This window comes from Streptopelia decaocto (genome assembly GCF_964273445.1).
Source record: "Streptopelia decaocto genome assembly, chromosome: 1".
Classification (NCBI taxonomy): domain Eukaryota; kingdom Metazoa; phylum Chordata; class Aves; order Columbiformes; family Columbidae; genus Streptopelia; species Streptopelia decaocto.
Window position 1 is genome coordinate 212116872 of NC_138663.1, and position 69664 is coordinate 212186535.

Below are 69664 nucleotides of genomic sequence, written 5' to 3' on the forward strand. Positions count from 1 at the left end.
AGCAGAACCTCCACAGTAGAACCTCACATAGGCCTGTGAGCAACTCTAGACAACTTATCACTGTGCCTGAGATTCCTGCGTTGTTGTGAGAAAGAGCGGGAGGCTGCGCCCGCCTGGAACCTTGAAATACAGGCGAGGTCGGCAGGCCCAGTGATGTTCTCCTAGGGCTGAACTGACCAGCGCCTGCGTCCCCGCTTGTGTTACCTCTGCGAGGGAGCTGAGGTGCTACTTCGGAGATCCCCCGGTCGAGAGGGAACTAAGAGAAAACTTGCTCTTTGCAAATGCATTCGTGGCCTCTGGCTCTTCCTGTGACGTGCCTGCACTTGTGCACACACCACACAGAGCATCAGTCGTTAGCCCCAGCAGCTGTTCCCAGGGTAATTTATGATTACTTGTGGACTTCTCCACCACATCAAGTATGTCCTTCCCTGTTGTCTTCCCCTGAATGGCAATGACATCCAAGAGCTCCCCGTGACAGACAAGTCTGCCTTGACACCTCTTATACAAACGGATAGATGCGCTGTGTCTGCGTTGTCTGTGCTTTCATCAACGGGTAATGAAAAAGCCACATCACTGCACGCTTCTTTGGCCACTGCTACGTCATTTTTGGCTACAGCTCTGGTCATCATATTCTGCTGGGATTGCAGTCTGCCTTGCAATTCTTGCACCAGTTGTTGTTGTTGTTGTTGTTGAAAGCTAAATTTAGTATATTTAGTTCCGTGTTAGGTCTCAAAATGCTGACGTGCATTGCACTCCTTTGTCACCAACACTGTCTCATAACACAAAAGACATGCTGTTTTTTCCCCTTAGAACACAAACACTACACCTCCCGTGCTGCACCGGCGGTGGGCGGCCCTCCCAGGCTGACGCTGCCGGCGGCTCCCGGCGCCGCCTTTGTCCGTGCGGGGCTGGCGGCGCGGCCCCGGCGCAGGTAGGGGCGGCGGGCGGCGGGCCTGCGGCACGGGGATGGGCGCTGCTGGCCCGCGGGGTCCTGGCGGAGGGGACCCCGGCCCCGACGGCCTCTCCCGTGCTCTCCCCTCTGCCAGCTGCCCCCCAGCCCTGCTGGACCCTGCCGGACTCCCCTTAGGTCTTGGCTCCCCCCGGCGCTCCGGCCTTTCCCTGGCTCGCCCCGTGGCCCCCGTGCAACGCGGACACGCTGCTCTGTGTCCCAGCCGCCCGGGCCCCCCTGGATCCGGCCCTGGCGGCCCCGGCGCTGGGAAGGGCTGGGCTGGGGCCGGGACGTGTGCTCAGACCCCCGGGACACCCCGCACATCTTCCTGCTGCCCTTGTGGGGCACCGGAGGAAGATTTGGGTGCTTGGGAGCTTTCAAAACACCTTTATTTTTGTGGGTCTTTCTTGCCTTTACTGCAAGATGGCCGGGTCGGTGATTGGCGGTCTTTGGTGGCTCCTTTTCCCAGTAGATGTGAAGGCTCGGGGTTCAGGGAAGGCAGCTGTGGGCAGGTGAGTGATCCTGTGCCCCTGATTTCTTCATGAAAATGTTGTGCTTGCAGGGACCATCTGTCCTGGCTGTGCTGGTGCGGCTGGTGACAGGACAGGCATCTCGTGTGGATTCCGGAGCATCCCGCCTCCCTCTTCCCGGATCAATACCTGCACGGGCCTCCATCTCCGCGCCGAGAGCAGCGACGTGCCGGGCTCCAGGCTGCTGCGGCAAGGTGGGGGTCAGGCACGGCCCCGGCTCTGTGGACACCACGGGCTGGGATTGCCATAGTTGTCTCCATGGTGTAGCCGTTGCAAAACACCCATGGGATCAGATGGGTTGGGAGTCCGGTTGGTACAGGAGGAGTGGGAGAGAAGTGTTTTGAGCCCCGGTGCGGTGCAGGGTGCTCCCGTTCCTGCCCGCTGAGCCGCACCACGGGCAGGGGCAGGCAGGAGCGTGCCTGCTGCCAGGCCTTGGGCCAGCCCATGTGTTACGGTGCTGTGCCCAGTCCTGGTGGGTGATCTGGTTTGTGGGACAGATGGGGTACAGGGCACAGTCTGAAGTGCTCTGGCGTGGTCCTTAATCTGGCACGAGCAGGGGAAACCTGCCTCTAAGCCTGCCAGCCCTGCCCCTCTCCTGGCACAGCTGGTGGGGTGTCCCCAACCCAGGGACCTGCTGAACAAATCCCCCGTGCTGTGGTGACCCTGCTGTGATCCTGACTGTGCCAACACTGCCCCTGTGCCCTCACCCTTCCCTTGCACAAAATGCTCTTGGTGTTCCCCGTGGGATGTTGGAGCCCCCAGTGTCAGTGGGGCCCTGCTTGACAGCAGTAGGCTTTTGGCAGAGGTGTTTAGCAACCATGCGGTGGGGTGTGCTGAGCCGGGTGTGGTTCTTGCTGCAGATGTCGGTGACATTTGAGGACGTGGCGCTCTACTTCTCCCCCGAGGAGTGGGCAAAGCTCTCGGGCTGTCAGCGGCAGCTCTACCGCAGCTCTCTCTCTGCACTGATTGTGGCAAGAGCTTCAGTCACAAGAGTCACCTTGTGAGCCATCGACGTGTGCCCACCGTGGAGAAGCCCTTCATATGCACCGACTGCGGCAAGAGCCTCAGCTGCAAGAAACGGCTGCTGAGCCACCAGCGTGTGCACAGCGGGGAGAAGCCTTTTGCCTGCACTGACTGCGGAAGACCTTCACGGAGAAGAAGACTCTTATTGGCCACCAACGCATTCACACCAGGGAGAAGCCCTTCACCTGCACTGTCTGTGGCAAGAGCTTCAGGGAGAAGACAAACCTCATCAGCCACCAGCGCATCCACACAGGGGAGAAGCCCTTCTCATGCACCGAGTGCAGCAAGAGCTTCAGTCACAATCATCACCTTGTGAGCCACCGATGTGTGCACGCCAGGGAGAAGCGCTTCACCTGCACTGACTGAAGCAAGACCTTCAGTGACAAGGAGACCTTCATCATCCATGAGTGCATCCACACTGGAGAGTCACCCTACTTATATGGCAAGTGTAGCAAGACCCACAGCTATGAGCAGCACCTGCAGAGCCAGCAGTAGTGGTGCAGGTGGGTGGATGGCAGGAGAGAGTGGGGTCCAACCCCATTGAGGGTGGGCAGGCAGAGGCCAAGCCCTTCCAGTGCGGTGTCTGCGAGAAGCGGTTTTGGAAGGAGAGGCTCATGCTGGCTCACCAGCGCACCCATGGCACCCCCAGCCTGCAGCCACCTCCGCAGCCCGGCACCCCCTGAATCTGCTGCTGAGGGGCCTGTGGGGTCTGGGGGCTGTGGGGGGATGTCCTGGTCTTGTTTGGGACAGAGCTAATTTTCTTCCTAGTAGCTGGTTTAGTGCTGTGATTTGGATTGAGGATGAGAATACTGTTTCTAATACATGGATGTTTTGGTTGCTGCTGAGCAGTCAGGGACTTTTCAGCTCTGGTGCCCTGCCAGCTGGGAGGGGGCACAGCCAGGACAGCTGAAACAAAGTGGCCAAAGGCCTATTCCATATGATGTCACACTCAGTATAGAAACTGAGGGGAGTTTGTTGGGGGCACCACAGTTTGGAAACAGTCTGGGCATTGGTCAGCGGGTGGTGAGCAATTGTGTTGTGCTTTGCTTGTTTTGTATATTCTTATATCATTGTCATTGTCATTATTCCTTTCCTCTTCTATCCTATTATCAGTCTTTATCTCAACTCAGGAGCCGTACACATATCACTGGAGGAACCCAATTTAAATTTTATGTTAATCATTTCACTTAAATAAGTACATTTTTAATAGCATCGACCACTTAGAATTATTTTCTATTTCTTGAAGTGATCTGAACACCAGTTTGCAACAAGCAGGACCCTAAATCACTGCTCTGTGACAAATTGGCGTAGTTGGCAGGATGGCGGGTGACATCGCTGATTGCGGAGGCATGGGGTGAATCCGAGACCCAGATTCTCAGTAAAATGGGCTTGTGATAATTGGCTTGATTGGAAAGCTTGGACCTCTCCAGCATATTTGTGGTGGGTCTGCCTAAGTCACAGTGACCAAATAATGATGAATGGAAATGAAACAATTGGCTTTTGAAGTCCAGGGGCTTGATTAAATTTAGCAGCTGACCCAGCCAATGAATACCGTTCTATCACCAGCTAAGTAGCTTCTTGGGTTGGCAGAGATGTTTTGGTATGAGGTGAACCCTCCACGATACCCATAAGATCTCTTGATGAGCTCCCTACAGCTGTGACAAAAGCTGCCTGCACACAAGCCATGCATCAAAGAGGAGCCACCAGTATCCTGATACCTATGGTAATTGATTGTGAAATGCAGAACCCCATCTAGTTGCAAAACAGGATGAAATGAGACAAGAACAGACCACAATGAGTGATGAGGCTGCAGTGGCCCTGCATCCCAGTCCCTGCCGGGGCCGACTCAGTGCACAACACTGTCGATCATGCCTGTGAAATGTGATGGGATGATTCAGTAGCCAGAAAATTGGACCCAAGACCCACTCATTGAGTAAGACAAACACCCCCAGGGGTGATGGGCATGTATGCACCTTGTGATATCTTAAACAGTTGTTTTTGCAGCTTCTGGCAGGGAGGAAGAGAGTAGTGCTCTGGAGGCAGGACGGTATCTCCCTCACTCTTTGCAAAACAAAGGCACCAGCCTTTGAGATAAAGGCATTACCTGTCCTTGCACAAAAGCAGGGTCATACAGTGGTCATGAGTCACCAGGGGGAATCACGAATCACCCCTAGAGGACCAATCAGCTCACTTTTGGGACCACTGCCTCGTTTCTGGAACAATGTCCTTAACCAGCATGAGGAGCCAGCAGAGGGAGGAGGTGAGCCACCTGCTCCTATCTTGCATGCAAATGAACTGAAGTATTTAGAGCTTCCCACTTGGGACACTTGTTGTGTTGCACCTCCACCCTGTGGAACTACAGAGAGCGGTGAGGGATTGACCTTTGGAGTGCTGAAATCTTACTCATCTTCTGATATCTATCTCTCTTTTTGTCTCTCTAACTTTATTCTGGGCACATAGGGGTAATATCATTGTGAATTTTGTTGCTGAAGTCTTGTTAAGTCTTGTAGTATAATTACAAGCTTTTGCCAAGCCACTATTTGCTGTAATTCCTCTGAGTTCTAAGTACATTAGTGATTTAATTGAACCTCTCGAGTAACTGTCCTTCGTCTCAATTACCGCACAGGGTATTTAAGAGTTAATCTTGCCCTCCCTGCACTGAGTGTGAGGGAACATTTAAGTTGGTGTCAGAAGTGGGATACTCTGTGAGAAACAGTAAAGCGGTTTCCTACAAGGGGATATTAGGAAGGAAAGAAGCCAGAGAGTCGTGGTCAATGGGGCAGAGTCCCGTTGGAGGCCTGTGTCTAGTGCAGTGCTTCAAGGGTTGGTGCTGGGGCCAGTACTGTTCAACATATTCATCAGTGATTTGGATGAGGGAATAGAGTGACTGTCAGCAAGTTTGCTGGTGACACCAAGCTGGGAGGAGTGGTGACACTGGAAGCTGTGCTGCCATCAGAGACCTGGACAGGCTGGAGAGTTGGGCGGGGAGAAACTTAATGAAATATAACAAGGGTGAATGTAGAGTCTTGAATCTGGGCAGGAACAGCCCCAGGTTCCTGTGTAAGTTGGGGAACGACCTGTTGGAGAGCAGGGTAGGGGAAAGGGACCTGGGGGTCCTGGGGACAGCAGGGTGACCATGAGCCAGCACTGGGCCCTTGTGGCCAGGAAGCCAATGGGACCTGGGGTGGGTTAGAAGGGGGTGGTCAGTAGGTCAGAGAGGTTCTCCTGCCCCTCTGCTCTGCCCTGGGGAGACCACACCTGGAATATTGTGTCCAGTTGTGGCCCCTCAGTTCCAGCAGGACAGGGAACTGCTGGAGAGAGTCCAGCACAGCCACCAAGATGCTGGAGGGAGTGGAGCATGTCCCGTGTGAGGAAAGGCTGAGGGAGCTGGGGCTCTTTAGTTTGGAGAAGAGGAGACTGAGGGGTGACCTTATTAATGTTTACAAATATACAAAGGGTGAGTATCAGAAGGATGGAGCCAAGCTCTTCTCAGTGAGAAACAATGGTGGGACAAGGGGTAATGGGTTTAAGCTGGAACATAGAAGGTTCCACTTAAACTTGAGAAGAAACTTCTTCTCAGTGAGGGTGGCAGAGCCTGGCCCAGGCTGCCCAGGGAGGTTGTGGAGTCTCCTTCTCTGCAGACATTCCAACCCGCCTGGACACCTTCCTGTGTAACCTCATCTGGGTGTTCCTGCTCCATGGGGGGATTGCACTGGATGAGCTTTCCAGGGCCCTTCCAATCCCTGACATCCTGTGATTCTATGATTCTATGATATTAGCCAGAGTGATGAAGAAAAGAGAACTGGTTTGCGGCCGAAACCATAATCTCCAGCAGGAGGTCAAGGCAACCTGGGATAAGCCAGACCTTGACTCCTCCCCGATGCTGAAGTTACTAAAGGATTGTAAAGCTTGCCCAAACCCAAAAGTATTCAGCTGGGCCTCAGGACGTTGGTTGTCCCCTGGTAGACACAGGAGCCCAGATATCTGCTTTAAATTTCAAAACAGCAGACCAGAGTGGGATTGTCCCCCACAAAAAACAGACGTGGGTTACTGATGTGTTTCAATGGTCCAAGCCCCAGCCCAGACCTCGAGTAAAGCGTTGGCTGCCTGGAGACATCACCCCCAGGGAGACCACTGTGATACGGGAACTCCTGCAAATATTCTGGGCTTGGATTTGTTGCCAGGGAAAGCCTGGATGGATTCTGCAGGCGGGGAATTGAAGTTCGGTCTCTGGCAGTCATGATAAGGCTTTTGCAAACTGCTCCTGCCCTTTCCCCATCCAAAACCGTGGATGTGAAACCCTGTCCCCTGGGGCTGCAGGTGAGAGAAGGGATTACTCCGGTTATAAGGGAACTGCAGGAACAGGGAGTAATAGTTCAAACTCACTCTACTTATAATTCCCCCATGTGGCCATTTCACAAGTCAAATGGAAAATGCAGTCGAGTATCGGCATTTAAATGCAGGCACTAGTCCCTTGTCAGCAGCCGTGCCTAACATAGCTGAACTGATCTCCACGACACGGGAACAGCCCCGTCAAATTTTAGCCACCATTGATGTAAAGGGTATGCTTTTTATGGCACCTATAGACGAAAGGGATCGAAAAATAATTGCATGCATGTGGCATAGTATTTAATACTCCTTCACGTGTCTTCCCCAAGGGTATAGGCGTACACCTCCCTTGGCACATCTCAGTCTGGCCCAGGCTTTAGGAGAAGTCACCTCCAAGCGGGGAGTTAAACTGCACCAATACACCAATGATACATTGGTGGGCGGATCTGATGCCAAAGCAGAACCCAAGCCCAAACGAAAATAATCACCCACCTGGAAGACATGGGATTTCAGATTCCTGCAGAAAAGGTACAACTCCTCTATCCTGAGGTAAAGTTTTTAGGTGTATGGTAGAGAGGAGAGGCAGTGTGCATTTCCCCCGAAGCCATGACCTCTTCAGAACAGATAAAGATACCAGACAACAAAAAGGAGCTGCAACGTGGAGAAGTCAATCAGTGCACATATGACAGGACCCCAAGAAGGCCCCCCCAAAAGAGACTGTGGTACCTGTAGAAGGAGACTAGATGGCAGCAAAGACCATGAAATAACTAACTTTATGCCAATGATTATGCAATGCAAGAGCATCCACTGGTTGGAACACTTACGGTGGATGATCCCCAGTGTTCCCCAGCGCTCTCAATTGAAGAGAAGCTGCCAAATTAATGTGGGTCATGTCAGATGGATTTTAGACTGCCCAGCTGTGACTTAGTACAGTAACTAAGCAGGTGGCTTTTGGATTACAGACCCTGTGTCCTACCTGGAAAAAGAGCCCAATCAAAGCTCCATATTGGGGGCAGGTTAAAAGAAGAGACCCGGATACGTGGTCGTGGCCATCAACCACAGTACAGCTGAGTTGGGAATGTCAAAGTTTGCTTTTACCGCAAATAATGGCTTTGGAAAATCCAATGTTAATAAAAAATCTAACTTGGCAAGCAGAGGCCTTGTCCAGAGCCACTCAAAAAGGATTTCAGATTATTAATAAAAAGGTCCAAGCTAATGCTAAATTGACTTTACAAAATAGGCTGGCATTAGACTTTCTATGAGTTAAGGAACAAGAGGCATGTGGGTATCTTAAATTAGAAGATCACTGCTGTATCCACATCCCAGACATCACTGCTGATCTCCAAGAACAATGAGACAAGATGAGAAACGTGCCAGAAGGTAGCAAAGGAATTAGAGATACAGCAGAAAGGAATTGGCTCAGGAAGATCCTTCAAGGTTTGGGTGGATGGTCTCTAAAAGAATTATTAGCCGCATCGCTAGAAGGAATTATCTGTTGGAGAATGGCCAAGAGAGAAAGGGCATGAGACCCTCTCTACGGAGAGGATCTCTTCTAGTCAGCATGAGTAGGCCTCAGTTAGCATGAGCTGAGCAAGGGTGGGTGAGAAGGTATTGCCTGGGAAAGGCCTGCATAAACAAGTCTCACAGTCTCAGGAGGCAGCTCCTGAGAAAGGCCTGGATAAACAAGTACCAGGAGGCAGCTCTGAGATAACGAGGGAACTCACATACCAGGGGGGGCCACAGAAGGGGATGGACTCAAGGGGATGGATTCATTATGTATGTTGGGATGGGCTCATTACGTATGCTATCAAATCGGTGTTTGACAAGTAGGCATAATTAATAGAACTGTTATAAAAGCTTGCGCTCTGTGTCAATAAAATGAAGCATGTTTATCATCCGCATCGGGTGGCCGCATTTCTTCCTCCGTCGCTGTAGGCCCGAACCCATGCCGGGGTCTTGACCCCCGACAATTATCCTTGTAGTCATGATGAGAATTATGATGGGACTCTACATAGGATGTGTAAAGAAAACTCTTCAGACAGATATACAGCAGCAGAAAGAAAAGATCTGAGTACTTCCAACGGGGGGAATTGATACCAAAGGCTTGAATAATGTTGTTAAAGCAGGCCTGTATTTCTTGGTACCAGCAGCATATATACATCCTGTGCACGACTATAATTTTGCAATAGCTTAGCATATGCGTTAGATTTTTTGGGGTCAGGCAGGTCTTCTCAGAAATAGTGTGAATATTCGCTGTTGTAATGTATAGAAAAGGTGTGTTTCTGATCCTTGGTGAGATGTTAAGGAGACAAATCCCCAATGCGCCCAGCGCTGTCGGCTTTCTGACCGGTCACTGCGTTTGGAGAGTTTTCTGGGTTCCTGGCTGGGTCCCAGCCTGTTCCTCACACAATGATCCAGTTCAATAACAATATTCCTCTCTAGGGTTTTCTTCACATTGGATCCTTTCCCTGTCTTCAGACAGGCCTTTAACTTGTTCTACTGCAGACGTTGTTGATAGTCCGTAGCCAGTTGGTACCGGCCTTGAAGCCGTTATTTGCCTCAACTGGATCCTGTTTCGTTCTGTAATGTGCAAAACAAGCCATATCATGCAGGTTGTGTTGATGGTTTGTAGCTGCTTCGTTTTGCTCAAGTACACACAAGTTTGGTTAATATGAGTGGAACTTCACAACACACAGTTTAAGATGTCAGCAAATTTAGCTACTAGGTAACGCGAAGTGGACACTACACTAAAAATCACACATTACACATCTAATTGCTTCATTCTACTTAAAATGTATTACTTGAAGCTAAATGACTGATACAAAATTTAAATTGGACTCATCCAGTGATCTGAGTAAAACTCGTGGGCTGAGATGAAGACAGTTTAATAGAAGAGGAAAGGAGTAATGACAAAGATGACGATGTAAGAATATACAAAACAAGTGATACACAACACAACTGCTCACCACACGTGGACTGATGCCCAGCCTGTCCCTGAGCTGTGGTGCCCCAGGCCCACTGCCCCCAGTTTCTGTACTGACCATGACATCAGATGGTAAGGAACAGCCCTTTGGCCACTTTGGGGCAGATGTCCTGGCTGTGCCCCCTCCCAGCTGGCAGGGCACCAGAACCTGAAAAATCCTTCACTGCTCAGCAACAACCTAAACATCCAGGTATTAGAAACATTATTCTCATCCTCAATCCAAATCACAGCACTAAAACAGCTACTAGGAAGAAAATTAACTCTGTCCCAAACAAAACCAGGACATTCCCGCCCCCAGCCACCCCCGCAGCAGCCCCCAGACCCCACAGGCCCCTCAGCAGCAGATTCAGGGGGTGCCGGGCTGCGGAGGCGGCTGCAGGCTGGGGGTGCCGTGGGTGCGCTGGTGAGCCAGCATGAGCCTCTCCTTCCAAAACCGCTTCTCACAGACACCGCACTGGAAGGGCTTGGCCTCTGCCGGCCCCCCAGCCAGGGACAGATCCGCTCTTTCCCACAGATCGCCCACCTGCACCTCCCATGGACCCCGGTGCACCCGCTGGTGGCTCTTCAGGTGATGCTTCTGCCTGCAGTTCTTGCCACACGTGCCGCACTTGTAGGGCTTCTCGCCAGTGTGGATGCGCTCATGGATGGTGAGGGTCCTCTTGTCCCTGAAGGCCTTGGGGCAGCGGGTGCAGGTGTATGGACGCTCCCCAGTGTGGAGGCGCTGGTGGGTTACCAGGTGGCTCTTCTCCCTGAAGCTCTTGCCGCAGTGGCTGCAGCCAAAGGGCTTCTCCCCGGTGTGCACACGCCGGTGGCACACCAGGTGGTGCTTACGGCTGAAGCTCTTGCCGCAGTTGGGGCAGGTGAAGGGCTTCTCCCCGGTGTGGACACGCTGGTGGCTCAGCAGGTTGGTTTTCTCCCTGAAGAACAGACCGCATTGCCTGCAGGCGTAGGGCTTCTCACCACTGTGTGCACGCCGGTGCTTCAGCAAGGCATTCCTGCGTTTGAAGCTCTTGCCGCAGTCGGTGCAGCTGAAGGGCTGCTTGCCCGTATGTCTCAACCCATGACCATCAACCACCTTCTGGCTCCTGAAGGTCTTGCCACACGTTGGGGGGCTCTTCTCCAGCAGCTGATGGTCTGGGAGGGAGTGGAGGCGGGAGTGTCCCAACCGGCCCCTCTGGCTCCTGCCCAACCAACCATGGACTGAGTCCCCCTGCCGCCTCCCACCCAGGTTGGGCACCGCTGAGAGAAGGGTGGTGGGTGCCACCGGCTCCTCATGGACCTCCTCGGCCTCCCTCTGTGTCCCGGCGCTGACAACTACCGGGGAGGAGAGACGGGGGTCATTGCCAGGGCAGGAAGGGTGTGTGTGACCCCTCCCATGGGGAGCAGCATGGGCACCCCACAAGCCCCCCACCCATCCTGGCACAGGGAGCACATGAGGCAAGGGACATTGCTTCTGGAACTGCCATCCGGTCCCCTGCAGACTCCCCAATACCCACCTGGCACAAGGGTCTGCTGCCTCTGCTGCTCCCGAGGGGGCTCTGGCACGCACGGTGTCTCTTCTTGCTCTATCTTGCAGATGATCTCTGGTTTGACGTTGGCCCAGCCTGTCTGGGGCACAGAGAGAAGCCCCCTCTCCCGCACTGCCGGGACAGCAGCACCGGCCCCCGCACCCACAGCCCCAGCATCCCCCCCACCCCGCTCCTCTCTCCTGTCCCTGCCAGGCTGCGGCTTCAGCCCCCACATCCCTGCACCTACAGCCTCCTCTCGCATCGCCCCCGTCACCTCGGCCACTCTCCTGCATACAGGAAACCTGGGAACAGCTCAAAGCTGCACCTGGGAGGCTTAGACTGGACACGAGGAAGCATTTCTGTACTGAGGGGGTGGTCAAACCCTGGAACAGGCTGCCTGGAGAGGCAGTCGATGCCCCAAGCCTCTCCCTGTTTGAGAGGCATTTGGACAATGCCCTTAATAACATGCTGCAGTTTGTGGTCAGCCCTGAAGTGGTCAAACAGTTGGACTAGATGAGCACTGTAAGACACTTCCATCTCAAATGCGCTATTCCATCCCATCCCATTTTCTCTCAGGAACACTCTCCACAGGAGGCTGCCTGGCAGGGTCAAACTTGCAACTGCAACCACCACGTCAACTCTTGGACAGCCCTTTCAATGGCTCCAGCTCACTTAAACAGATGAATTCTTACTTCACCCCAGCCCAACATCACCAGAGAGAGTCCTCACCCAGCGAGGCGACCATCTCGTAGTTCTCCAGCATCACCTCTCGGTAGAGCTGCCGCTGACAGCCCGACAGCTTTGCCCACTCCTCGGGGGAGAAGTAGAGCGCCACGTCCTCAAACGTCACCGACATCTGCAGCAAGAAGCACACCCGGCTCAGCACACCCCACCACATGGTTGCTAAACACCTCTGCCAAAATCTCACTACTGCCAGGCAGAGCCCCACTGGCACCAGGGTCTTGGGCATTCCAAGGGGAACACTGGGAGAGCTCAGAGAATCCTGTGCAAGGGAAGGCTGGGGGCAGAGGGGCAGTGTTGGCACAGCCAGGTGGCACAGTAGGGTCACTGGGGCATGGGGGGCTCTCTCAGCACGTTGCTGGGTTGGGGGACACTCCACCAGCGGTGCCAGGAGAGGGGCAGGGCTGGCAGGCTTACAGGCAGGTTTCCCCTGTTCATGCCAGATCGGGGATCCACACCAGAGCAGCAGGGACTGTGCCCTGTCCCACACCCACGCCACAAACGCGATCACCCACCAGGACCGGACACAGCACCGTGACACAAGGGCTGGCCCGAGGCCTGGCAGCAGGCACGCTCCTGCCTGCCCCTGCCCGTGGTGCGGCTCAGCGGGCAGGAACGGGAGCACCCTGCACCGCACCGGGGCTCAAAACACTTTGCACTCACACAGCCCCACAGCAGCAGGTCCCAGGGGCGTTTTGCCACTGCTGCACACAGCACCACCCATGGCAATCCCAGCCCGCGGTGTCCCCAGAGCCGGGGCCATGCCTGACCCCCACCTTGCCGCAGCAGCCTGGAGCCCGGCGCGTCGCTGCTCTCGGCGCGGAGATGGAGGCCCGTGCAGGTATTGATCCGGGAAGAGGGAGGCGGGATGCTCCGGATTCCACACGAGGAGCCTGTCCCGTCACCAGCCGCACCAGCACAGCCAGGACAGATGGTCCCTGCAAGCACAACAATTTCAGTAAGAAATCAGGGGCACAAGTTCACTCACCTGCTCACAGCTGCCTTCCCTGCACCCCGAGCCTTCACAGCTACTGGGAGAATGACCAACAGAAGGATTCAAACAGCTTCGCATAAAAATGAGAAAGAGCCACGAAAAGAAAGGTGTTTCATAAGCCTCCGAGTACCCAAATCTTCCTCCAGTGCCCCACAGGGGCAGCGGGAAGATGTGCGGGGGTGTCCCGAGGGTTTGAGCACCCGGCCCGGCCCCAGCCCAGCCCTTCCCAGCGCCGGGGCCGCCAGGGCCGGATCCAGGGGGACCCGGGCGGCTGGGACACGGAGCAGCGTGTCCGCGTTGCACGGGGGCCACGGGGCGAGCCGGGGAAAGGCCGGAGCGCCGGGGGGAGCCGGGCCCTAAGGGGAGTGCGGGGGGGTCCGGCAGGGCTGGGGGGCGGCCGGCGGAGGGGAGAGCACGGGAGAGGCCGTCGAGGCCGGGGTCCCCTCCCGGGGCCGCCCGGCGGGAGATGCCCGCGGCGGGGAGCGCCAGGACCCCGCGGGCCAGAAGCGCCGATCCCCGTGCCGCGGGCCCGCCGCCCGCCGCCCCTACCTGCGCCGGGGCCGCGCCGCCAGCCCCGCACGGACAAAGGCGGCGCCGGGAGCCGCCGGCAGCGTCCGCCCCGGAGGGCCGCCCGCCGCCGGGGCAGCACGGGAGGTGTAGTCCTGCCGCTCCGCCCCGCTCGGCTCGGGGGGGCGGGCACCGGGAGCACCGCTGTGTCCTTGCGGCCCCTGGCCCTGCCCGCCACCCCTGGCCACACGGGTCCCCTGCAAATGGAGTCCTGGGCTCGGGGGCACCGAGACACGGCGGGACACTCCGGCTGGTGGGGACAGGCCAGGTGGCTGTTGGCAAACATTCCTTTGCCTTGTCTACTCGGACGGGTCCCATCTCCCCCTTGCAGGTCAGAGTCATCACTGTGTGTCCCATCAGCGTGAAAGACACAACCCTGGTGGCTGCACCAGCCAAAAAGCCAAGTGTTGACTCACATAATGTGTCTGCTCCTGCCTGCACCCTTTCCTCTGACTGGGGAAAACAGAGATACAGATCATTTGAGCACCTATCCCTTGCAATTGCACCCCTAGAGTTTCACAGCCTTGCTTGATTCTGCCCAGGTTCCACCTTGCCCTGACATTTGTGCCCACGTGAAAGAGCAATAAGGAATAACGGGCCACATTTTTAAAAAGTTGTGGCATCTCCTCAATGACATCCCAGACCTCAGCACCTGAAAGGCAGCAAAGTCACACAATCCCCTGTTGGGCTGAATAAACAGGTGCCTCGGTGGCCCTCAGCAGAGAGTTCTCTATGACAAGCCATCATCATTCCCTTTGCTGATTTCTAGCGTCCATCCGTTATTTAATTTGTTCTAGAATCACTGTTGCTACCACTGCTGCCGTGGCAGCGCTCGGAGGGAAAGCTTCTCCCCACCCGGTAAGATGATCAAACGCTAGTTCTTCATGAACCAATTCCTCCCTGTGCTATTAATTAGACCCTGTCCTTCCCAGATTTTCCCAAAGGTGTGCACTACTTCAAATGCATATCTAGAATCATTACAGATGGTACTGTTATGGTTAGCTACATTTTGCTTTGTAAACTGTATCCAAGATTCTTACCTTATCTTAAAAACTATGCAGGTTGTATATGAGCTTCATATTTTAGAGAACTAAAAGTTAGTACTTATCTCGAGAGGATAGGATGTGCTGAGAAGGTACGTTTGCTATCATCCAAGAATTTATATAATTTTGTGAAGAGTGCGCATGTGCTGTGATGAAAGGTGAAAAGTACACCAGTGATGAAGACTCCTTACTTCATCCTGAAGACCCCCAAAACGACCACCAGAGGACACTGCGCATGCTTAAAGTAGTTCCAAGGTGTTGCAACTGATATTGTGAAATAATTGTGTAACCTAATGAATATGCAATATACACATTGTAATTCTAATGAATATGTATGTAACGAAACTGTATAAATGTAGTAGAGTTCAAATCAGTGGTCGAAGCCAGCTTTGGGTGCGAACCCCTGGTTTCCCAGCGCTGAAATAAAGCACCGCGTATAACTACGTCCGTGGTTATGTGTCCTTGAACGCTAACATTTTGGCGACCCAGATGGGACCTCGCGAGCACTGCTGAGGCGGATCGCGTCTGGATCCTGCTCCGGCTAGCACCGAGGTATTCTTGGGGAGCGCATCGGATGCGACCGACCCTCCGCTGCTCTCGACGGACCTCTGACTGGTAAGAAGGTGCTTTATCTGGATTATTGGGTACCCACCTGGTCTGGTTCTGGTCTGGTAGCCTGCTGGTCAGGCATTTGGTAGCCTGCCGGTCAGACGTGGCGAAAGCCACGCTCGGTTGGGCAGGGAGCTCCCGATTGGTAAAGCCTATAGGCGCCGTCCGTCAGACAGAGGGAAACCTCTGCAGGTTGGGCATTTGGTTAGGCGCCATTTGGTTTGTGTAGCTGAAAGGTTCGGCATTTGGTTAGGCGCCATTTGGTTTGGTTTCTGTATTTGCTGCAGGTTCGGCACCCTGAATCTTGGTTTCTGAACTTATTTTGGTCTGGTTTCTGTATTAGTTCTTGTATTCGACCTGGTTCTTGTATTTGTTTTTGTATTTGTGTTTATTTGGTTTGGTTTCTGTATTTGTGTTTGTGTGTTGATAATATGTCTAAGGTATCGCCACTGAATTGTTTATTGAAACATTGGAAGGAGGCTGGGTTTGAACAGTCTATGCATAAAAATAAGTTAATCGAGTATTGCACTCATAGGTGGCCTGAGTATAAATTACCAAATGAAGTACAGTGGCCCCCAGAGGGCACTTTGAATGATGAAACTATTGCTGAATTAATGAGGTTTTGTCAGAGAGAGGGTAAATGGGATGAAGTTCCGTATGTTGATCTTTTCTTTTCTCTTGAGTGAAAACGTGATTGGAGAGAGAGCTGTGGGCTAATGTTAGTGCAGAATGACAGCGGTAATAAGTGCACGAGATGCACAACGGAAAAGAAATGCACGATGTCTTTGGCTGTGGAAAATAGCAGTGGTAATGATTCAAAGACGGGTTTACTATGCCTTGATGTTGCGCCTTCTGAGGGAAAGGTACCAATTAGATCCTCTGCGCCTACCCCTCTCACTGATAGTGATGATGATTCAAGTGATGAAAAAGAGGTAATAGCCGGTGTGAAAGAAATAACCATAACCCCAGTGTCTCACTGAACTAGAAACAAGGAAAAAGAAAAGGAAGTGCAAAAGCGGGGGGGATCATCAAATATAATAGCACCCCTGCGACAGGCGGTAGGTGTGGGGGGGGAACCAGTTTATGTAAAGGTCCCGTTTTCGCCGGGGGATTTAGCGATTTGGAAGCAGTCAGCCGGTCCTTATCGGGAAAACCCAGATAAGGTTGCAAAAGTAATGAAGATGATAATTAAGACACAAAATCCTGATTGGGATGATTTACAAGTTATTTTGGATACATTAATGGATTCCACAGAAAAAGATATGGTTATACAGGTTGCAAGGGATAAAGTGAGAGAAGATATTTGGAACGGGAGAGTAGAGGGTAATGTTGATGAAAACTTTCCAAAAGAGGATCCCCGATGGAATTATAATACAGGAGGCGGGTTATGCCGTCTCCGGACATATCAGGATTAGTTATTGATCGGTGTTCAAACTGCTATACCGAAGCAAATGAATTGGTCAAAATTGTGTAACGTAAGGCAGGAAATGAACGAGTCTCCCTCAGCCTTTTTAGAAAGATTAAAAGAAGCTGCCAAAAGATATACAGATTTAGATGTGGAAACGGAACAGGCAAAAACTCAGTTGGCTTTAATTTTCTTGGGGCAGTCTCAAGATGACATTCGGAAGAAATTGCAGAAATTAGAGGGAGCGCAATTAAGGGATTTGGACGTAATGCTAGAAACAGCTTGGAAGGTTTACAATAATAGAGAAAATGAGCAGTCGAGGCGTCACCATCAAAATTTGTTAGCTTTGATCCAGGGACAAGGTAGGGGAGTAGGAGTCCGGGGCAGGGGAGCTGGAAATGGTCGAGGAGGAGGTCGGGGACGTGGTTCGTGGAGTACCCAAGGAACTCCCCTGAGACCCCTGTGAGGCTTGGCATAAATCAATGTGCTTATTGTGAGCAAGAAGGACACTGGAAGAATGAGTGTCCAAAGAACCTCATGAATCAGGTGTCCAATGCTGCGGGAAATGCGGCACAAACAATGGTGTTGGGAGAATACAGTACTGACAGCTGACTATATGAAGGCACGGAAGTGAAAACTCAGAATAAGGAGCCCTTAGTGACAATACAAGTGGGAGACCGGGATGTAAAATTTTTAGTAGACACAGGGGCTACTTACTCTGTATTAAATTCTTTACAGGGAGCAGTAGGTCACAAAGCTACAACAATTGTTGGTGCCACAGGGAAGGAGGAAGTACGGCCATTCCTGCAACCCTTGGATTTGTGCTTTGGAGAAAAGGAACTAACCCACGAGTTCTTGTATGTTCCAGATTGTCCAGTTTCTCTTTTAGGACGAGATCTGTTGACTAAATTAGACGCCACAATAACATTTGAGGATGGAGATTTGGTAATTGTCGAGGGTTAAGATTGCGGGGTGACAATAAAACCCTGGCAGATGTATTGTTAACCTCCTCTCCCCCCCACTTCCCCCGTTTTGCCCCTCCCTCTCCCCCCTTCCCACTCAGCACAGGCGATCGGGAGGGAAAGAAGGACAGAGAGAAGAGAGTTGGAAAAATTAAAGATGTTTTACTAATGCTACTAATAAGAATAGAGAAAATAATACAAAATATACAAAACCAATCTGGAAAGTCTCAGCAACTGCAGAGCCGGCACCCAAAGTCCTGGATTAGACTCTGCAACCAAGTGGAGCTGGATTCAGTCTCTCACTAGGCCTCAGTTCACAGGGATGAGTAGCAAGGTCCTCTCCTAATGTCAGGCATAAGGAAAAAAGGGAAAAGGGCAAAAGGGAAAAGGGGCGAGATCCTTGTGATCTCCCACTTTTATATGAAGTATTCACGTGAATGGAATGTTATACACAGTTGGTCAGTTTCTTGGTCACTTGTTTCTCGTCGCCCCTCTTGCGAGATGTCCATCCATGCTTATCAATAAGTTTGCATTCCATTGCTAGGTTTACCAAAACATGTGTCTGGTTCTCCAGGAAAATGCAGTTAATATGAAGCTTTAGCTGACAGGCAAAATTCACTGAAAGAGAAACTTGTTTTTAACAAAACCAGGACATTCCACCCCTTATAATATGCCATTCACTGAATACTTAAACCTTATCAATACAATCTATCAACACAATCTAATTAATCACTACTACTATATATATACACAGGAGTAATTAATCAGTGGACCATCCTTTAAAAAGTTCATTAAGTTCATTTTGTCACGACAGTCTCCCAGGGCAGGAAAAATGGTACAAGTGTATCTCATGACCACTGTTTGTGGGTTAAAGACATCAACTTCAAAGAAGTTGTCAGGCACCACTCGAAGAAGCTAGCTCTGGTTTCATCATCACTGTTTTGATCTGAAAGACACTTATTAAATACTGTTAGTATGGCAATTCACATCCTGCAGTTCAGTATTGAATATTTTCACCTAAACTCAAATCCCCTTGAGGTACACACCGAACTTCTCCATCCTTAAGCATCACCCACCAGGTGCTGCCAGGTCCCTGGGCAAAAACAATCCCACGAATGGGTTTGCCTTTGCCTGAGGCAGGAGTAACCCAGACTGCCTTTCCTAACATATTTTTCATGTGTACTACAGGGACTTTATCTCCTTCGACAGTCTGTAAAATTTCTGATTGGGCAGGCCCGGCTCGATTGGTTGATCCCCTGGTGTTGACCAACCAAGTGGCTTTTGCTAAATGTGAATCCCAGTTTTTAAAGGTTCCACCACCAAGTGCCTTTAGTGTAGTTTTTAGCAAACCATTGTACCTTTCAATTTTCCCAGAGGCTGGTGCATGATATGGAATATGATATACCCACTCAATACCATGTTCTTTGGCCCAATTATCTATAATACTGTTTTTGAAATGAGTACCATTGTCTGATTCAATTCTTTCTGGCGTACCGGGTCGCCAAAGGACTTGCTTTTCAAGGCCCAAGATAGTATTTCGGGCTGTAGCATGAGGTACAGCATATGTTTCCAACCATCCAGTGGTTGCTTCCACCATTGTAAGTACATAACGCTTACCTTGACGTGTTTGTGGAAGTGTAGTATAATCAATCTGCCAAGCTTCTCCATACTTATACTTTCACCATCGCCCCCCATACCATACAGGCTTTAACCGTTTCGCTTGTTTGATTTCGGCGCAAGTTTCACATTCATGAACAACCTGTGAAATAGTGTCCATAGTTAAATCCACCCCTCGATCACGAACCCATTTATATGTTGCATCTCTACCTTGATGCCCTGAAGCATCATGGGCCCACCGAGCTAGGAAAAGTTCACCTTTATGTTGCCAGTCCAAGTCCACCTCAGCTACTTTAATCTTAGCAGCTTGATCCGCTTGTTGGTTGTTTAGATGTTCCTCGGTGGCTCGACTTTTAGGCACATGAGCATCTACATGCCGAACTTTCACAGGCAGGCTCTCTAGCCGAGCAGCAATGTCTTGCCACAGTGTGGCAGCCCAAATGGGTTTACCTCTGCGCTGCCAGTTGCTTTTCTTCCATTGCTGTAGCCACCACCACAAGGCATTTGCTACCATCCATGAGTCAGTATAGAGATAAAGTATTGGCCACTTCTCTCGTTCAGCAATGTCCAAAGCCAGCTGGATGGCTTTCACTTCTGCAAATTGACTAGATTCACCTTGTCCTTCAGTGGCTTCTGTAACTTGTCGTGTGGGACTCCACACAGCAGCTTTGCACCTTCGATGTTTTCCTACAAGACGACAGGATCCATCTGTGAACAGTGCATACTGCTTATCAGTCTCTGAAAGAGTATTATACGGTGGTGCTTCTTCAGCACGTTTTACTTCCTCATCTGGAGACATCCCAAAGTCTTTACTTTCTGGCCAGTCTGTAATCACTTCTAAGATCCCTGGGTGATTGGGACTTCCAATTCGAGCTCGTTGCGTGATCAATGCAATCCATTTACTCCACGTAACTTCGGTCGCATGATATGTAGAGGGAACCGTCCCTTTGAACATCCGGCTCAGCACCGGCAGTTGAGGTGCCCCGAGGAGCTGTGCTTCAGTACCGATCACTTCTGAAGCAGCTTGAACTCCTTCGTATGCTGCTAGTATCTCTTTTTCAGTTGGAGTATAGTTGGCCTCAGATCCTTTGTATCCTCGACTCCAAAAACCTAAGGGTCGACCTCGGGTTTCTCCTGGTGCTTTCTGCCAGAGGCTCCAGGTAAGTCCATTATCTCCGGCTGCGGTGTAGAGCACATTTTTAACAGCTAGTCCAGTCCGAACTGGTCCAAGGGCCACCACATGAGTTATCTCACGCTTAATTTGTTCAAAAGCTTGTCGTTGTTCGGGGCCCCACTCAAATTGGTTCTTTTTACGAGTCACTCGATAGAGAGGGCTCACAATCTGGCTGTAGTCAGGAATATGCATTCTCCAAAAACCTACAATGCCCAAGAAAGTCTGTGTCTCCTTTTTATTAGTAGGTGGAGACATTGCAGCAATTTTGTTGATCACATCCATTGGGATCTGACGACGGCCATCTTGCCATTTTATTCCTAAAAACTGGATCTCTCGTGCAGGTCCCTTGACCTTGCTTCGTTTTATGGCAAAACCAGCATCCAAAAGAATCTGAATTATTCTCTCACCTTTCTCGAAGACTTCTTTCGCTGTGTCGCCCCATATGATGATGTCATCAATATATTGCAAGTGTTCTGGAGCTTTACCTTGCTCCAGCGTGGTCTGGATCAGTCCATGGCAGATGGTAGGACTGTGTTTCCACCCCTGGGGCAAGCGATTCCACGTGTACTGGATGCCACTCCAGGTGAAAGCAAACTGCAGCCTGCACTCTGCTGCTACAGGAATAGAGAAAAATGCATTAGCAATGTCAATTGTAGCATACCACTTAGCTGCTTTTGACTCCAGTTCAAACTGCAGTTCTAGCATGTCAGGCACAGCAGCACTCAGTGGTGGTGTAACTTCATTCAGGCCACGATAGTCTACAGTTAGTCTCCACTCATCACTAGACTGACGCACTGGCCAGATTGGGCTGTTAAAAGGTGAGCGAGTCTTACTGATCACACCCTGGCTTTCCAACTGACGGATCAGCTTCTGAATAGGAATCAAAGAGTCTCGGTTGGTGCGATATTGCCGACGATGCACCGTCGTGGTAGCAATTGGCACCTGCTGATCATCAACCATCAGCAGTCCTACAACAGAAGGGTCATCTGAAAGACCAGGCAAATCAGACAGCTGTTCAATTTTCTCAGTGTCCACAGCTGCTATACCAAATGCCCACCTATACCCTTTGGGGTCCTTAAAATACCCTCTCCTGAGGTAGTCTATGCCAAGGATGCACGGAGCATCTGGACCAGTCACAATGGGATGCTTTTGCCAGTTTTTTCCAGTTAGGCTCATTTCAGCCTCTACAACAGTCAGTTCCTGGGATCCCCCAGTCACTCCAACAATATTGATGGATTGCGTTCCTTTATAATTAGAAGGAATTATTGTGCACCGAGCACCAGTGTCCACTAAAGCTTTGTACTCCTGGGGGTGTGTTGTACCAGGCCATCGTATTTGTACAGTCCAATAAACTCTGTTATCCCTTTCCTCCACCTGGCTGGAGGCAGGGCACCTCTAATTTCTGTTTTGCACAGTCTCTGGGTGTGAATTAGAGGTTCCTTCAAGAGCATCAGAATCTCTTCTGCTCCTTTTGTAAACTGGAGCAGCCACCTTCCTAGGAGTTTTACCTTTGATCTCACGTACTCGTGCTTGAAGTTCTGAGGTAGGTCTTCCATGCCACTTATTCATGTTTTCTCCCTGCTCATGTAGGAAGAACCACAGTGAACCTCTTTTTGTGGGCTGCCTCTGTCCTCTCTCTCGAGATTGGAAACGCCTTTTCCTAATAGCTGAAACATAGGTTTGTGCAGGTCGTGAATGGTATGTGTCTTCTCTGAGTTCTTTGATTTCTTGCAATAGCTTTTCAAACCGGTCATCAGATTTTTCACACAGTTTCTCTACAGCAGAGACACAAGCCCGTAGAGAACCAGCAAGGCTGTCCTCAAAGTTCCGGAGCTGCTCAATCACTTCAGTAATATCTTGTACACCTCTAGCTGACCAGACCATTCCTGCCAATGACTTAGCATATGCAGGTGGTGCACTTTGTACAAATCTGCGCCACAGAGGTCGTGTGCAATTGATTCTATCTGGGTCTGTCCCCTCTTGGCTGTTTGGTCCAAAATAAATGATTTCTCGCACAGCTAATTCTCTCAGGAACTGAATACCTCTCTCCATAGTATTCCATTTCCCTAACTTGGATATACAATCTTCCTTGTAGGGAAATCTTACTTTCATAGCTGCCAGGAGCCGGGTCCAGAGAGTAGTGGCATTAGACTCTCTTGAAATTGCCCTATCAATGGTGGAGTCTCTTGACAGAGATCCCAGCTGCCTGGCTTCACCACCTTCCAATTCAATTGTTTCTGCCCCATTGTCCCAGCATCGGAGCAACCAGGTTAAAATATTCTCGCCTTCACGACGACTGAAGTCTTTTCGCAGATCTCTCAGCTCACCTGGAGAAAAGGACCAAGTGGTGGTCACTTCATCTCCTCCCTGTCCTGATGATGATGCCCCTTGGGTTGATGTTGGCCCTGTGCCATCATCTGCTGCACAGCTAGTCTTTCTAGTGACTTTCTTACAACCGGCAACTGATGCTGATATGGGTTTACCATCATTTGATTCATTTCCAGAGTCTAAATGACTGTCACAGTGGTTACTGTGGTTACAGCAGCAACAGTGCCCAGTGTGTGAAGAAACGGGGGGCTGCCTTAGCCTGTGAGGCTGGAGAAGTAATGTTATCAGTAGCGGCAGAGGAACTCTGCGTAGGAGTTGTAGATTCAGCCTGCGAAGTGGCAGCAGCTGCAGCTTTTGCTGTTTTGCTCTTTTTCGAGCGGTCAGGAGAGCTTTTTGCTAAAGCTTCCGAAGACGCATCGCAAATCTCAGGACAACAAAGAGACGCAAACCTCCTGTTGAACGCCATTTCTCTTAACAGAAGCACAAACTGACACACATTCAGCAAACCAGATAACACCATAACAGTTCTGTCAAAACTCCAAGGATATTCAAAGCTCTCTAAAACATTTGTGAACTCTCCTAGCGAAAAAACAAAAGTATTGTTAGTCAGGCTTTCTAAAGATTCGCTTGACCAATTAGCAAACACAGAGCCGTACTGCTCTTTAATCTCTCCTGGAGGCTTTTCAAGGTAAAGCAGAAGCGAGTAGAAACTCATTAGAGGCTGCAGTATAATTAAGTAAACTAGTGACAAACCACACAACATCATTATGACCATTGTCCAGTTCCTTGTGGTTATATAATGAATACTTCGATTTAAAAAGAAAGCCCAACACAGATATGGAATCAGCGAGCACAATGTAGAAAACAACTGATACAACTTATGCCATAACATCTTTAAATCAGTGTAATTCACTTTGCCTTAATACAACTAAATAATATCCAAAGCAAACAGACGCGCGAGTATCACAACTCTATGAGTTGGCACTGTGCCAAGAAAACTGAAAGGTACGTCAGAGCAGTAGAAAAGCCAAAAATCTTAAAATTTACCCCTTTCTCTGGCCCCACGTTGGGCGCCAATTATCTGTCGAGGGTTAAGATTGTGGGGTGACAATAAAACCCTGGCAGATGTATTGTTAACCTCCTCTCCCCCCCCGCCACTTCCCCCTTTTTGCTCCTCCCTCTCCCCCCTTCCACTCAGGACAGGCGATCGGGAGGGAAAGAAGGACAGAGAGAAGAGAGTTGGAAAAAATTAAAGATGTTTTACTAATGCTACTAATAAGAACAGAGAAAATAATACAAAATATACAAAACCAATCTTGAAAGTCTCAGCAACTGCAGAGCCGGCACCCGAAGTCCTGGACTGGACTATGCAGCCAACCGGAGCTGGATTCAGTCTCTCACTAGGCCTCAGTTCACAGGGATGACCAGCAAGATCCTCTCCTAATGTCAGGCATAAGGAAAAAAGGGAAAAGGGCAAAAGAGAAAAGGGGCGAGATCCTTGTGATCTCCCACTTTTATATGAAGTATTCACGTGAATGGAATGTTATACACAGTTGGTCAGTTTCTTGGTCACTTGTTTCTCGTCTCCCCTCTCGCGAGATGTCCATCCATGCTTATCAATGTTTGCATTCCATTGCTAGGTTTACCAAAACATGTGTCTGGTTCTCCAGGAAAGTGTAGTTAATATGAAGCTTTAGCTGACAGGCAAAATTCACTGAAAGAGAAAACTTGTTTTTTAACAAAACCAGGACATGTAGCTGAAATTCTCTCTCGAGGTTTCTATACTTGTTTTCGAACTTCCTCTTTATGGTGGTCATATTCCCAATCATCCTATACATACCAGTAATTCATTTGTCCAGGACATCTCTTGTCTAGGTGATTTTTAGTTACAATTTGCCAGTCTTCTCAATATAAGGTCATTGCATGCTTTTTTTGACAATCTTGCTGTTCCTTTAATATTTTCCCAATTTTGCAATACCTCGGCCAAGGGTGTCCCCTTCTCTATGCCGAGTTTTATTTCCCATCCCGTTGAGTCACGAGGTTCAGAAAGGACCCTCTTGCTTTCCAGACTCTTTCAGAGAGGAGTTTAGGTGCGGCTGGATCCAGTCCTAGTCTCAGACTTGGTCCATGTTTTATGTCTAAAGGATATTTTCCCATTCTCAAGAGAGACTTGAACCCCCTCTTGTGTGCACTTTACACTGATCAGGCCACACACTTTGCACTCATAAACATGCTGCAGCAAGGGAGGAACGCGAACCCACCCTGGTATGGAGGAAGATTTAAACTCCCTACAGTTTTATATGTACAAATTTAGATCCTGGCATAGCCAGTGGTCTTCGGATCTGTATTTTGGCCAGAATACCTTCCTCTCTCTTATGGGCTCTTTTGTCCAGACAAAACACCATACTTTATCATTTTTTACTCATCCTTCCATTTTTATACATCACATGTTTCCCCAATAGCTTAACACCCTCCCTAAAGTACTGTATGGAGGAATGTTATCATTTTTCCTTTACATTTCCTGTTCTGAGTCCCGAGGCTTCTCCTTCCGCCTCATCTCCCCTCTCAGATTGCCCCGACCACCAAGTCTACTTTCTTACCTTGGTCTGTGCACAGAGTGCCCTGGTCGCTTGTATTGTGCCTACCACTTTTTCCTTTCCCCTTTCTCCTATGGATTGCAGGGATCCGCCTTCTCCAATGCAGCCTCAGGATTTCTGTCGGTCTCTCCTGGAGTCCCCACTGATGATCCACAGGACCGTTGAAATCAACGGGGCGCCCCTTACTGTCCTTCGGCGATGGGGACCCCCGAGATGACGATGTCTCTCCTGGTCGAGCCCCCAGATCTGTAGGAAACAACGCTTTTGCAAATATGATAGGCCCAGGCAGCATTTTTAATAACGATTTTGCAAGGCTGGGTGTTCTACATAAAGACAGGCACAGCTAATAGGGCAAAAAGCTCCTCCTTATATTTCTCCAAAATCCCAGCTGCAATTTCCCTTCCCTGTTCCCCATTGGTTGGGAACTTCAGGGTTTACTGACTATCCGGACACTTGCCTCAATTTACATACCATACCCTTCCCCCTAAATTAACTTGTAAATACAGCTATCTGTATGTATTCCGGGAAGAGACTCTATTTTACATTAAGGTTTCATAGTCCTATGTCTCTCGGTCCTCCCACCTAAATTAACTTGTAAATACAGGCATTAGTATGTATACAGGTATCAGGATATATTCCGGGAAGAGACTGTGTTTTACATTATGGATTCCTGGTCCGATATCTCTCGGTCCTTCCCCCCTGCTGGGCTCAGGTGCCAGGTCCTCAGTTCTGTAAAAACAACAGTTCTGCGTTAAACGTTCCCTGCAATTTTCCTCCTCTTCTTTTTACTTTTGTTGGTTTTGCATTATCTTATGATACAGTCTAGTAGGTGGCTTAAAGCTGGGACAATGTAATTTCACCTTTTTCTCCAGGAGTTATACATTCAGCATTGCTTCTTTCTTCTTGCTCTTTTAGCAGCATCATTTTAGCAGAGCACGGCAGTGGCCCTAAAGGCATTTGCTTTGATAGAGCTGTCTCAATAAGGCGTTGAACAAGTCCTTGGACACACGGAATGATGCAGCATGCTGTAGAAATTAGTGTTCCTGCTACTACGATTAAAGAAGTAAAGATAGATACTATCATTTCTTTCCATTTTCCAAACCAAGATTCTAACCATCCCGTGAGTGAACTATCTATTCCTGAATTCTCAGCCAATTCTTCTGCTAGAGTCGTTGAGTCTTGAGTCTGGTTACAGTGCCGTCGGGGGCAGTATTGGTTGGGATAAAGGTAAAACACCTCTCTCCTAACATTACACATGCATCACCTTTGTCTGCCAGCATCATATCTAGGACCATCCTATTTTCCCATGCCATTCTACTAGTAGCATCAAATTGTTCAGCAATTCCATCAACTGCTTGTCTAGCATAATTTATAAATTCTTGTTGGTTATAATAAATATAATTTATCCAGTCAACATTCATGTTTATAGTTACCCACCAAAAGAAAAAGGACTCAAAACCAGCAGCTACTTGATTTCTTGCTTTGTGTTTGCTGGGGACCCATCTGGGGTCCCCAATTGAATCGAGATAAACTCTGTCATCAAAGGAAAACCCCAAGCTTTTTCTGTTGCCCTGTTTAATCACCATGTTCAAATTCCAGGGTAGAAGGAATTGCCAATGAAACAATGTCACAGGTACCTTCCCAGTGGGGAGTAAAATGGAATGAAGTGTCATCTTCCCGCAGTACCACCCAGGATCCACTCAAGAAGCATTTGAGGACGTATGAGGACCAACTTCCCGTGACTCTACCCACCTCCTCATGTTCCTAGGAACTTGGTATCATTTCTGCCCTGTCGTGAGAGACAGACAGTACGATTTCCAATGATTCCTGAAAATGCCAGGGGCCACTATCTCCCCTGTGGTGCAGGTCACCTCCCCGTTTTCAGAGGAGTTACAAAATGTTTGGTTCACTGATGCCTCTGTCAAATGAGAGGGAAAACGTGGAAATACAAATACAAATAGAAACCAATTAAAAATAATCAGAGGGGGAGGGTAGCACCCAGGTGGAAGAGTTGGTAGCAGCTTGGAATGTTTTCAAACATGAGGCGCAGTCTCTTTCTCCTGTCTACATCTCTGCTGATTCTTTTCCTGTCTTTAAGGGGTGCACTGAATGGCTCACATTCTGGGAGCAAAATGGGAGGGAGGACAATCAGGTACCTGTATGGAAGAGAGAAAAATGGCAAGAAATATTAACCTTCGGGAAAGAGGGAAATTTTGCGGTGGCTTGGGTCGCTTCCCATCAGAAGAATGAGACTCCTGCCAGCCGATGAAAGAGCAAAGCAGATGAGTCAGCCAGACTTGCTCCCCTATGGAACGGCCCTGAGTCAGAAGATTGGGAAAGGTTATTATAACGATTACACCTCAAAAGGGAACACACTGGGGCTCAAGATCTTTACTGAGAAGTCCAAGACCATGATAACGATCTGAGTGTCCAGCTCTGTGATGATCTAACATGAAATAAGAGATCCATTAATAAGTTTGATACTGCTCTAAGAATTGACACTGGCCAAAAGTGGGGAAAAGATGAATGGACCCACAACACACCATACAAAATATACAAACCCCATCTTTGATTTCCCGGGTAGGGCAGCGTTGCCCGGCGGAGCTGGCGTTGCTCCAGCAGCTGCAGGGCAGCACCCGGATGTCCTGGGCTGGACTCCGCAGCAAACCGGAACTGGATTCAGGGATGCAGCGTCTGGAACCGGGCCTTGGATCGCAGGTACAACAGGCAGGGTCCTCTTCAGATTCCGGCCATGGTCGAAGAGAGCGAGACCCTCGTAATCTCCCACTTCTAGTGGGTGTATGATGTGTATCGGATGGAATACTTAGTTGGTCAGTTTTGGTCACCTGTTCTGTCTGCCACTCCTTGCAAATACACCCCTCTCACTTCTGGGACATGCAAAGTTCACCAGTAACCTTGGCTGCCATAGCAATAAGTCTAAACCTGGGTCTCTTCCGCATACCATTGCTACCGTTATTGGCTCCGGAGCAAACCGTGTCTGAAAAAACATGCAGTCAACTTAATAACACTGCAGTTACTTAGAAGAACTGAGCTGGACAATCCGGCCTGGCACATTTTTCCACCCGGCAGCAGTGCCGAGCTCCTCGCCCCCAGGCTCCTGCCAACGTGAGCAGCGTGTCCTGGGCAGCGTGGGACACGCTTTGTGCTGAAGGAGCAGAACGGCAGGAGCTGTGTCCGCAGCTACAGGAGAGTGTACGAAGAGTAAGAGGTGAGACTGATGGGGGATACGAGTAACTGCCTTGGGGCATTGAAAGGAAAGACAGACAAGAATTATGCGGGGGGAGTGAGGGGGCAGTAGCGGGAAGGCCATTCTGTCAACTGGGCAAACATTTGATTTTAAAAGAAATCAGCCAGATCGATGAACTTTAGCAGTTACATCTTATTTTTAAAAAGCACCTGTAAAAAGATACTTTTTTCTATTAACCAGCAGCCAGGGTCCCACTCCTGAATTCTGCATTGTCTTCCATGGATACGGCCATCTCTGCCGTATGGGGAAGGAGGTTTGATGGAAAGCTGAGCCTGTGGGAGAGGGCCTGAGTATTATATAACCTGGTCCTAAGGGCATCTTGGTCTTGTACTTCGGTGGTGCACCATACAGTAAAACATCCAGTAAACATCCAGTAAAAGAAAGATCGATGCAGAAGGAAGGCAGTTTTATGATAGATGAGAAAGCAAATGTGTGTTTGTGTTTCAAAGGAAAAAAACAGTATGTCTTTTCTGTTATGAGACAGTGTTGGTGATAAAGGAGCGCAATGCACGTCAGTATTTGGAGACCTAACACGGAACTAAATATGCTAAATTTAGCCTTCAACAACAACAACAACAACTGGTGCAAGAATTGCAAGGCAGACTGCAATCACAGCAGAATATGATGAGCAGAGCTGTAGCCAAAAATGATGTAACAGTGAAAGCTAGATGATTGTGGCCAAAGAAATTGCTGGAGCGTCCAAGTGCTTTCCAAAGGGTGCATTTTTGAAGCAGTGCACGCTAAAGGTGTGTGAGCAGGAGTGCCCCCATCAAACACACACTTTTGCAAATGTCAGTTTGTCAAGAAACACCATCGCAAACCGTGTTAAGGAACAGGCAGGAAGTCTGACAACACAGCTGGACGAAGAGGCGTGTGGTGATCTGGCTTTTTCATTACCCGTTGATGAAAGCACAGACAACGCAGACACAGCACATCTATCCGTTTGTATAAGAGGTGTCAAGGCAGACTTGTCTGTCACGGGGAGCTCTTGGATGTCATTGCCATTCACGGAAGACAACAGGGAAGGACATACTTGATGTGGAGGAGAAGTCCACAAGTAATCATAAATTACCCTGAGAACAGCTGCTGGGGCTAACGACTGATGCCGCACCTGCAATGTGTGGAGAAAAAACTGCCTTGGATGGACTAATGAAGGAGAAAATGCAAAAAAGTAACTGTGACACACCTCTGATAACGTATCGTTGCGTTATCCATCAAGAAGCACTGTGTGGTGTGTGCACAAGTGCAGGCACGTCGCAGGAAGAGCCAGAGGACACGAATGCATTTGCAAAGAGCAAGTTTTCTCTTAGTTCCCTCTCGACCGGGGGATCTCTGAAGTAGCACCTCAGCTCCCTCGCAGAGGTAACACAAGCGGGGACGCAGGCGCTGGTCAGTTCAGCCCTGGGAGAAGATCACAAGGTTCCAGGCGGGTGCAGCCTCCCACTCTTTCAGCCTTTTGGGAACGTTGATGTCCTGTAGCTGCTTTGCTTTCCTCGAGTGCAAGTTTGTTGAATATGAGCAGAACTTGACAACACACAGTTAGGGATTTCAGCAAATTTAGCTACTAACTAATGCAAAGTAGACAGTATACTAAAAATCACACAGTCTTAGACTTCTAAGTGATTAATTCCATTTGGAACATATTTCTGGAAGCTAAATGACTGATACAAAACACAAATTGGGCTCATCCAGTGATCTGAGTAACACCCGTGGGTTGAAATAAAGACAGTTTAATAGTACAGAAGAGGAAAAGAATAATGAGAATGCAAATGATGTAAGAATATACAAAACAAGTGATACACAACACAATTGCTCACCACACGTGGACTGATGCCCAGCCCGTCCCTGAGCTGTGGTGCCCCAGGCCCACTGCCCCCAGTTTCTATACTGACCATGACATCAGATGGTAAGGAACAGCCCTTTGGCCACTTTGGGGCAGCTGTCCCGGCTGTGCCCCCTCCCAGCTGGCAGGGCACCAAAAGATGAAAGTCCTTGACTGCTCAGCATCAAACAAAACATTCAGGTATTAGAAACATTGTTCTAATTTTCATTCCAAAACACAGCACTAAACCAGCTACTCAGAAAAACATTGACTCTGTCCCAAACGAGACCAGGACATCCCCCCACAGCCACCCCCGCAGCAGCCCCCAGACCCCACAGGCGCCTCAGCAGCAGATTCAGGGGGTGCCGGGCTGCGGAGGCGGCTGCAGCCTGGGGGTGCCGTGGGTGCGCTGGTGAGCCAGCATGAGCCTCTCCTTCCAAAACCGCTTCTCGCAGACACCGCACTGGAAGGGCTTGGCCTCTGCCTGCGCCCCTGCTGGGGAAGGACCCTCCCTCTTCTGCTGGACACCCTCCAGCACAATATCTGGGTCCTTCGGCACACACTGGTGTCTCATCGGGTACCACTTCTGCTTGAAGGTCTTACCGCACTTGCAACACTTGTAGGGCTCCTCCCCGGTGTGGATACGCTGGTGGCTGATGAGGGTACACTTAACTCTGAAGCTCTTGCCGCAGTCGGTGCAGGTGAAGGGCTTCTCCCCAGTGTGGATGCGCTGGTGGCTGATGAGGGTCGTCTTCTCACTGAAGCTCTTGCCACAGTCGGTGCAGGTGAAGGGCTTCTCCCCAGTGTGAATGTGCTGGTGAATCAGGAGGCTGCTCTTGTGCCTGAAGCTCTTACCGCATTCTGTGCAAGTGAATGGCTTCTCCCCGGTGTGGATGCGCTGGTGGCTAAGAAGGGAGTCCCTCCGTCCGAAGCTCTTGCCGCACTCGGTGCAGGTGAAGGGCTTCTCCCCGGTGTGGATGCTCTCATGCACAAGCAGGCCTCTCTTCCGGCTGAAGCTCTTACCGCACTTGGTGCAGGTGAAGGGCTTCGCCCCGGTGTGGATGCGCTGGTGGTTGATGAGGGTCTTCTTCTCCCTGAAGCTCTTGCCACACTCGGAGCAGCTGAAGGGCTTCTCCCCGGTGTGGATGCGCTGGTGTATGATGAGATACCGCTTGGCGCTGAAGCTCTTGCCGCAGTCGGTGCAGGTGAAGGGCTTCTCCCCACTGTGAACGTGCTGGTGACTCAGCAGCTGCTGCCTCTGGACAAAGCTCCTGACTCTCTTGACCCCCCTCTGTCTCCCGGGGCCAACAGCTGCTGGTGAGGAGAAAACAGGGTCACTGGCACCAACATCATGTGCACGTTGGACACCTCCCCATGGGGAGCAGCAAGGGCACCCTGCCAGCCCCACACACTTGCAGTTGCATGGATCACCCGAGGCAAGGAGACAGTGCAACCTTGACCCCCCCTGACCCTGGGTACCAACCTGGCACAGGTGTCTGGTGCCTCTGCCATTCCCGAGGGGGCTCTGGCACACACAGTGTCTCTTCTCGCTCTATCTTGCAGATGATCTCTGGTTTGACATGGGCCCAGCCTGTCCGGGGCACAGAGAAAAGCCCCTTCTCCCGCACTGACGGGACAGCAGCACCGGCCCCCGCACCCACAGCCCCAGCATCCCCCCCACCCCGCTCCTCTCTCCTGTCCCTGCCAGGCTGCGGCTTCAGCCCCCACATCACTGCACCTACAGCCTCCTCTCGCCTCGGCCCTGTCACCTCGGCCACTCTCCTGCACACAGGACACCTGGGAACAGCTCAAAGCTGCCCCAGGGAGGTTTAGACTGGACACGAGGAAGCATTTCTGTACTGAGGGGGTGGTCAAATCCTGGAACAGGCTGCCTGGAGAGGCAGTCGATGCCCCAAGCCTCTCCCTGTTTGAGAGGCATTTGGACAATGCCCTTAACAAGATGCTGCAGTTTGTGGTCAGCCCTGAAGTGGTCACACAGTTGGACTAGATGAGCACTGTAAGTCACTTCCATCTCAAATGCGCTATTCCATCCCATCCCATTTTCTCTCAGGAACACTCTCCACAGGAGGCTGCCTGGCAGGGTCAAACTTGCAATTGCAACCACCACATCAACTCTTGGACAGCCCTTTCAATGGCTCCAGCTCACTTAAAGAGATGAATTCTTACTTGACCCCAGCCCAACATCACCAGAGAGTCCTCACCCAGCGAGGCGACCATCTCGTAGTTCTCCAGCATCACCTCTCGGTAGAGCTGCCGCTGACAGCCCGACAGCTTTGCCCACTCCTCGGGGGAGAAGTAGAGCGCCACGTCCTCAAACGTCACCGACATCTGCAGCAAGAAGCACACCCGGCTCAGCACACCCCACCACATGGTTGCTAAACACCTCTGCCAAAATCTCACTACTGCCAGGCAGAGCCCCACTGGCACCAGGGTCTTGGGCATTCCAAGGGGAACACTGGGAGAGCTCAGAGAATCCTGTGCAAGGGAAGGCTGGGGGCAGAGGGGCAGTGTTGGCACAGCCAGGTGGCACAGTAGGGTCACTGGGGCATGGGGGGCTCTCTCAGCACGTTGCTGGGTTGGGGGACACTCCACCAGCGGTGCCAGGAGAGGGGCAGGGCTGGCAGGCTTACAGGCAGGTTTCCCCTGTTCATGCCAGATCGGGGATCCACACCAGAGCAGCAGGGACTGTGCCCTGTCCCACACCCACGCCACAAACGCGATCACCCACCAGGACCGGACACAGCACCGTGACACAAGGGCTGGCCCGAGGCCTGGCAGCAGGCACGCTCCTGCCTGCCCCTGCCCGTGGTGCGGCTCAGCGGGCAGGAACGGGAGCACCCTGCACCGCACCAGGGCTCAAAACACTTTGCACTCACACAGCCCCACAGCAGCAGGTCCCAGGGGCGTTTTGCCACTGCTGCACACAGCACCACCCATGGCAATCCCAGCCCGCGGTGTCCCCAGAGCCGGGGCCATGCCTGACCCCCACCTTGCCGCAGCAGCCTGGAGCCCGGCGCGTCGCTGCTCTCGGCGCGGAGATGGAGGCCCGTGCAGGTATTGATCCGGGAAGAGGGAGGCGGGATGCTCCGGATTCCACACGAGGAGCCTGTCCCGTCACCAGCTGCACCAGCACAGCCAGGACAGATGGTCCCTGCAAGCACAACAATTTCAGTAAGAAATCAGGGGCACAAGTTCACTCACCTGCTCACAGCTGCCTTCCCTGCACCCCGAGCCTTCACAGCTACTGGGAGAATGACCAACAGAAGGATTCAAACAGCTTCGCATAAAAATGAGAAAGAGCCACGAAAAGAAAGGTGTTTCATAAGCCTCCGAGTACCCAAATCTTCCTCCAGTGCCCCACAGGGGCAGCGGGAAGATGTGCGGGGGTGTCCCGAGGGTTTGAGCACCCGGCCCGGCCCCAGCCCAGCCCTTCCCAGCGCCGGGGCCGCCAGGGCCGGATCCAGGGGGACCCGGGCGGCTGGGACACGGAGCAGCGTGTCCGCGTTGCACGGGGGCCACGGGGCGAGCCGGGGAAAGGCCGGAGCGCCGGGGGGAGCCGGGCCCTAAGGGGAGTGCGGGGGGGTCCGGCAGGGCTGGGGGGCGGCCGGCGGAGGGGAGAGCACGGGAGAGGCCGTCGAGGCCGGGGTCCCCTCCCGGGGCCGCCCGGCGGGAGATGCCCGCGGCGGGGAGCGCCAGGACCCCGCGGGCCAGAAGCGCCGATCCCCGTGCTCCTGGCCCGCCGCCCGCCGCCCCTACCTGCGCCGGGGCCGCGCCGCCAGCCCCGCACGGACAAAGGCGGCGCCGGGAGCCGCCGGCAGCGTCCGCCCCGGAGGGCCGCCCGCCGCCGGGGCAGCACGGGAGGTGTAGTCCTGCCGCTCCGCCCCGCTCGGCTCGGGGGGGCGGGCACCGGGAGCACCGCTGTGTCCTTGCGGCCCCTGGCCCTGCCCGCCACCCCTGGCCACACGGGTCCCCTGCAAATGGAGTCCTGGGCTCGGGGGCACCGAGACACGGCGGGACACTCCGGCTGGTGGGGACAGGCCAGGTGGCTGTTGGCAAACATTCCTTTGCCTTGTCTACTCGGACGGGTCCCATCTCCCCCTTGCAGGTCAGAGTCATCACTGTGTGTCCCATCAGCGTGAAAGACACAACCCTGGTGGCTGCACCAGCCAAAAAGCCAAGTGTTGACTCACATAATGTGTCTGCTCCTGCCTGCACCCTTTCCTCTGACTGGGGAAAACAGAGATACAGATCATTTGAGCACCTATCCCTTGCAATTGCACCCCTAGAGTTTCACAGCCTTGCTTGATTCTGCCCAGGTTCCACCTTGCCCTGACATTTGTGCCCACGTGAAAGAGCAATAAGGAATAACGGGCCACATTTTTAAAAAGTTGTGGCATCTCCTCAATGACATCCCAGACCTCAGCACCTGAAAGGCAGCAAAGTCACACAATCCCCTGTTGGGCTGAATAAACAGGTGCCTCGGTGGCCCTCAGCAGAGAGTTCTCTATGACAAGCCATCATCATTCCCTTTGCTGATTTCTAGCGTCCATCCGTTATTTAATTTGTTCTAGAATCACTGTTGCTACCACTGCTGCCGTGGCAGCGCTCGGAGGGAAAGCTTCTCCCCACCCGGTAAGATGATCAAACGCTAGTTCTTCATGAACCAATTCCTCCCTGTGCTATTAATTAGACCCTGTCCTTCCCAGATTTTCCCAAAGGTGTGCACTACTTCAAATGCATATCTAGAATCATTACAGATGGTACTGTTATGGTTAGCTACATTTTGCTTTGTAAACTGTATCCAAGATTCTTACCTTATCTTAAAAACTATGCAGGTTGTATATGAGCTTCATATTTTAGAGAACTAAAAGTTAGTACTTATCTCGAGAGGATAGGATGTGCTGAGAAGGTACGTTTGCTATCATCCAAGAATTTATATAATTTTGTGAAGAGTGCGCATGTGCTGTGATGAAAGGTGAAAAGTACACCAGTGATGAAGACTCCTTACTTCATCCTGAAGACCCCCAAAACGACCACCAGAGGACACTGCGCATGCTTAAAGTAGTTCCAAGGTGTTGCAACTGATATTGTGAAATAATTGTGTAACCTAATGAATATGCAATATACACATTGTAATTCTAATGAATATGTATGTAACGAAACTGTATAAATGTAGTAGAGTTCAAATCAGTGGTCGAAGCCAGCTTTGGGTGCGAACCCCTGGTTTCCCAGCGCTGAAATAAAGCACCGCGTATAACTACGTCCGTGGTTATGTGTCCTTGAACGCTAACATTTTGGCGACCCAGATGGGACCTCGCGAGCACTGCTGAGGCGGATCGCGTCTGGATCCTGCTCCGGCTAGCACCGAGGTATTCTTGGGGAGCGCATCGGATGCGACCGACCCTCCGCTGCTCTCGACGGACCTCTGACTGGTAAGAAGGTGCTTTATCTGGATTATTGGGTACCCACCTGGTCTGGTTCTGGTCTGGTAGCCTGCTGGTCAGGCATTTGGTAGCCTGCCGGTCAGACGTGGCGAAAGCCACGCTCGGTTGGGCAGGGAGCTCCCGATTGGTAAAGCCTATAGGCGCCGTCCGTCAGACAGAGGGAAACCTCTGCAGGTTGGGCATTTGGTTAGGCGCCATTTGGTTTGTGTAGCTGAAAGGTTCGGCATTTGGTTAGGCGCCATTTGGTTTGGTTTCTGTATTTGCTGCAGGTTCGGCACCCTGAATCTTGGTTTCTGAACTTATTTTGGTCTGGTTTCTGTATTAGTTCTTGTATTCGACCTGGTTCTTGTATTTGTTTTTGTATTTGTGTTTATTTGGTTTGGTTTCTGTATTTGTGTTTGTGTGTTGATAATATGTCTAAGGTATCGCCACTGAATTGTTTATTGAAACATTGGAAGGAGGCTGGGTTTGAACAGTCTATGCATAAAAATAAGTTAATCGAGTATTGCACTCATAGGTGGCCTGAGTATAAATTACCAAATGAAGTACAGTGGCCCCCAGAGGGCACTTTGAATGATGAAACTATTGCTGAATTAATGAGGTTTTGTCAGAGAGAGGGTAAATGGGATGAAGTTCCGTATGTTGATCTTTTCTTTTCTCTTGAGTGAAAACGTGATTGGAGAGAGAGCTGTGGGCTAATGTTAGTGCAGAATGACAGCGGTAATAAGTGCACGAGATGCACAACGGAAAAGAAATGCACGATGTCTTTGGCTGTGGAAAATAGCAGTGGTAATGATTCAAAGACGGGTTTACTATGCCTTGATGTTGCGCCTTCTGAGGGAAAGGTACCAATTAGATCCTCTGCGCCTACCCCTCTCACTGATAGTGATGATGATTCAAGTGATGAAAAAGAGGTAATAGCCGGTGTGAAAGAAATAACCATAACCCCAGTGTCTCACTGAACTCGAAACAAGGAAAAAGAAAAGGAAGTGCAAAAGCGGGGGGGATCATTAAATATAATAGCACCCCTGCGACAGGCGGTAGGTGTGGGGGGGGAACCAGTTTATGTAAAGGTCCCGTTTTCGCCGGGGGATTTAGCGATTTGGAAGCAGTCAGCCGGTCCTTATCGGGAAAACCCAGATAAGGTTGCAAAAGTAATGAAGATGATAATTAAGACACAAAATCCTGATTGGGATGATTTACAAGTTATTTTGGATACATTAATGGATTCCACAGAAAAAGATATGGTTATACAGGTTGCAAGGGATAAAGTGAGAGAAGATATTTGGAACGGGAGAGTAGAGGGTAATGTTGATGAAAACTTTCCAAAAGAGGATCCCCGATGGAATTATAATACAGGAGGCGGGTTATGCCGTCTCCAGACATATCAGGATTAGTTATTGATCGGTGTTCAAACTGCTATACCGAAGCAAATGAATTGGTCAAAATTGTATAACGTAAGGCAGGAAAAGAACGAGTCTCCCTCAGCCTTTTTAGAAAGATTAAAAGAAGCTGCCAAAAGACATACAGATTTAGATGTGCAAACGGAACAGGCAAAAACTCAGTTGGCTTTAATTTTCTTGGGGCAGTCTCAAGATGACATTCGGAAGAAATTGCAGAAATTAGAGGGAGCGCAATTAAGGGATTTGGACGTAATGCTAGAAACAGCTTGGAAGGTTTACAATAATAGAGAAAAGGAGCAGTCGAGGCGTCACCAGCAAAATTTGTTAGCTTTGATCCAGGGACAAGGTAGGGGAGTAGGAGTCCGGGGCAGGGGAGCTGGAAATGGTCGAGGAGGAGGTCGGGGACGTGGTTCGTGGAGTACCCAAGGAACTCCACTGAGACCCCCTGTGAGGCTTGGTATAAATCAATGTGCTTATTGTGAGCAAGAAGGACACTGGAAGAATGAGTGTCCAAAGAACCTCATGAATCAGGTGTCCAATGCTGCGGGAAATGCGGCACAAACAATGGTGTTGGGAGAATACAGTACTGACAGCTGACTATATGAAGGCACGGAAGTGAAAACTCAGAATAAGGAGCCCTTAGTGACAATACAAGTGGGAGACCGGGATGTAAAATTTTTAGTAGACACAGGGGCTACTTACTCTGTATTAAATTCTTTACAGGGAGCAGTAGGTCACAAAGCTACAACAATTGTTGGTGCCACAGGGAAGGAGGAAGTACGGCCATTCCTGCAACCCTTGGATTTGTGCTTTGGAGAAAAGGAACTAACCCACGAGTTCTTGTATGTTCCAGATTGTCCAGTTTCTCTTTTAGGACGAGATCTGTTGACTAAATTAGACGCCACAATAACATTTGAGGATGGAGATTTGGTAATTGTCGAGGGTTAAGATTGCGGGGTGACAATAAAACCCTGGCAGATGTATTGTTAACCTCCTCTCCCCCCCACTTCCCCCGTTTTGCCCCTCCCTCTCCCCCCTTCCCACTCAGCACAGGCGATCGGGAGGGAAAGAAGGACAGAGAGAAGAGAGTTGGAAAAATTAAAGATGTTTTACTAATGCTACTAATAAGAATAGAGAAAATAATACAAAATATACAAAACCAATCTGGAAAGTCTCAGCAACTGCAGAGCCGGCACCCAAAGTCCTGGATTAGACTCTGCAACCAAGTGGAGCTGGATTCAGTCTCTCACTAGGCCTCAGTTCACAGGGATGAGTAGCAAGGTCCTCTCCTAATGTCAGCCATAAGGAAAAAAGGGAAAAGGGCAAAAGGGAAAAGGGGCGAGATCCTTGTGATCTCCCACTTTTATATGAAGTATTCACGTGAATGGAATGTTATACACAGTTGGTCAGTTTCTTGGTCACTTGTTTCTCGTCGCCCCTCTTGCGAGATGTCCATCCATGCTTATCAATAAGTTTGCATTCCATTGCTAGGTTTACCAAAACATGTGTCTGGTTCTCCAGGAAAATGCAGTTAATATGAAGCTTTAGCTGACAGGCAAAATTCACTGAAAGAGAAACTTGTTTTTAACAAAACCAGGACATTCCACCCCTTATAATATGCCATTCACTGAATACTTAAACCTTATCAATACAATCTATCAACACAATCTAATTAATCACTACTACTATATATATACACAGGAGTAATTAATCAGTGGACCATCCTTTAAAAAGTTCATTAAGTTCATTTTGTCACGACAGTCTCCCAGGGCAGGAAAAATGGTACAAGTGTATCTCATGACCACTGTTTGTGGGTTAAAGACATCAACTTCAAAGAAGTTGTCAGGCGCCACTCGAAGAAGCGAGCGCTGGTTTCATCATCACTGTTTTGATCTGAAAGACACTTATTAAATACTGTTAGTATGGCAATTCACATCCTGCAGTTCAGTATTGAATATTTTCACCTAAACTCAAGTCCCCTTGAGGTACACACCGAACTTCTCCATCCTTAAGCATCACCCACCAGGTGCTGCCAGGTCCCTGGGCAAAAACAATCCCACGAATGGGTTTGCCTTTGCCTGAGGCAGGAGTAACCCAGACTGCCTTTCCTAACATATTTTTCATGTGTACTACAGGGACTTTATCTCCTTCGACAGTCTGTAAAATTTCTGATTGGGCAGGCCCGGCTCGATTGGTTGATCCCCTGGTGTTGACCAACCAAGCGGCTTTTGCTAAATGTGAATCCCAGTTTTTAAAGGTTCCACCACCAAGTGCCTTTAGTGTAGTTTTTAGCAAACCATTGTACCTTTCAATTTTCCCAGAGGCTGGTGCATGATATGGAATATGATATACCCACTCAATACCATGTTCTTTGGCCCAATTATCTATAATACTGTTTTTGAAATGAGTACCATTGTCTGATTCAATTCTTTCTGGTGTACCGGGTCGCCAAAGGACTTGCTTTTCAAGGCCCAAGATAGTATTTCGGGCTGTAGCATGAGGTACAGCATATGTTTCCAACCATCCAGTGGTTGCTTCCACCATTGTAAGTACATAACGCTTACCTTGACATGTTTGTGGAAGTGTAGTATAATCAATCTGCCAAGCTTCTCCATACTTATACTTTCACCATCGCCCCCCATACCATACAGGCTTTAACCGTTTCGCTTGTTTGATTTCGGCGCAAGTTTCACATTCATGAACAACCTGTGAAATAGTGTCCATAGTTAAATCCACCCCTCGATCACGAACCCATTTATATGTTGCATCTCTACCTTGATGCCCTGAAGCATCATGGGCCCACCGAGCTAGGAAAAGTTCACCTTTATGTTGCCAGTCCAAGTCCACCTCAGCTACTTTAATCTTAGCAGGTTGATCTGCTTGTTGGTTGTTTAGATGTTCCTCGGTGGCTCGACTTTTAGGCACATGAGCATCTACATGCCGAACTTTCACAGGCAGGCTCTCTAGCCGAGCAGCAATGTCTTGCCACAGTGTGGCAGCCCAAATGGGTTTACCTCTGCGCTGCCAGTTGCTTTTCTTCCATTGCTGTAGCCACCACCACAAGGCATTTGCTACCATCCATGAGTCAGTATAGAGATAAAGTATTGGCCACTTCTCTCGTTCAGCAATGTCCAAAGCCAGCTGGATGGCTTTCACTTCTGCAAACTGACTAGATTCACCTTGTCCTTCAGTGGCTTCTGTAACTTGTCGTGTGGGACTCCACACAGCAGCTTTCCACCTTCGATGTTTTCCTACAAGACGACAGGATCCATCTGTGAACAGTGCATACTGCTTATCAGTCTCCGAAAGAGTATTATACGGTGGTGCTTCTTCAGCACGTTTTACTTCCTCCTCATCTGGAGACATCCCAAAGTCTTTACTTTCTGGCCAGTCTGTAATCACTTCTAAGATCCCTGGGTGATTGGGACTTCCAATTCGAGCTCGTTGCGTGATCAATGCAATCCATTTACTCCACGTAACTTCGGTCGCATGATATGTAGAGGGAACCGTCCCTTTGAACATCCGGCTCAGCACCGGCAGTTGAGGTGCCCCGAGGAGCTGTGCTTCAGTACCGATCACTTCTGAAGCAGCTTGAACTCCTTCGTATGCTGCTAGTATCTCTTTTTCAGTTGGAGCATAGTTGGCCTCAGATCCTTTGTATCCTCGACTCCAAAAACCTAAGGGTCGACCTCGGGTTTCTCCTGGTGCTTTCTGCCAGAGGCTCCAGGTAAGTCCGTTATCTCCGGCTGCGGTGTAGAGCACATTTTTAACAGCTAGTCCAGTCCGAACTGGTCCAAGGGCCACCGCATGAGTTATCTCACGCTTAATTTGTTCAAAAGCTTGTCGTTGTTCGGGGCCCCACTCAAACTGGTTCTTTTTACGAGTCACTCGATAGAGAGGGCTCACAATCTGGCTGTAGTCAGGAATATGCATTCTCCAAAAACCTACAATGCCCAAGAAAGTCTGTGTCTCCTTTTTATTAGTAGGTGGAGACATTGCAGCAATTTTGTTGATCACATCCATTGGGATCTGACAACGGCCATCTTGCCATTTTATTCCTAAAAACTGGATCTCTCGTGCAGGTCCCTTGACCTTGCTTCGTTTTATGGCAAAACCAGCATCCAAAAGAATCTGAATTATTCTCTCACCTTTCTCGAAGACTTCTTTCGCTGTGTCGCCCCATATGATGATGTCATCAATATATTGCAAGTGTTCTGGAGCTTTACCTTGCTCCAGCGTGGTCTGGATCAGTCCATGGCAGATGGTAGGACTGTGTTTCCACCCCTGGGGCAAGCGATTCCACGTGTACTGGATGCCACTCCAGGTGAAAGCAAACTGCAGCCTGCACTCTGCTGCTACAGGAATAGAGAAAAATGCATTAGCAATGTCAATTGTAGCATACCACTTAGCTGCCTTTGACTCCAGTTCAAACTGCAGTTCTAGCATGTCAGGCACAGCAGCACTCAGTGGTGGCGTAACTTCATTCAGGCCACGATAGTCCACAGTTAGTCTCCACTCATCACTAGACTGACGCACTGGCCAGATTGGGCTGTTAAAAGGTGAGCGAGTCTTACTGATCACACCCTGGCTTTCCAATTGACGGATCAGCTTCTGAATAGGAATCAAAGAGTCTCGGTTGGTGCGATATTGCCGGCGATGCACCGTCGTGGTAGCAATTGGCACCTGCTGATCGTCAACCATCAGCAATCCTACAACAGAAGGGTCATCTGAAAGACCAGGCAAATCAGACAGCTGTTCAATTTTCTCAGTGTCCACAGCTGCTATACCAAATGCCCACCTATACCCTTTTGGGTCCTTAAAATACCCTCTCTTGAGGTAGTCTATGCCAAGGATGCATGGAGCATCTGGACCAGTCACAATGGGATGCTTTTGCCAGTTTTTTCCAGTTAGGCTCATTTCAGCCTCTACAACAGTCAGTTCCTGGGATCCCCCAGTCACTCCAACAATATTGATGGATTGCGTTCCTTTATAATTAGAAGGAATTATTGTGCACCGAGCACCAGTGTCCACTAAAGCTTTGTACTCCTGGGGGTGTGTTGTACCAGGCCATCGTATTTGTACAGTCCAATAAACTCTGTTATCCCTTTCCTCCACCTGGTTGGAGGCAGGGCACCTCTAATTTCTGTTTTGCACAGTCTCTGGGTGTGAATTAGAGGTTCCTTCAAGAGCATCAGAATCTCTTCTGCTCCTTTTGTAAACTGGAGCAGCCACCTTCCTAGGAGTTTTACCTTTGATCTCACGTACTCGTGCTTGAAGTTCTGAAGTAGGTCTTCCATGCCACTTATTCATGTTTTCTCCCTGCTCATGTAGGAAGAACCACAGTGAACCTCTTTTTGTGGGCTGCCTCTGTCCTCTCTCTCAAGATTGGAAACGCCTTTTCCTAATAGCTGAAACATAGGTTTGTGCAGGTCGTGAATGGTATGTGTCTTCTCTGAGTTCTTTGATTTCTTGCAATAGCTTTTCAAACCGGTCATCAGATTTTTCACACAGTTTCTCTACAGCAGAGACACAAGCCCGTAGAGAACCAGCAAGGCTGTCCTCAAAGTTCCGGAGCTGCTCAATCACTTCAGTAATATCTTGTACACCTCCAGCTGACCAGACCATTCCTGCCAATGACTTAGCATATGCAGGTGGTGCACTTTGTACAAATCTGCGCCACAGAGGTCGTGTACAATTGATTCTATCTGGGTCTGTCCCCTCTTGGCTGTTTGGTCCAAAATAAATGATTTCTCGCACAGCTAATTCTCTCAGGAACTGAATACCTCTCTCCATAGTATTCCATTTCCCTAACTTGGATATACAATCTTCCTTGTAGGGAAATCTTACTTTCATAGCTGCCAGGAGCCGGGTCCAGAGAGTAGTGGCATTAGACTCTCTTGAAATTGCCCTATCAATGGTGGAATCTCTTGACAGAGATCCCAGCTGCCTGGCTTCACCACCTTCCAATTCAATTGTTCCTGCCCCATTGTCCCAGCATCGGAGCAACCAGGTTAAAATATTCTCGCCTTCACGACGACTGAAGTCTTTTCGCAGATCTCTCAGCTCACCTGGAGAAAAGGACCGAGTGGTGGTCACTTCATCTCCTCCCTGTCCTGATGGTGCCCCTTGGGTTGATGTTGGCCCTGTGCCATCATCTGCTGCACAGCTAGTCTTTCTAGTGACTTTCTTACAACCGGCAACTGATGCTGATATGGGTTTACCATCATTTGATTCATTTCCAGAGTCTAAATGACTGTCACAGTGGTTACTGTGGTTACAGCAGCAACAGTGCCCAGTGTGTGAAGAAACGGGGGGCTGCCTTAGCCTGTGAGGCTGGAGAAGTAATGTTATCAGTAGCGGCAGAGGAACTCTGCGTAGGAGTTGTAGATTCAGCCTGCGAAGTGGCAGCAGCTGCAGCTTTTGCTGTTTTGCTCTTTTTCGAGCGGCCAGGAGAGCTTTTTGCTAAAGCTTCCGAAGACGCATCGCAAATCTCAGGACAACAAAGAGACGCAAACCTCCTGTTGAACGCCATTTCTCTTAACAGAAGCACAAACTGACACACATTCAGCAAACCAGATAACACCATAACAGTTCTGTCAAAACTCCAAGGATATTCAAAGCTCTCTAAAACATTTGTGAACTCTCCTAGCGAAAAAACAAAAGTATTGTTAGTCAGGCTTTCTAAAGATTCGCTTGACCAATTAGCAAACACAGAGCCGTACTGCTCTTTAATCTCTCCTGGAGGCTTTTCAAGGTAAAGCAGAAGCGAGTAGAAACTCATTAGAGGCTGCAGTATAATTAAGTAAACTAGTGACAAACCACACAACATCATTATGACCATTGTCCAGTTCCTTGTGGTTATATAATGAATACTTCGATTTAAAAAGAAAGCCCAACACAGATATGGAATCAGCGAGCACAATGTAGAAAACAACTGATACAACTTATGCCATAACATCTTTAAATCAGTGTAATTCACTTTGCCTTAATACAACTAAATAATATCCAAAGCAAACAGACGCGCGAGTATCACAACTCTATGAGTTGGCACTGTGCCAAGAAAACTGAAAGGTACGTCAGAGCAGTAGAAAAGCCAAAAATCTTAAAATTTACCCCTTTCTCTGGCCCCACGTTGGGCGCCAATTATCTGTCGAGGGTTAAGATTGTGGGGTGACAATAAAACCCTGGCAGATGTATTGTTAACCTCCTCTCCCCCCCCGCCACTTCCCCCTTTTTGCTCCTCCCTCTCCCCCCTTCCACTCAGGACAGGCGATCGGGAGGGAAAGAAGGACAGAGAGAAGAGAGTTGGAAAAAATTAAAGATGTTTTACTAATGCTACTAATAAGAACAGAGAAAATAATACAAAATATACAAAACCAATCTTGAAAGTCTCAGCAACTGCAGAGCCGGCACCCGAAGTCCTGGACTGGACTATGCAGCCAACCGGAGCTGGATTCAGTCTCTCACTAGGCCTCAGTTCACAGGGATGACCAGCAAGATCCTCTCCTAATGTCAGGCATAAGGAAAAAAGGGAAAAGGGCAAAAGAGAAAAGGGGCGAGATCCTTGTGATCTCCCACTTTTATATGAAGTATTCACGTGAATGGAATGTTATACACAGTTGGTCAGTTTCTTGGTCACTTGTTTCTCGTCTCCCCTCTCGCGAGATGTCCATCCATGCTTATCAATGTTTGCATTCCATTGCTAGGTTTACCAAAACATGTGTCTGGTTCTCCAGGAAAGTGTAGTTAATATGAAGCTTTAGCTGACAGGCAAAATTCACTGAAAGAGAAAACTTGTTTTTTAACAAAACCAGGACATGTAGCTGAAATTCTCTCTCGAGGTTTCTATACTTGTTTTCGAACTTCCTCTTTATGGTGGTCATATTCCCAATCATCCTATACATACCAGTAATTCATTTGTCCAGGACATCTCTTGTCTAGGTGATTTTTAGTTACAATTTGCCAGTCTTCTCAATATAAGGTCATTGCATGCTTTTTTTGACAATCTTGCTGTTCCTTTAATATTTTCCCAATTTTGCAATACCTCGGCCAAGGGTGTCCCCTTCTCTATGCCGAGTTTTATTTCCCATCCCGTTGAGTCACGAGGTTCAGAAAGGACCCTCTTGCTTTCCAGACTCTTTCAGAGAGGAGTTTAGGTGCGGCTGGATCCAGTCCTAGTCTCAGACTTGGTCCATGTTTTATGTCTAAAGGATATTTTCCCATTCTCAAGAGAGACTTGAACCCCCTCTTGTGTGCACTTTACACTGATCAGGCCACACACTTTGCACTCATAAACATGCTGCAGCAAGGGAGGAACGCGAACCCACCCTGGTATGGAGGAAGATTTAAACTCCCTACAGTTTTATATGTACAAATTTAGATCCTGGCATAGCCAGTGGTCTTCGGATCTGTATTTTGGCCAGAATACCTTCCTCTCTCTTATGGGCTCTTTTGTCCAGACAAAACACCATACTTTATCATTTTTTACTCATCCTTCCATTTTTATACATCACATGTTTCCCCAATAGCTTAACACCCTCCCTAAAGTACTGTATGGAGGAATGTTATCATTTTTCCTTTACATTTCCTGTTCTGAGTCCCGAGGCTTCTCCTTCCGCCTCATCTCCCCTCTCAGATTGCCCCGACCACCAAGTCTACTTTCTTACCTTGGTCTGTGCACAGAGTGCCCTGGTCGCTTGTATTGTGCCTACCACTTTTTCCTTTCCCCTTTCTCCTATGGATTGCAGGGATCCGCCTTCTCCAATGCAGCCTCAGGATTTCTGTCGGTCTCTCCTGGAGTCCCCACTGATGATCCACAGGACCGTTGAAATCAACGGGGCGCCCCTTACTGTCCTTCGGCGATGGGGACCCCCGAGATGACGATGTCTCTCCTGGTCGAGCCCCCAGATCTGTAGGAAACAACGCTTTTGCAAATATGATAGGCCCAGGCAGCATTTTTAATAACGATTTTGCAAGGCTGGGTGTTCTACATAAAGACAGGCACAGCTAATAGGGCAAAAAGCTCCTCCTTATATTTCTCCAAAATCCCAGCTGCAATTTCCCTTCCCTGTTCCCCATTGGTTGGGAACTTCAGGGTTTACTGACTATCCGGACACTTGCCTCAATTTACATACCATACCCTTCCCCCTAAATTAACTTGTAAATACAGCTATCTGTATGTATTCCGGGAAGAGACTCTATTTTACATTAAGGTTTCATAGTCCTATGTCTCTCGGTCCTCCCACCTAAATTAACTTGTAAATACAGGCATTAGTATGTATACAGGTATCAGGATATATTCCGGGAAGAGACTGTGTTTTACATTATGGATTCCTGGTCCGATATCTCTCGGTCCTTCCCCCCTGCTGGGCTCAGGTGCCAGGTCCTCAGTTCTGTAAAAACAACAGTTCTGCGTTAAACGTTCCCTGCAATTTTCCTCCTCTTCTTTTTACTTTTGTTGGTTTTGCATTATCTTATGATACAGTCTAGTAGGTGGCTTAAAGCTGGGACAATGTAATTTCACCTTTTTCTCCAGGAGTTATACATTCAGCATTGCTTCTTTCTTCTTGCTCTTTTAGCAGCATCATTTTAGCAGAGCACGGCAGTGGCCCTAAAGGCATTTGCTTTGATAGAGCTGTCTCAATAAGGCGTTGAACAAGTCCTTGGACACACGGAATGATGCAGCATGCTGTAGAAATTAGTGTTCCTGCTACTACGATTAAAGAAGTAAAGATAGATACTATCATTTCTTTCCATTTTCCAAACCAAGATTCTAACCATCCCGTGAGTGAACTATCTATTCCTGAATTCTCAGCCAATTCTTCTGCTAGAGTCGTTGAGTCTTGAGTCTGGTTACAGTGCCGTCGGGGGCAGTATTGGTTGGGATAAAGGTACAACACCTATCTCCTAACATTACACATGCATCACCTTTGTCTGCCAGCATCATATCTAGGACCATCCTATTTTCCCATGCCATTCTACTAGTAGCATCTAATTGTTCAGCAATTCCATCAACTGCTTGTCTAGCATAATTTATAAATTCTTGTTGGTTATAATAAATATAATTTATCCAGTCAACATTCAGGTTTATATTTACCAACCAAAAGAAAAAGGACTCAAAACCCGCAGCTCCTTGATTTCTTGCTTTGTGTTTGCTGGGGACCCCTCTGGGGACCCCAATTGAATCGAGATAAACTCTGTCATCAAAGGAAAACCCCAAGCTTTTTCTGTTGCCCTGTTTAATCACCATGTTCAAATTCCAGGGTAGAAGGAATTGCCAATGAAACAATGTCACAGGTACCTTCCCAGTGGGGAGCAAAATGGAATGAAGTGTCATCTTCCCGCAGTACCACCAAAGATCCACTCAAGAAGCATTTGAGGATGTATGAGGACCAACCTCCCGTGACTCTACAAACTTCCTCATGTTCCTAGGAACTTGGTATCATTCCCGCCCTGTCATGAGAGACAGGCAGTACGATTTCCAATGATTCCTGAAAATGCCAGGGGCCACTATCTCCCCTGTGGTGCAGGTCACCTCCCCGTTTTCAGAGGAGTTACAAAATGTTTGGTTCACTGATGCCTCTGTCAAATGAGAGGGAAAACGTGGAAATACAAGTAGAAACCAATGAAAAATAATCAGAGGGGGACGGTAGCACCCAGGTGGAAGAGTTAGTAGCAGCTTGGAATGTTTTCAAACATGAGGCGCAGTCTCTTTCTCCTGTCTACATCTCTGCTGATTCTTTTCCTGTCTTTAAGGGGTGCACTGAATGGCTCACATTCTGGGAGCAAAATGGGAGGGAGGACAATCGGGTACCTGTATGGCAGAGAGAAAAATGGCAAGAAATATTAACCTTCGGGAAAGAGGGAAATTTTGCAGTGGCTTGGGTCGCTTCCCATCAGAAGAATGAGACTCCTGCCAGCCGATGAAAGAGCAAAGCAGATGAGTCGGCCAGACTTGCTCCCCTATGGAACGACCCTGAGTCACAAGATTGGGAAAGGTTATTATAACGATTACACCTCAAAAGGGAACACACTGGGGCTCAAGATCTTTACTGAGAAGTCCAAGACCATGATAACGATCTGAGTGTCCAGCTCTGTGATGATCTAACATGAAATAAGAGATCCATTAATAAGTTTGATACTGCTCTAAGAATTGACACTGGCCAAAAGTGGGGAAAAGATGAATGGACCCACAACAGACCATACAAAATATACAAACCCAATCTTTGATTTCCCGGGTAGGGCAGCGTTGCCCGGCGGAGCTGGCGTTGCTCCAGCAGCTGCAGCGCAGCACCCGGATGTCCTGGGCTGGACTCTGCAGCAAACCGGAACTGGATTCAGGGATGCAGCGTCTGGAACCGGGCCTTGGATCGCAGGTACAACAGGCAGGGTCCTCTTCAGATTCCGGCCATGGTCGAAGAGAGCGAGACCCTCGTAATCTCCCACTTCTAGTGGGTGTATGATGTGTATCGGATGGAATACTTAGTTGGTCAGTTTTGGTCACCTGTTCTGTCTGCCACTCCTTGCAAATACACCCCTCTCACTTCTGGGACATGCAAAGTTCACCAGTAACCTTGGCTGCCATAGCAATAAGTCTAAACCTGGGTCTCTTCTGCATACCATTGTTACCGTTATTAGCTCTGGAGCAAACCGTGTCTGAAAAAACATGCAGTCAACTTAATAACACTGCAGTTACTTAGAAGAACTGAGCTGAAAGGAAATTTCACTGAAAGAAAAACTGGTCTTTTTTTTTAACCAAACCAGGACAATCCGGCCTGGCACATTTTTCCACCCGGCAGCAGTGCCAAGCTCTGCGAATTCTACATTGTCTTCCATGGGTACGGCCGCCTCTGCCACATGGGGAAGGAGGTTTGATGGAAAGCTGAGCCTGTGTGAGAGCACCTAAGTATTATTTAACATGGTCCTTAAGGGCATCTTGGTCTTGTACTTCGGTGGTGCACCATACCATCTTTGGTAGAACAATCTGAATCCCAAAACATCCAGTAACAGAAAGATCGATGCAGAAGGAAGGCAGTTTTATGATAGATGAGAAAACAAATGTGTGTTTGTGTTTCAAGGGGAAAAATCAGTATGTCTTTTGTGTTATGAGACAGCGTTGGTGATAAAGGAGAGCAATGCAAGTCAGTATTTGGAGACTTAACATGGAACTAAATATGCTAAATTTAGCCTTCAACAACAACAACTGGTGCAAGAATTGCAAGGCAGACTGCAATCACAGCAGAACATGATGACCAGAGCTGTAGCCAAAAACAATCTAGCCGTGATAGCTAGCTTGATTGTGGCCAAAGAAATTGCTGGAGCTTCCAAGTGCTTTCCAGAGGGTGCATTTTTGAAGCAGTGCACGCTAAAGGTGTGTGAGCAGGAGTGCCCCCATCAAATACACACTTTTGCAGATGTCAGTTTGTCAAGAAACACCATGGCAAACTGTGTTAAGGAACAGGCAGGAAGTCTGACGACACAGCTGGATGAAGAGGCGTGTGGTGATCTGGCTTTTTCATTACCCGTTGATGAAAGCACAGACAATGCAGACACAGCACATCTATCCGTTTGTATAAGAGGTGTCAAGGCAGACTTGTCTGTCACGGGGAGCTCTTGGATGTCATTGCCATTCACGGAAGACAACAGGGAAGGACATACTTGATGTGGTGGAGAAGTCCACAAGTAATCATAAGGTATCGTTGCGTTATCCATCAAGAAGCTCTGTGTGGTGTGTGCACAAGTGCAGGCACGTTGCAGGAAGAGCCAGAGGCCACGAATGCATTTGCAAAGAGCAAGTTTTCTCTTAGTTCCCTCTCGACCGGGGGATCTCCGAAGTAGCACCTCAGCTCCCTCGCAGAGGTAACACAAGCGGGGACGCAGGCGCTGGTCAATTCAGCCCTGGGAGAAGATCACTGGCCTGCCGAGCTCGCCTGTATTTCAAGGTTCCAGGCAGGTGCAGCTTCCCGCTCTTTCTCACAACAACGCAGGAATCTCAGGCACAGTGATAAGTTGTCTAGAGTTGCTCACAGGCCTATGTGAGGTTCTGCTGTGGAGGTTCTGCTCGTCAAGCACACAAGCTCAGCAAAACTATTGCTGTGATGCATGTGCTTTTTCTACAGACAGCTGCAAGTGACATGAGCGTATTTATATTTAACCAAACTCCTCGCCATTCTTCTGCTATATTCCCATAGAATGGACATCCAGACCGATCAACAAGGATCTTCCATGCCATGAGCATCATGCTTTGTATTTGGAGACTCGCGATCTGACGGCTGCTGACAGAGTCAGGATGGAGCTGGGGCAGAGCTGGGACAGACAGGGACAGAGACCCATTCTGGTTCTGCTCTGTTTCGGGGAGTTCTGTTTGGGAGTGTCATCCGTTCAGCCTTTGGCCATCCTGCCGTGGTGCAGGGGCCTCTGAGCCTTTCAGCCTTTTGGGAACGTTGATGTTCTGCAGCTGCTTTGCTTTCCTCGAGTGCAAGTTTGTTGAATATGAGCAGAACTTGACAATACACAGGGATTTCAGCAAATTTAGCTACTAACTAATGCAAAGTAGACAGTATACTAAAAATCACACAGACTTCTAAGTGATTCATTCCATTTGGAACATATTTCTTGAAGCTAAATGACTGATACAAAACACAAATTGGGCTCATCCAGTGATCTGAGTAACACCCATGGGTTGAAATAAAGACAGTTTAATAGTACAGAAGAGGAAAAGAATAATGAGAATGCAAATGATGTAAGAATATACAAAACAAGTGATACACAACACAATTGCTCACCACACGTGGACTGATGCCCAGCCCGTCCCTGAGCTGTGGTGCCCCAGGCCCACTGCCCCCAGTTTCTGTACTGACCATGACATCAGATGGTAAGGAACAGCCCTTTGGCCACTTTGGGGCAGTTGTCCCGGCTGTGCCCCCTCCCAGCTGGCAGGGCACCAGAGGATGAAAAGTCCTTGACTGCTCAGCATCAAACAAAACATTCGTGTATTAGAAACATTGTTCTAATTTTCATTCCAAAACACAGCACTAAACCAGCTACTCAGAAAAACATGGACTCTGTCCCAAACAAAACCAGGACATCCCCCCACAACCACCCCTGCAGCAGCCTCCAGACCCCACAGGCCCCTCAGCAGAAGATTCAGGGGGTGCCGGGCTGCGGAGGCGGCTGCAGGCTGGGGGTGCCGTGGGTGCGCTGGTGAGCCAGCATGAGCCTCTCCTTCCAAAACCGCTTCTCGCAGACACCGCACTGGAAGGGCTTGGCCTCTGCCGGCCCCCCGGCTGGGGAAGGACCCTCCCTCTTCTGCTGGACACCCTCCAGCACAATATCTGGGTCCTTCGGCACACACTGGTGTCTCATCGGGTACCACTTCTGCTTGAAGGTCTTACCGCACTGGCAACACTTCTAGGGCTCCTCCCTGGTGTGGATACGCTGGTGGACGATGAGGGTACACTTAACTCTGAAGCTCTTGCCGCAGTCGGTGCAGGTGAAGGGCTTCTCCCCAGTGTGGATGCTCTGGTGCCCAAGCAGGCTTCTTTTATGGCCAAAGCTCTTACCGCATTCTGTGCAGGTGAAGGGCTTCACCCCGGTGTGGATGCTCTGGTGCCCAAACAGGTTAACCTTCCGGCTAAAGCTCTTGCCACAGTCGGTGCAGGTGAAGGGCTTCTCCCCAGTGTGGATGCGCTGGTGGTCGATGAGGTTCTTCTTCTCCCTGAAACTCTGGCCACAGTCATTGCAGGTGAAGGGCTTCTCCCCGGTGTGGCTGCGCTGGTGGATTATCAGGGTCTTCTTCTCCCTGAAACTCTGGTCACAGTCATTGCAGGTAAAGGGCTTCTCACCGGTGTGGATGCGCTGGTGGATGATGAGTTTCTTCTTCTCCCTGAAGCTCTGGCCACAGTCATTGCAGGTGAAGGGCTTCTCCCCGGTGTGAATGTGCTGGTGAATCAGGAGGCTGCTCTTGTGGCTGAAGCTCTTACCGCACCCAGTGCAGCTGAAGGGCTTCTCCCCGGTGTGGATGCGCTGGTGGATGATGAGTTTCTTCTTCTCACAGAAGCTCTTACCGCACTCAGTGCAGGTGAAGGGCTTCTCCCCGGTGTGGATACGCTGGTGGTAGACGAGGGTATCCTTTGCCCTGAAGCTCTTGCCACAGTAATTGCAGGTGAAGGGCTTCTCCCCGGTGTGGATACGCTGGTGGTAGACGAGGGTATCCTTTGCCCTGAAGCTCTTGCCGCAGTCGTTGCAGGTGAATGGCTTCTCCCCGGTGTGGATACGCTGGTGGATGATGAGGGTATGCTTTGCCCTGAAGCTCTTGCCACAGTCGTTGCAGGTGAAGGGCTTCTCCCCAGTGTGCACACGCTGGTGCCTAATCAGTCTGTTACTGAAGTTGAACCTCTTACCACACTCGGTGCAGGTGAAGGTCTTTTCCCCGGTGTGGATGCACTGGTGGATGATGAGGGTCTTCTTCTCACTGAAGCTCTTGCCACAGTCAGTGCAGGTGAAGGGCTTCTCCCCGGTGTGGATGCACTGGTGGGTGATGAGGGCATGCTTTCCTGTGAAGCTCTTGCCGCACTCAGTGCAGGTGAAGGGCTTCTCCCCAGTGTGGATGTGCTGGTGACTCAGCAGGCTGCTCTTCCGGGTGAAGCTCTTACCACACTCGGTGCAGGTGAAGGGCTTCTCCCCGGTGTGGCTGCGCTGGTGGATGATGAGATACCTCTTGGTGCTGAAGCTCTTGCCACAGTCAGTGCAGGCAAAGGGCTTCTCCCCGGTGTGGATGCGCTGGTGTATGATGAGATACCTCTTGGCGCTGAAGCTCTTGCAACAGTCGGTGCAGGTGAAGGGCTTCTCCCCACTGTCAATGTGCTGGTGACTCAGCAGCTGCTGCCTCTGGACAAAGCTCCTGACTCCCTTGACCTCCCTCTGGGTCCCGGGGCCAACAGCTGCTGGGGAGGAGAAAACAGGGTCACTGCCACCGACATCATGGGCATGTTGGACACCTCCCCATGGGGAGCAGCAAGGGCACCCTGCCAGCCCCCCGCCCTTGCAGTTGCATGGATCACCCGAGGCAAGGAGACAGTGCAACCTTGACCCCCCCTGACCCTGGGTACCAACCTGGCACAGGTGTCTCGTGCCTCTGGCGTTCCCGAGGGGGCTCTGGCACGCACGGTGTCTCTTCTTGCTCTATCTTGCAGATGATCTCTGGCTTAACGTTGGCCCAACCTTTACGGGACACAGAGAGAAGCCCCCTCTCCCGCACTGCCGGGACAGCAGCACCGGCCCCCGCACCCACAGCCCCAGCATCCCCCCCACCCCGCTCCTCTCTCCTGTCCCTGCCAGGCTGCGGCTTCAGCCCCCACATCCCTGCACCTACAGCCTCCTCTCGCCTCGCCCCCGTCACCTCGGCCACTCTCCTGCACACAGGACACCTGGGAACAGCTCAAAGCTGCACCTGGGAGGTTTAGACTGGACACGAGGAAGCATTTCTGTACTGAGGGGGTGGTCAAATCCTGGAACAGGCTGCCTGGAGAGGCAGTCGATGCCCCAAGCCTCTCCCTGTTTGAGAGGCATTTGGACAACGCCCTTAACAAGATGCTGCAGTTTGTGGTCAGCCCTGAAGTGGTCACACAGTTGGACTAGATGAGCACTGTAAGTCACTTCCATCTCAAATGGGCTATTCCATCCCATCCCATTTTCTCTCAGGAACACTCTCCACAGGAGGCTGCCTGGCAGGGTCAAACTTGCAACTGCAACCACCACGTCAACTCTTGGACAGCCCTTTCAATGGCTCCAGCTCACATAAACAGATGAATTCTTACTTGTCCCCAGCCCAACATCACCAGAGAGAGTCCTCACCCAGCGAGGCGACCATCTGGTAGTTCTCCAGCATCACCTCCCGGTAGAGCTGCCGCTGACAGCCCGACAGCTTTGCCCACTCCTCGGGGGAGAAGTAGAGCGCCACGTCCTCAAACGTCACCGACATCTGCAGCAAGAAGCACACCCGGCTCAGCACACCCCACCGCATGGTTGCTAAACACCTCTGCCGAAACCTCACTACTGCCAGGCAGAGCCCCACTGGCACCAGGGGCTTGGGCATTCCAAGGGGAACACTGGGAGAGCTCAGAGAATCCTGTGCAAGGGAAGGCTGGGGGCAGAGGGGCAGTGTTGGCACAGCCAGGTGGCACAGTAGGGTCACTGGGGTATGGGGGGCTCTCCCAGCATGTTGCTGGGTTGGGGGACACTCCACCAGCGGTGCCAGGAGAGGGGCAGGGCTGGCAGGCTTACAGGCAGGTTTCCCCTGTTCATGACAGATCGGGGATCCACGCCAGAGCAGCAGGGACTGTGCCCTGTCCCACACCCACGCCACAAATGCGATCACCCACCAGGACCGGGCACAGCACCGTGACACAAGGGCTGGCCCGAGGCCTGGCAGCAGGCACGCTCCTGCCTGCCCCTGCCCGTGGTGCGGCTCAGCGGGCAGGAACGGGAGCACCCTGCACCGCACCGGGGCTCAAAACACTTCGCACTCACACAACCCCACAGCAGCAGGTCCCAGGGGCGTTTTGCCACTGCTGCACCACAGCACCACCCATGGCAATCCCAGCCCGCGGTGTCCCCAGAGCCAGGGCCGTGCCTGACCCCCACCTTGCCGCAGCAGCCTGGAGCCCGGCGCGTCGCTGCTCTCGGCGCGGAGATGGAGGCCCGTGCAGGTATTGATCCGGGAAGAGGGAGGCAGGACGCTCCGGATTGCACACGAGGTGCCTGTCCCATCAACAGCCGCACCAGCACAGCCAGGACAGATGGTCCCTGCAAGCACAACAATTTCAGTAAGAAATCAGGGGCACAAGTTCACGCACCTGCCCACAGCTGCCTTCCCTGCACCCCGAGCCTTCACAGCTACTGGGAAAAGGACCGACCCAAAGAACGTTGCCCACCGACCCGGCCATCTTGCAGTAAAGACAAGAAAGAGCCACGAGAAAAAGGGGGTTTTGGAAGCTCCCGAGTACCCAAATCTTGCTCCGCTGCCCCACAAGGGCAGCAGGAAGATGTGCGGGGTGTCCCGGGGGTCTGAGCACCCGGCCCGGCCCCAGCCCAGCCCTTCCCAGCGCCGGGGCCGCCAGGGCCGGATCCAGGGGGGCCCGGGCGGCTGGGACACGGAGCAGCGTGTCCGCGTTGCACGGGGGCCACGGGGCGAGCCGGGGAAAGGCCGGAGCGCCGGGGGGAGCCGGGCCCTAAGGGGAGTGCGGGGGGGTCCGGCAGGGCTGGGGGGCGGCCGGCGGAGGGGAGAGCACGGGAGAGGCCGTCGGGGCCGGGGTCCCCTCCGCCGGGACCCCGCGGGCCAGCAGCGCCCATCCCCGTGCCGCGGGCCCGCCGCCCGCCGCCCCTACCTGCGCCGGGGCCGCGCCGCCAGCCCCGCACGGACAAAGGCGGCGCCGGGAGCCGCCGGCAGCGTCCGCCCGGGAGGGCCGCCCGCCGCCGGGGCAGCACGGGAGGTGTAGTCCTGCCGCTCCGCCCCGCTCGGCTCGGGGGGGCGGGCACCGGGAGCACCGCTGTGTCCGTGCGGCCCCTAGCCCTGCCCGCCACCCCTGGCCACACGGGTCCCCTGCAAATCGAGTCCTGGGCTCGGGGCACCGAGACACGGCGGGACACGCGGGGGAAGGGGCGGGAGGGGGCACTGAGGGTGCTGAGGTGTCACTGAAGTGCAGGCTTGGGGTCCGCGGGGGCTGTGTCGCGAATGGTTGATTCCAGGTACTGTTTGCCACAGCGTGGTGCTGAGATCACTTAAAGAAAAGTGCAACTTAACATGGTTCATGGCAAGGTTCACTCTTGCACTTCCTGCATGGGGGAAATACGCCGAGGAGAACTGGGTGAGAGTTGTTTTAGCGTGATTTATACAGGGACAGGAGATGTGAAAGGGGAGAGGGAGGGCCTCTCGTTGACTCTCCAGCTTCAGAATGGAATCCCTTGCTCTCTAAACTCCTCTGAGAGAGGAGTCCAGGTCCTGATGGATCCAAACTTGGTCCCAGATTTGGTCAATGGTTCGTGTCCAGCAGACATTGAGGATCAATGGAAAACAGGTAAGGGATTTGTCAGGGACCATATTTTAGGTTAAACGTGTCAAAGTGTGTTTGCTTCTGTGTCTGCCGTGACCGACTACGTCATTTTCCGGAGACTTGCCTGCAGGGAACCTGCCCAGCTCCAGGCAATAGGGGCTTTGCCTGGCTACAAGCAATCGCCTTCCCCTGCTGAGGCACACACAGGACTACACGGGACCAGCGTGCCGGGACTGAGAGCACATGTAGAAATGTGGACCGGACAGTAGGTGCCATTGTCTGGGGAACAATATCCCCAAATATCCCCGAAATACCTCATAAAAGACTGTATGACCATGCCATAGGGCTGGCATGATCCAGAGCCCCCCACCACTGACAAGTATTACATGTGTACCTCTCTGGGTGGTCATTTTGTGAGTGATGGACGAGCTGCCTTCCTAGACACACCGCCTGGCTACTAGAGAGAAAACACCACTGGATCCATCCATGGTGGTGAGTGTCTCTTGCAAATCTATCCCCACTGCTCGCTAGGTTTCCTCCTTTCCTGTCTGCTTCTCCCTGTCCTATTGCTATTTTCTTACCATAACATACTGTGGCAGAATGCAAACCCCCCTCTCTCCCTCCCTCCTTCGATATGGAAGTAGACACATCTCCCTCTCTCTCTGCTGTTTGAGGCTAACAGCTTCTTTTGTTTGGCCCCAGAGCTCCTGGCCAGGGCCATTAGGAGAAGGGAGCGCCGAGGCGCCACTGAGCCGCTGGGCACCTGCGGCCAGTGTGGGGGATGTTTGGAGGCTTCAGGGGCACCCACAGCCAGGGTGGGGGTGCAGAGAAGCTTCTGGAGTGCCCACAGTCACATCTGATCAGCCAATATAAAAACAGGACTCTCGCCAAGACTCCACCCCTTGTCATGGATCTCTTGGAGCACGAGCCGGATGCTGCCACCGAGAGCCCCCCCGGGACGGAGACTCCGCTTGCCTCGCCGCCACGGGTGTGAGTAAAATGAACCCTCACAGGATTGCGAGTGTATCTACTTTCCGTGCACATTTGCACACGTACTTTCCGTGCTCAATACAAGCACGTGTATAAATTAATCCTCGCAGAATTGCGGGTGTATTTTCCTCCCGTGCTTCCACATAAGCACGTGTAATATTCCGTGCACATTTGCACGTGTATTTCTCCTCGCACGATTGCAAGTGTACTATAAATGTACCCTCGCAGAATCACGAGTGCACACTTTCCGTACTCAATACGAGTACATGTATCCCTTTAAAATAATCCCACACCGTGTTCAGGCAAGTGTGGACTCTTCCCGGACTCAGGGGCGGCTCCGGCATTGTTTTTGGTGAAGCCACGTGCATGCACTCTGTGGACCTCCTGAATTATTAGTTGCTGCCCCTTAATAATTTTCTTCAACTAATATCTGAACCTGTATTTAAGTCACTTTTGGAGTGCTAAAACCCCGTTTCTCACCGGTTTAATAGAAGTTGTTTTGGACCCTGTTGTCCCCTAAACTAACCTCGGAGTGCCTCCGTGACACATACAGACATCCATTTACAGAAGTATTTAATAAAGTTCCTTAGTTAAGCAACATTTGACCTCGTTGGCATCTTAATCTCACTCTGGGCAGAATTAACGAATCTCTCTGGCTCAAGGCTTCCCAGACTGGCCTGTAACAGGATTATGTGGGTTTATGGCCAAAGATTATCTCTGCACATCCAATTCTTTATATTGCTTGGTGTGCTGGTTTGACTGAAATTGAGTTAATGTTCTTCTTGCAGTTCGAAGCCATTCTTTTTCGTACATAGCATGGCCATTGTTTGAATTCTGTTTCAGAACAAGAAGATAGCACTCCAGGACACAGTTAATGTTCTTAATTGCTGTTTTCTGCGAGCCAAGGTCTCTGAGCTCTCTGCCCACAGGTGAGAGACCTTTCAGCCTTTTGTGCATGTTGATGGTTTGTAGCTGCTTTGTTTTCCTCAAGTAGACACAAGTTCAGTGAACGTGAGCAGAACTTTACAACGCACAGTTTAAGATTTGAGCAAATTTAGCTACTAACCAACTCAAAGCGGACAGCATACTAAAAATCACAATCTTATACTTCTAAGCGATTAATTCTATTTAAAACGTATTTCTTGAAGCTAAATGACCGATACAAAAATTCAATTGGGCTCATCCAGTGATCTGAGTAAAACTCGTGGGTTGAGATGAAGACAGTTTAATAGAAAAGGAAAGGAATAAAGACAATGACAAGAATATACAAAACAAGTGATACACAACACAACTGCTCACCACACGTGGACTGATGCCCAGCCCGTCCCTGAGCTGTGGTGCCCCAGGCCCACTGCCCCCAGTTTCTGTACTGACCATGACATCAGATGGTAAGGAACAGCCCTGTGGCCACTTTGGGGCAGCTGTCCCAGCTGTGCCCCCTCCCAGCTGGCAGGGCACCAGAAGATCCAATGTCCTTGACTGCTCAGCAACAACTCAAAACATCCATGTATTAGAAACATTCTTCTCATCCACAGTCCAAAACACAGCACTAAACCAGCTACTAAGAGGAAAATTAACTGTATTCAATCAAAACTAGGACATGCTCCAACAGCCACCCCCGCAGCACCCCACGGGCCCCTCAGTGTTAGATTGAGGGGGTGCCGGGCTGCGGAGGCGGCTGCAGGCTGGGGGTGCCGTGGGTGCGCTGGTGAGCCAGCATGAGCCTCTCCTTCCAAAACTGCTTCTCACAGACACCGCACTGGAAGGGCTTGGCCTCTGCCTGCGCCCCTGCCAAGGACGGACCCCTCCTCTTCTGCTGCCCACCCTCTGGCACTGCTGCTGGGCCACGGTGCACCTGCTGGTGTCTCTTCAGGTGATGCTTCCACCTGCAGGTCTTGTCGCACTCGCTGCACTTGTAGGTCACCTCCCTGGTGTGGATGAGCTCATGGTTGGAGAGGCTCTTTTTCTGCCTGAAGGCCTTGGGGCAGCGGGTGCAGGTGAAGGGACGTTCCCCTGTGTGGACGAGCTGGTGCCTCACCAGGTGGCTCCTCTGCGCGAAGCACTGGCCACAGAGGCTGCAGGCAAAGGGCTTCTCCCCCGTGTGCACACGCCGGTGCCTCAGCAGGATGTTGGTCTTGAAGCTCTTGCCGCAGTCAGTGCAGTGGAAGGGACGCTCCCCGGTGTGGATGCGCTCGTGGTTCATGAGTATGTTCTTCTCACAGAAGCTCTTGCCACAGTGGCTGCAGGTGAAGGACTTGTCCCTGGTGTGCATACGCTGGTGCCTCTGCAGGTTCCTCCTGTGGTCATAGCTCTTGTCACAGTCAGTGCAGGGGAAGGGCTTCTCCTTGATGCGGAGGCCCTGGTGGCTGACCAGGTGGCTCTTCTGCCTGAAGCTCTTTCTGCAGTGGCTGCAGGCGAAGGGCTTCTCCCTGGTGTGCACACACTGGTGCCTCGGTAGTTCATCCTTGTGGTCGAAGCTCTTCCCACACTCGGTGCAGTGGAAGGGGCACTCACCTGTGCGGCTCCACACATGGACATCCAGCGCCTTCTCGCTCTTGACGCTCTTGTTGTCCTTAGGGTATGTGGGGGAACTCATCTCCAGTGGCCCAGGGTCTGGGAGCAGGGGGTAGTGGGGTGCTCCAAACTGGCCCACATGGCTCCTGTCTGGGCGGTCATGGGCCGAGTCCCCCTGCCACATCCCACCTGGGTTGGACGTCTTCAAGAGCAGAGCAGTGGATGCTGGCAGCCCCTCAGGAACCTCCTCGGCATCTCTCTGCGTCCCAGGGCCGAGAGTTGCTGGGGAGGAGAAGCTGGGGTCACTGCGAGGGACGGGATGGGCACAGAGCACAGAGCACTTGGGCAAGGAGATGATGCCTCTGGACTCCCCTGCTCCCCACACCACGGTACCCACCTGGCACAGGGCTCTGGTCCCCCTGCTCCTCCCCGGGGGGCTCTGGCACACACGGTGTCTCTTCTCGCTCCATCTTGCAGATGATCTCTGGTTTGACGTTGGCCCAGCCTGTCCGGGGCACAGAGAGAAGCCCCCTCTCCCGCACTGCCGGGACAGCAGCACCGGCCCCCGCACCCACAGCCCCAGCATCCCCCCCACCCCGCTCCTCTCTCCTGTCCCTGCCAGGCTGCGGCTTCAGCCCCCACATCCCTGCACCTACAGCCTCCTCTCGCCTCGCCCCCGTCACCTCGGCCACTCTCCTGCACACAGGACACCTGGGAACAGCTCAAAGCTGCGCCTGGGAGGTTCAGACTGGATGTGAGGAAGCATTTCTGTACTGAGGGGGTGGTCAAACCCTGGAACAGGCTGCCTGGAGAGGCAGTCGATGCCTCAAGCCTCTCCCTGTTTGAGAGGCATTTGGACAAAACTCTTGACTAAAAGCTGCAGCTTGTAGTCAGGCTTGAAGTGGTTGCACAATTGGACTAGCTGAGCATTGTAGGTCCCTTTCCATTGAAATAGGCCGTCCCATCCCATCCATTCCCACCCATCCCATCCATCATATTCTCTCCCAGGACCACTTTCCACTAGAGGCTGCCTGCAAAAACCTGCGATCACAACTGGTATGTCATCACTCAGGCAGCAAAGGGAACAGCTGGATTGTCACTTTCAGTGGCTCCAGCTCACTAAAAGAGGTGAATTCTGGCTCAACCCCAGCCTGGCAGTGCCAAAGAGAGTCCTCACCCAGCGAGGCGACCATCTGGTAGTTCTCCAGCATCACCTCCCGGTAGAGCTGCTGCTGACAGCCCGACAGCTTTGCCCACTCCTCGGGGGAGAAGTAGAGCGCCACGTCCTCAAACGTCACCGACATCTGCAGCAAGAAGCACACCCGGCTCAGCACACCCCACCGCATGGTTGCTAAACACCTCTGCCGAAACCTCACTACTGCCAGGCAGAGCCCCACTGGCACCAGGGGCTTGGGCATTCCAAGGGGAACACCGGGAGAGCTCAGAGAATCCTGGCAAGGGAAGGCTGGGGGCAGAGGGGCAGTGTTGGCACAGCCAGGTGGCACAGTAGGGTCACTGGGGCATGGGGGGCTCTCTCAGCACGTTGCTGGGTTGGGGGACACTCCACCAGCTGTGCCAGCAGAGGGTCAGGGCTGGCAGGCTTACAGGCAGGTTTCCCCTGTTCATGCCAGATCGGGGATCCACGCCAGAGCAGCAGGGACTGTGGCCTGTCCCACACCCACGCTACAAACACGATCACCCACCAGGACCGGACACAGCACCATGACACAAGGGCTGGCCCGAGGCCTGGCAGCAGGCACGCTCCTGCCTGCCCCTGCCCGTGGTGCGGCTCAGCGGGCAGGAACGGGAGCACCCTGCACCGCACCGGGGCTCAAAACACTTCTCTCCCACACCTCCGGTACCAATCGGACTCTCAACCCGGTGGGTCCCACGGGTGTTTTGCCGCAGCTGCACCATGGAACCACCCATGGCAATCCCAGCCCGTGGTGTCCCCAGAGCCGGGGCCGTGCCTGACCCCCACCTTGCCGCAGCAGCCTGGAGCCCGGCGCGTCGCTGCTCTCGGCGCGGAGATGGAGGCCCGTGCAGGTATTGATCCGGGAAGAGGGAGGCGGGATGCTCCGGATTCCACACGAGGTGCCTGTCCCGTCAACAGCCGCACCAGCACAGCCAGGACAGATGGTCCCTGCAAGCACAACAATTTCATTAATAAATCAGGGCACAAGTTTACTCACCTGCCCACAGTTGCCTTCCCTGCACCCCGAGCCTCCACAGCTACTGGGAAAAGGAGCCACCAAAGAGCGTCACCCACCGACCCGGCCGCCTCGTGGTAAAGGCAAGAAAGAGCCACGAGAAAAAGAGGAGTTTTGGAAGCTCCCGAGTTCCCAAACCTTCCCTACCTGCGCCGGGGCCGCGCCGCCAGCCCCGCACGGACAAAGGCGGCGCCGGGAGCCGCCGGCAGCGTCCGCCCGGGAGGGCCGCCCGCCGCCGGTGCAGCACGGGAGGTGTAGTCCTGCCGCTCCGCCCCGCTCGGCTCGGGGGGGCGGGCACCGGGAGCACCGCTGTGTCCTTGCGGCCCCTGGCCCTGCCCGCCAGCCCTGGCCACACGGGTCCCTCGTCCCCAGCCCCGCCAGTGCTGCAGCCGAAGCTGCGGGGGGCGCTACACCGGTGCCGGGTCCCACCGGGACTGGGGGGCGGGGGGTTCAAGGCATGCCTGGAAATGGAGTCCGGGGTACGGGGGGCACCGAGACACGGCGGGACATGCAGGGGGGCTGGCGGGGTGCTGAGGTGTCACGGGGGTGCTGGGGCGGCTCCCCAGGGGACGTCGGGGATGGGGGGTGTCGTTCACCAGGGACAGGTCGGACCGGGTGGTGGGTCAGGGATGGGTCTTCCCAACTGGGCAGAAGTGCCCCTGGCACGGTCCTGTCCTCGGGGAGGGGACAGGGGATGGGGCACACTGTGCTGGGACCAGTACGGGCAGCCTGGAGGGTCCTGGACCCAGGACCCGTTTCCTCCTCCTGCCCCTTCCCACGATTCTCCTGGAACCCACCCCCTCCCCTGGCATTGGCGAGAGGTTTACAGTGACCATTTCCTTAAACATTTTAACAATAAGTCATGATCCTGTTACCAAAACTGTAACCAAGAAAACTCTCCAAATGCAGGGAGAGTTCAGAAAGCCAACACGGGTTTATTGCAGCGCGGGGTGCACGGCGATCCCTCCTCCTGACATCACGCTGAGGATCAGGAGCACACTTGTATATACATTACTGGGGAGTAATCGTGGGGGAGAGGGGGGAATAATTGAAACAGTGCAGTTCTTTACGTTGTCTTATGTTTTAGCAATAAAAGAGTGATCCCTTCTGATTTCCGTGCCAGTCTCTGTAGTTTCCTTTATTCTAGTATAGTGGATCCTGGAATCGACTCCCTTACGTTTCACAGCTGTGTTGATTATCAGTGATATTACACAGGGTCCTTTCCACCGCTCGTTCAAAGGTTCGTCCTTCCAGGTTCAAAGATGTACAAGTACCTCCCATGGCACAGCTGCTTTCTCCTGAATACACCTATGTAGTGATGAGAAACTTTTTTCCAAGGACAACATATATTCAGTGAGCATCTGGCTCCCCAAAATGTGCATTTGACCAGGTTTTCCTGCTTTTACTTCTGCTATAAAGTGTGATGAGATCCTGCCTGGAACCCCAAACCACGGTGTGATTGCATTCCCTATTTTCTTTGCTACTTCCCTAGCTCTGTTAGTCCGGCATGGGAAAGCTTCAGGCCACCCAGCAAAGGTATCTACTAATACCAAGATACAACTATCACACTTCAGTAATCCAGAAAAATCAATTCGCCAATATTCTCCTTGAGTATTCCCTGTTTTTACCTCTCCAGGTGGAGGCTTTAACTCTATTTTAGGATCATTTTTACAAGATACCACACATTGTTTCACTATTTCATTAGCATAATTTTGCATTTTAGGTCCAGTGGCGTATCTTTCAACATCTGCTCCCATTTGGGTTTTGTGGAATCAGGGCACCCATTATCACTCCATGCTTTCTTTGCAGTTTCATCAGCTTTATGATTACCTCGTATAATTTCAGGTTGTCCAGATTGGAGAGTGCCGCCATCCAGCAAGACCTGGACAGGCTGGAGAGTTGAGCAGGGAAAAATGTAATGAAATAGAACAAGGGAAAGCGTAGGGTCTTGAATCTGGGCAGGACCAACCCCAGGTTCCAGTGTAAGTTGGGGAATGACCTATTAGAGAGCAGTGTAGGGGAAAGGGACCTGGGGGTCCTGGGGACAGCAGGATGACCATGAGCCAGCACTGGGCCCTTGTGGCCAGGAAGCAAATGGTACCTGGGGTGGGTTAGAAGGGGGTGGTCAGTAGGTCAGAGAGGTTCTTCTGCCCCTCTGCTCTGCCCTGGGGAGACCACACCTGGAATATTGTGTCCAGTTGTGGCCCCTCAGTTCCAGCAGGACAGGGAACTGCTGGAGAGAGTCCAGCGCAGCCACCAAGATGCTGGAGGGAGTGGAGCATCTCCCGTGTGAGGAAAGGCTGAGGGAGCTGGGGCTCTGGAGCTGGACAAGAGGAGACTGAGGGGGGACTCATTCCTGGGGATCAATATGGAAAGGGGGAGTGTCAGGAGGATGGAGCCAGGCTCTTCTGGTGACAACCTGTGACAGGACAAGGGGCAATGGCTGCAAACTGGAACACAGGAGGTTCCACTTAAATTTGAGAAGAAACTTGTTGGGGGTGAGGGTGGCAGAGCCTGGCCCAGGCTGCCCAGGGGGTTGTGGAGTCTCCTTCTGTGCAGACATTCCAACCCGCCTGGACACCTTCCTGTGTAACCTCAGCTGGGTGTTCCTGCTACATGGGGGGATTGCACTGGATGAGCTTTCCAGGTCCCTTCAACCCCTGACATCCTGTGATTCTGTGAGTGCAGAGCGCTGGCAGCACAGAGAACACTGAATTTTTTAACATTGCAGGTGGAGGGTGCCCCTGCATGTCCATCACGGAGGGGGTGAGGGATCCTGAGGAGGGGTCTTGCCTCAGGCTCCCCTGCCATCCATGACACTGCACCGGCCAGGGGAGGGCATGGGAGGACACTGGGTGTCACAAAGTGGGGCTCTGCCTGCCCCATGGTGTCACAAAGGGGCACAGCAGTCCTGTCACTGGGGAACCGAGGAGGTCGCTGGGCATCCACATCGCAGTCTGTGCCATGGGGCACTTTGAGCTCCCCAGCCCAGCGGAGCTGCTCCCGCTCCTGGTGCTCGTTCTGCAGCTCTAGCTGGTCTCCAAGATGCTGCGGGCCAAGCCGCTCCAGGTGGGTGATCGCTGCATCGCACCCAACGCTGAACAGAGGGACCTGGACACGCTGGAGAAGTGGGGCCAAGAGAACCTCATGAGGCCCAACAAGGCCAAGTGCAACACGCTGCACCTGGGTCAGGGCAACGCCCGGTATCAGTCCAGGCTGGATGGAGGGATGGGAAGCAGCCCCCAGGAGAAGGACTTGGGGTACTGGGGAGTGAAAGATGGGACATGAGCTGCCGTGTGTGCAGGCAGCCCAGAAACCACCCGTGTCCTGGGCTGCATCCCCAGCAGCGTGAGCAGCAGGTTTGGGGGATCCTGCCCCTCTGCCCCGCTCTGTGAGACCCCCCTGCAGTGCTGGTCCAGCTCTGGGTCCTCAGCACAGGACACACATGGAGCTGCTGGAGAGGGGCCAGAGGAGCCCCAGGAATGACCCGAGGCTGGAACAGCTCTGCTGGGGACAGGTGAGAGAGTTGGGGTGTTCAGCTGGAGAACAGAAGCTGCAGGAGACCTTAGTGTGGCCTTTCTGGACTTAAAAGGGGCTGATGAGAAAGATGGGGACAGACTTTTGAGCAGGGCTTGTTGTGACAGGACAAGGGGTGGTGGTTTTAAACTAAAAGAGGGAGATTCAGGCTGGACATGAGGAAGAAATTGTTGCCCTGAGGGTGGTGAGAGCCTGGCCCAGGTTGGCCAGAGAGGTGGTGGATGAACCATCCCTGGAGACATCCCAGGCCAGGCTGGACGGGGCTCTGAGCACCCTGAGCTGGTGAAGATGGCCCTGCTCATGGCAGGGGGGGGCACTGGGGAGCTGAGAACGTCCCTCCAACACAAACCAGCTGTGATTCCATGAATCTGTGAGCTGCACTGCACCATGGGGTGACGTGGTGTGTGGGGCTGGGAGCTGCTCCCATCTCACCCAGCTCCTTGGTTTCCTGCAGAGGTGGTGGAAGAAGTCGAAGCCTCAGACGAGCCTGGCAAGACCCCACGCTGAGGAGCAGAGCGGTGAGTGGCCCTGGCACTGGGCGCCCCACAAATGAGCGACACCCCGCGGCAGCCCTGACCCACTCTGTCTGCTCCCTCAGCACCTGCTTTGCCATCAGACAGAGGAGTGGAGGAGCCCACTTCAACCCTGGAGATGTGGTGAGTGTTGGGGGAGACCCCCAGGTCCTGCCGCAGCCCCTCAGCCCCTGTCCAGCACCCTAAGGAGGGGGTGCTGCCTGTGGGTCCTGCCGGAGGGGCCGGGGTGCAGCGGGGTCTCTTCCTTCTCCTCCTCTGCAGGGCGAGAGTGGAGGTGTCGTGCAGGGGCCGCCTGTCCCCGCGAGCCCCACTGGCCTCCATGGACTCCCTGGGCTCCCTGTCGAGGAGCAGCTTCTCTTCCCTGGGCTCCCTCTGCTCCTTCCTGGAGCCCTATCCTGGTGCGATGGCAGAGCCGGCGGCGCTTGAACAACTGGGACCCCCCTTGTCCCCCAAGGCTGTGGAGGAACCGCTGGGGGAGCCAGGACCAGCCCTTGGCCAAGACACCGCACTGGGGCTGACAGTGGGGACAAAGCAAGATCAGGTCCCCAGGGATGGCAGGGACAGGGCATGGAGCCCTGGGGACAGCAGGGACAAGGCATGGAGCCCTGGGGACAGCAAGAACGGGGCATGGAGCCCTGGAGACAGCAGGGACAGGACACAGAGCCCCAGGGATGGCAGGGACAGGGCATGGAGCCCTGGGGACGTCAAGGACAGGGCATGGAGCCCTGGGGACAGCAAGAACGGGGCATGGAGCCCTGGAAACAGCAGGGACAGGTCACAGAGCCCCAGGGATGGCAGAGACAAGGTACAGAGCCCCAGGGATGGCAGGGACAGGGCATGGAGCCCTGGGGACAACAGGGACAGGGCACAGAGCCCCAGGGATGGAAGGGACAGGGCATGGAGCCCTGGGGACAGGAAGGACAGGGAACAGAGCCCCAGGGATGGCAGGGACAGGGCATGGAGCCCTGGGGACAACAGGGACAGGACACAGAGCCCCAGGGGTGGCAGGGACAGGGCATGGAGCCCTAGGGACAGCAGGGACAGGGCACAGAGCCCCAAAGACAGCAGGAACAGGGCATGGAGCCCTGGGGACGACAGGAACAGGGCACAGAGCCCTGGGAACAACAGGGACAAGGCATGTAGCCCTGAGGACAGCAGGAACAGGGCATGGAGCCCTAGGGACAACAGGGACAGGGCACAGAGCCCCAGGGACAGCAGGGACAGGACATGGAGCCCTAAGGACAGCAGCAACAGGGCATGGAGCCCTTGGGCCAGCATGGACAGGGCACAGAGCCCCAGGGACAGCAGGAGCAGAGCACAAAGTCCTGTGAATGTGGAGCCGCCCCCACACACCCCCCCAGGCACGGCCACAGACAAGGGGAAGCTCGTCCTGCAGCTCGTCCACACTGTCCGGGCCTTCCAGGCGGTGACCGAGCGGCGCCGCGAGCAGCTGCGGGCAGAGCTGGCCCGGTGGCACCGAGTGGTGGGTTCCTGCAGCGGGACCCCCACCAGGGACCCCTCCATCCCCACTGCCAGGGTGGATGAGCAAGTCCAGCTGGGGCTGCCGGAGGCCAGAGGGTGTCCCCAGAGCCTCGGAGAGGAGCTGCCATGGGTGGACGTGGACATGGACGATGCTGTGGATGGTGACGAGGACAAAGATAAGGACGCAGGTCCAGAGAGAAGCAGCTCCATGGAGCTGGAAAGGAAAAGCCACATGGAGTCAGGCAGGAGCAATCCTGTGGTGCTGAGCAGCAGAAGCCTCATGGAAGAGAAGAGGAGCAGCCCTGTGGAACCGCAAAGAAGCCACAACACAAGCCCAGGAAGGAGCAGCTCCATGGAGGTGAACAGTCACATCTCGGTGGGGCTCAAATGGAGCAGCCCCGCGGCACGGGGCCGGAGCACCCCGGCGGAGCCCAGGCCGCGCTGGTGGGTGCCCACGGCCGGGACACGCGGCCGGGTGGCCCCGGGGCTGCGCAGGGCAGGACGGTTCCTGCGGGACGGCTGCGCCCGGCTGTGGGGCTGGCTGAGGGGCTGGTGGAGGCGCCGGCGCCCCCGTGTCTGCTTCTGCAAGCCCCCGTGGTGGCAACACTGGTCCCAGAAGAGCAACAGGTTCCATTGCTACTGAGGGACCAGGGGCGTGGGGCTGGGAACCCTCCTAGGACACCCCCCTCCCTTCTGATTTGTTAAAATATTAAATGTTTTCTGTGCTGCATCCAGCCGTCCCGCAGCTCGGGGTCTGACCCCCTCAGTGCCCAAACCCAACAGGACGGGCTGGCACTGTCACGGTCCGTTCGGCGATGGGCTCGTGATGGTTCTTTTACCTTGATCTCAGAGCGCAAAATTAAGGCGATCAAAAAGCCAAGGGGTTATGATTCAATCAAGCAGTGTTACCTTTTTAATTTGCCTGTAAAGCGGCACGCGATAGAGAGAGTAAGAAAAAGAAAAGGGAAAAGAAACAGGGAAAAAGTAAGAGTAAAGATGAGAAATGAGGTTGCGTTTATCACCAGTCAAGTTCCAAAGGTGTCCCTCTGGTCTCCGGTCCCGTGGAGTCCTGCTGGTCCTCCATCGTCGTTCCGAGATCCTCTGGCAGGAAGATCTTCAATGGTGTCCATTCTGGAGTCACCTTTTATGCTTCTTCACCCCAACTTGTTCCCATTGTTTTTGCAGCCCAGGCTCGTACTGTGCAGGCTCGAAAGATTCACACTTCCTTTGCCAACACTTACGTGTCCAGCATTCAGGGGTCTTTCTCTGGTCCATTGGGTGACCTCAGGCCCCTTGGCGAGCTTCTGGGCATGCTCCTTTTTGTTGGCCATTGTTTGAGGGAGCAGGTGAGGGACACGTGTAACTGAGGCTGCAGGAGAGAACACATCTTCTGGACGGCAGCGATTGTCCCCGGGTTAAAGAGACCCTCATAACAACAGCTTTCAGGAGGCGGGGGCTGGTTTGGCTGGAGAAGCAGGCAAAGTCCACACAGCAGCCATTGTTAGCAGGAGCCACTCCGTATGGAGACACAGTTCAACACAATGCTTCTCCTCGGGCCTCTCTCCAAGTCATTGTCCATCTGTTCTTTCGGTATCAGCTTCAGTTCTCTAAGTTCTTGATGGTGATGTTCAGGAAAATACTGCTCCTTCTTCGGACCGACTCTCACAGGCACCCACAAAACTGGTGGGGGTGAGGATGGTGGTGCTCCAGTGGATGTGCTGGTGTCTGGGGACCTGGGTGGGCTGGAGAAATGGGGTGACAGGAACCTCCTGAAATCCAACAAGTGCAGAGTCCTGTCCTGGGGAGGAACCAGCTGGGAGAGCTGGGGTGTTCACGTGGAGAAGAGCCGGCTCGGGGGGATCAGCCATGTCCAGCAGTAGCGGCAGGGAGCGGGCCAGGACAGGGTCCAGCTCTTCACAGCACTGCCCAGGGCCATGGGCACAAAGTGGAACACAGGAGGGTCCCATGAACATGGGATGGGTTGGACTAGATGATCTCCAGAGGTCCATTCCAAGCCTAACCATTCTGT

The 69664-nt window shown here is 51.8% G+C and overlaps 2 protein-coding genes across 2 annotated transcripts; both read right to left on the reverse strand.

Annotated features, from left to right (window-relative positions):
- Positions 1 to 8966: 8966 nt before the first annotated feature.
- On the reverse strand, positions 8967 to 33646 carry LOC309435440 (uncharacterized protein). The gene is made up of 8 exons (XM_082043652.1): positions 33460 to 33646; positions 32672 to 32798; positions 31933 to 32040; positions 30816 to 31763; positions 12840 to 13009; positions 12052 to 12178; positions 11311 to 11418; positions 8967 to 11128 (listed from the first exon to the last, which is right to left on the reverse strand). The coding sequence occupies exons 2-8, from the start codon at positions 32796 to 32798 to the stop codon at positions 10161 to 10163; spliced, it is 2556 nt and encodes an 851-aa protein (XP_081899778.1). The 5' UTR covers positions 33460 to 33646; the 3' UTR covers positions 8967 to 10160.
- A 17352-nt stretch (positions 33647 to 50998) lies between these two features.
- LOC309447251 (uncharacterized protein) lies at positions 50999 to 54340 on the reverse strand (the record flags this gene model as incomplete). The annotated part of the gene is made up of 3 exons (XM_082067663.1): positions 50999 to 53261; positions 53431 to 53538; positions 54172 to 54340. The coding sequence occupies 3 exons, from the start codon at positions 54338 to 54340 to the stop codon at positions 51727 to 51729; spliced, it is 1812 nt and encodes a 603-aa protein (XP_081923789.1). The 3' UTR covers positions 50999 to 51726.
- Positions 54341 to 69664: the final 15324 nt, after the last annotated feature.

Coding starts and splice junctions, on each gene's coding strand:
- LOC309435440 (XM_082043652.1), bottom strand. CDS start 32,798: ATGTCGGTGACGTTTGAGGACGTGGCGCTCTACTTCTCCCCCGAGGAG. Junction 13,010..30,815: donor GCAGCCGCCTCCGCAGCCCG/GCACCCCCTGAA, acceptor TGAAATTGTTGT/GCTTGCAGGGACCATCTGTC. Junction 11,129..11,310: donor GCAGCAGACCCTTGTGCCAG/GTGGGTATTGGG, acceptor CCTCCCCGGTAG/TTGTCAGCGCCGGGACACAG.